The sequence below is a fragment of the Lactuca serriola genome, chromosome 7 (assembly GCF_051521515.1).
Source record: "Lactuca serriola cultivar US96UC23 chromosome 7, Lser_US96UC23_V15, whole genome shotgun sequence".
Classification (NCBI taxonomy): Eukaryota; Viridiplantae; Streptophyta; class Magnoliopsida; order Asterales; family Asteraceae; genus Lactuca; species Lactuca serriola.
The window spans coordinates 81970951-82043039 of NC_136414.1; the positions used below are offsets into that span (position 1 = coordinate 81970951).

The window sequence follows — 72089 nt, forward strand, 5'->3', positions numbered from 1 at the left end:
AAGAAGAGGAATCAAGAATTGAAGAAATGGTTAAAATCAAGAAGTCAATCATACTTCGTTCCAAAACAAGTCTTAGAGTTAAGATTGTGACATTGAGTGACAAGTATTAGGAAGGTTTATAACGTTCATCAAATGTGGAAAGTTGTGATGTATTGGATAAGACAAAGACCAACTAGGACCAATTTATGAAGTGTTTTGATAAAAACTACACTAACTCTTGAATATTTGTTTGTCAAGAAATGTTTATTGACAAGAGAATCTTATATGTCAAGGAGTCGGTGGGAGTCTTAATGGTCTTGAAAGGTTTCAAGAACAAATCAAAATAGACCTTATCGATCATCACTAGCACATGAGTTGAGGTTTACAACCTATCGTGTTGACATTATTTTGTTTTAGTGTCGTTGCAATTAAGTTAATTATGCATGTGAGTTCTATGAGTTCTCATTTGAATGCATAAAAGGCAAGGACCTTGATCAATGAAAAGAACATTGATAGGAAAAGTTGAGCTGCTTAACTACTTGGAAGACATGGTGGGCAGTTGTGTTACCATAAGGCAAAGAAATCAAGATTAAGCAAGTTCGGTCCATATGAGTTTGAATTTGTCGTAAACTTTGGTTTTAACAAATTCACATGGATAGGAAAACATACACCATTAAAATCTAAGTGTCATAAGATTCCCTCCTTCATGAAAATGACTGTGAGGAAATGCTTTCACTAATAGAGATTTTAAGAAGATAGTGATTGTGAAATTGTATTCTCGAATTCGATTATGGTCACGATATCCCTTTCCATGATTCGAATTGTGAGATTTGGCAATTAGTCTGAATTGTTTAGACACACATATGAGATATCTATGGCAAAGGTGTATAAGTTTAAGAAGCCTTGATAAAAGATTATCAAAGCATTGGGTATTAGAAATATGAACTTAAAGAAATTCAATAGGCATTGTTTTTCTGGAAGTTAAGAAGGTTTCTGAATACATGTCAAAGCTAGTGGGAGCATAAGTGTTATGTTCATAATAATCATCTTGATAGTGGGAGCATAAATGTTATGATTGTATGATTATTAAGGCAAGTATTGCAAGTTAGCAATATTAATTATAGAAAACAAGAGTCATACCTTGCAAAGTTGTAAGGGTTGAATAGTTGTTTTGCTATAATTAAGGGAGAGAATACTATGCTTCATTTCAAATCTAAAGGCTTAGGTTGTGGAATGTTAATAAATTTAGTCAAGGATACATAGTGTGTTTTTCAAATTTCGATTATGATTACGGCATTCCTCTTCATAGTTCGAATTTTGAGAACGTAGCACATAAAATATTATGGCAGAAGATTGATAAAGTATCAAATCTTTATGTAAGACATTATGCATCGTGTCTCATACGCTTTGGGTATAGGATCAATTGCAAATGCTATAATATTTGACCATTCTAAAATTTTCCAATTGTCTAGCGCATTTAGAGGGAAAAAGGACAAGAATCGGTTTTGACTAAGATAATTAAACAACTATCAAAGGACAATCCAAAGTTCGCCGAGGATTGGTCGCTTGTGAGTAGTTGGAAGTATAGTATTGGATGGACCATATCGACATTATTATGAATAGATAAGATTCTATTAAAAATGAGTTGTCATATGGAAAATATGGAAACATGTCCATATTGGGAATTGAATATTGAAAATCTATGTCTAGATTAGAAACTTTTATGCAAAAGGATGTTCAAAGGAATGTACTTTGAGTGAGAGACATCATATCTAAGGAATTGTATTGTAACAATCTCCGATAGAGGACTTTGTAATTTCATTGGCAATAGTCATTGTGACTTTAGTGCAGTGACATTACAAAAGGATCCTAGCATAAAATGTTACAATCTAACATATTCCATAAGTGGCAAGAATTTGATATTCTTTCACTTGTGAAAATGATTCGGAGTTTTGAAATGAGTATGATTGGAAATGTGTTCAATTTGATCTATTTCACAAAGTAAGAACCATAGGTAAACATTGTGTGCATGCTAGGAGCATGGGACAAGTGTAGTAATAATTCGAGTAAGAAGTTGATTACCCGAAACAACAAATAATGAGTAATCGATATGGTGATAAATAAAAGGTGTTTTATTTATGCACAAAGGTTTGAGGCCATTTGGGATTAGTATTATTCTTGTGTTTCACTTTGCATGTTTTGACTTCCCGAATAATTTAATTGGTTGAGAACAGTCAAATTATTCGAACGGGCCACAGTCGTTCATATGTTGGAAGTAGGTATGAATGAAGACTGTCATGAATTGGTGTGTGGAATGTCTAAAGAGTATTAGACATAAGCAAATGTTTGCTGCAACGTTCGTGAGTGCTTATGAATATGATTTGAGCATTGGATTAAACCCACGCTCACTTGGATCACTCCATGAATTGTATCACGAGTGATTGGTGAGACGATAACATCTTATATTCTTGAAACCGAGATGTGTGAGTTGTATCTTGTAAATCGGTTGCACATTGATAATATGTAAACGCACCAGTAACTTGGTGTCATAAAACATATTGTTGTGTGTGATTTGGTGAGTGAGTGCAAGCGAGCATTGAATCAAAGTTTATCCATTCCTTCTATCCAAAGTATGATAAAAGCGATATCTTTGGGCCTCTCGATGATTTAGTGATGACAAACGTAAATTCTCGGCCGGGCTAGGGCTAATTTGATTTGTTCAATTAGTCAGTCGTCATAAATCGGAAGTCAAGAAATAGTATAGAAAGAATGATTAGAAATCATGTCTTATACGATATCTAGAATGGAGGAATATATGATCCCTTATCTAAAGGACACGCGTATCTGATAGGATCAGAGTTTACAGCGGCTTTGGAAAGCTACGATTGCAGATCAGGATCTGAAGTGATACGCATAATAGTTATTAGACTTATCCAAGTGGGATACTGTTGGATTAGTGTCTAAGTCCATAACTATTTTGGTATGTACTTGACCCGATGGTGCATGGTCCTTTTGGGTTGCCTTCACCAAAGCAACTTGATAGGATGAATAATGGAGAGAAAGGATTAAATATGATTTATTAATATATTATGAGAATAATATATTAAAGGAGAAATCATATTGTTTAATTAATATTAGTCAAGAATTAATAAGAATTAAGTTTGTGACTAAAAGAGACTAATTAAACTTAAGGGATTTGAATTGTAATTATAAGATAATTGCAATTGGGCTATGGATTGCCTTATATTATAAGGTTGGACGAATTCTATGGGGAAACCCATTGTAAATCGTCCAAGGCCTTTAAGGAAAGGAGTCCATGGGTTGCTTAGGGCTTAAGCATCCAAATTAGGGTTTCCTTGTTAGATAACCCTAATAGCCTCACTATTTAAAGAGCATGTATGCCCCAAAAGCGTTGAGAACTAATTGTCTAGAGTTTCCACACGTTTTTGAGAGCCTCCTTCTCTTCTCTTCTTCATCCTCTTGCTCTTGGTGTTTGTGAACCATTAGAGGAGTGACATTTGTGACTCTAAGCCTTCTAAAGTCATTACAAGGAAGATTTGAGATTGTTATTACTACATAACAACCAAGGTATGATCTAAACCCTAATTTATATGTTATATTAATTATCATATGCTAGATCTAGGGTTTATAGTCTTGGATAACTTGCATGTACAATAGAGAAACCTGGATCCAAGCATTAGGGTTTGTATGAGCACATAGGATGTTCTTATGACCAAAACCCATCAGTGACGACCCAAATTTCACGTCCAAAAATTTTCTTTTTAAAACAATACTTTAGAAAACGATTGTAATTAAAACACTGTCTGGTCAAACCATTTCATAACATACATCATATCTAAAAACCGAAACAAGAAAACAATTAACTATCAGAGTACAAAATCCCAGAATGACTCATGGTGCGGAAAACAAAGTGTGTGTATGATGTACCGCTACCGCGCCAGCTCCTTCCCCTTGAAGAAGAGGTACCTAAAAACAAAACTGTAAACCGTAAGCATGAAGCTTGGTGAGTTCCTCCATAATACCTCATACCATACAAACATACAATGAATAGATAGGAGATACAGGCCTCGCCCACACTCATGAAGATACAGGCCTCGCCCACACTCTGCTAGCTGGGAGATACGGGCCTCACCCACACTCCGCTATCTGAGAGATACGGGCCACGCCCACACTCTGCTATCTGAGAGATACGGGCCTCGCCCACACTCCACTATCAGAGAGATACGGGCCTCGCCCACACTCAACTGCTCAACCATAACATACAAGTATCACACAGACAACGAGTATAAACAATTCTATCATACTGACATATATCATAATCAAACTCAACTATGAGATACGGGCTCTGCCCACACTCTGGCACTAACATATCGTCTATACGGGCCGGCCTTGGTGCCTTAGACCCGTTGCTACTGGAAGGAAACTCACCTCGAAAAGTAGCTACCAAAAGTCTGACTACTAGACGTCTGGCTGTTGCACCGACAATCCTCCGGCTGAATGGAGGCTTCCCACAGTGTAAATTCCGGATCTACCTCCCCTCCTTGTACACTTCAATCTCTTCCTTCTTCTTCTAAGCTCCAAACCTTCTTCACAAAGCCAAAATCACTCTCAAGAACAATATGGGGCTAGGGTTTCTTTCTACACCTCTCTAGAAGTGTTAGGGAAAAAGGAGGCCAAGTTAGCGCGTTTAAATAGGGTGCAAACACTCGGATTAGGGATTTTGCCCAAACAGGGTCTACTCGCCGAGTCCAAAGCTTAGACCCCGCGTCTAATCCTGCTTCTACTCGACGAGTTGGTCCTTCAACTCGCCGAGTCCAAGGCAAAATGCATAATTACGAAATATTAATTACAAGGATTACGTACCAAGAACCATGTGCTACAAATCTCCCCCACTTATTTTAGACTTCGTCCACGAAGTCTGCTGCTCGATCCTGAAACAGCTCGGAGTAGTGCTCCATCATCTCTTCCACCGGCTCCCAAGTCCACTCTGATCCCTTCCGGTGCTGCCATTGCACCTTCACGAGTTCCACCCTCTTGTTCCTTAGATCCTTCGACTTCCTGTCGAGGATTGCCACAGGCCGCTCGATGTAATTCAGGCTGTCATCGACCTGAATATCCTCCAAAGGTACCACTGCTGAGTCGTCTACCAAACACTTCCGCAACTGAGAGACGTGGAAAGTGTTGTGGATTTGGCTGAGTTCGGCTGGCAGATCCAACCTATACGCCACTTTGCCCACACGGGCTACAACCCTGAATGGCCCGATGTACCTTGGGCCCAACTTGCCTCGCTTCCTGAATCAGATGATGCCTTTCCATGGCGACACCTTCAGGAGAACAATATCCCCGACTTGGAATTCCAAGTCTGAACGGCGATTGTCGGCATAATTTTTCTGCCGACTCTGAGCAGTCTGAAGCCTGCTCCGGACCTGCTGGAACTTCTCTGTCGTCTGGAGCACCTCTTCGATGCTTCCCATGACCCTCTGGCCAACCTCTCCCCAACATATCGGGGTCCTACACCTCCTCCCATACAACATCTCGAAGGGAGGACGATCAATGCTCGCATGGTAGCTATTATTATATGAGAACTCCGCCAACGCGAGGTAGGTATCCCAACTACCTCCGAAATCCAGAACACATGCCCACAACATATCCTCTAACGTTTGGATGGTCCGCTCGCTCTGACCATCCGTCTGCGGGTGAAAGGCGGTGCTAAAATGCAGACGAGTACCCAACTCGTCATGAAACTTCTTCCAAAACCTGGAAGTATAACGCAAATCTCTGTCTGAAATCACTGATACTGGCACCCCGTGCCACGCCACTATCTCCCTGATATAGATGTCAGCCAACTTCTCGGCCGAGATGCTCTCCTGAATCGGGATAAAATGGGCGCTCTTGGTCAATCGATCCACGATGACCCATATAGAATCCACTCCTCGCGCGGTCCTGGGTAGCTTCGTGATAAAATCCATTGTAATATATTCCCATTTCCACAACGGGATATCCAACAGCTGCATCTTGCCGTGCGGTCTCTGATGCTCGGCCTTGACCTTCCTATAGGTCAAGCACCGCTCGACGTACCAAGCCACATCCCGCTTCATGCAGGGCCACCAGTAGTCCATATAAAGATCCCTATACATCTTCGTCACCCCGGGATGAATGGAGAATCGGGATTTGTGCGCATCCTCCATCAAGACCTGGCGCACGATTCCGAGGTATGGCACCCACACCCTGCGGTGTAATGTCAATAATCCCCTGTTGTCATAGTCGAAAGAGGAAACCTGACCCACTATACGCTCACTCTTCCGATGTTCCTCCTTCATGGCCTCCTGCTGGGCCTCCCGAATCCGATCCAAAAGCGGAGTCACCACTATCATCCGCATGCAAATATCCTTGATCGGTGCCACCTTGCGGCTAAGCGCATCGGCCACTACATTGGCCTTCCCCGGGTGGTAAATGATCTCACAATCACAATCCTTCACCACATCGAGCCACCGACGTTGCCTCATGTTCAGATTCGGCTGATCCATGAGGTACCTCAAACTCTTGTGTTCTGTGTAAATGATACACCGAACCCCATAGAGGTAATGTCGCCAAATCTTGAGGGCGAAGACCACCGCCCCAACTCTAAATCGTGCGTCGGGTAGTTCGCCTCGTGAGGCTTCAGCTGCCTCGAAGCGTAGGCATTGACATGCCTTCTATGCATCAGTACCACGACCAACCCTGAAACGGACGCGTCTCAATATACCACGAAATCCTCTATGCCCTCGGGCAGGGCTAAGATTGGCGCCTCGCACAATCTCCATCTCAGAACCTCGAATGCTGCCTGCTGCTCAGGCCCCCATCGAAAGACCACGGTTTTCTTAGTCAACTGTGTCAGGGGTACGGCTATCTTGGAGAAGTCCTGAATGAATCTCCGATAGTAGCCCGCTAATCCCAGGAAACTCTGAATCTCAGATGGAGACTTCGGAACCTCCCACCTCATTACGGCCTCTACCTTGGCCGGATCCACTGAAATTCCGTCCTGGTTGACAAGGTGCCCAAGAAAATGCACCTCGCGCAACAAGAACTCACACTTGGAGAACTTAGCATATAAGCTCTCCCTCCTCAAGGTCTCCAACACCTCCCGTAGATACCCCTCGTGTTCCTCCTGCGTCTTGGAATAAACCAAGATGTCATCAATGAAAACTATCACAGACCGGTCCAGCATAGGTCTGCACACGCGGTTCATGAGGTCCATGAACGCGGCAGGGGCATTGGTGAACCCAAATGGCATCACCACAAACTCATAATGGCCATAGCGCATCCGAAATGCGGTCTTCTGCACATCCTCCTCTCTGACCCTCATCTGATGATAACCCGAACGCAAATCGATCTTGGAGAACCAAGATGCTCCCTGTAACTGGTCAAAGAGGTCATCAATCCTCGAAAGTGGGTAACCGTTCTTCACCGTTACCTTATTCAGTTCCTGATAGTCTATACACATCCGATGTGACCCGTCCTTCTTCTTCACAAACAGAATCGGGGCTCCCCAGGGTGAACTGCTCGGTCTAATGAATCCTTTGTCTAACAGTTCCTACAGCTGTGTAGAAACTCCTGCATCTCGGGAGGAGCCAACCGGTATGGTGCCTTGGCTATCGGAGTCGCACCAGGGATTAGGTCGATCCTGAACTCTACCTGTCGCTCCGGAGGTATTCCCGAAAGCTCCTCAGGGAATACATCAGCGTAGTCTCGTACCACCGGAACCTCGCTCACCATTGCCTTACCCACCTCCCGGGTGTCCATAACATACGCGACATATCCCGCGCAACCCTGCTGAAGGTAGCGCCTAGCTCTCGCTGCTAAACATACTACGGGTCCACATTGTGGCCTCTCGCCGTGGATCACCAACTCTCCCCCACTTGGGGTCCTGATCCGCACCAGCTGTTGTGCGTAATCTATCACCGCCCCATTAGGGCTCAACCAATACATGCCTATAATCACCTTGTTCCCACGCAACGGAATGGGAACCAAATCCACCAAGTAGCGCTCCTCAAACAACCTCAGAACACAATCCCTGAACACTGCTGATGCTCGCACCAATCGATCATCGGCAATATCCACCTTTAAAGGGCAATCCAACATGCCCGAAGACTCGGGAAACTTCTTGCTAAGCGTAAGAGAAACAAACGATCGGGTAGCCCCCGAATCAAACAACACCTGAATTGGGATGTCGTTCACATGGAACGATCCTAAACAGAGCACATACATATAGTATATCAAAATTACAGCAGCATAACATAAAGCATAAATAAGAAATCATACCCGTCACCACATCAGGCGTGGCGCGTGCCTCCTTTGTATTCAGCTGAAAGGCCCGGCTCCTCACCACTGGAGCCTCTGACTTGCCCTGCCGGCCATCTGTGATCCTCATAGTCCCTGGAGTTGGCGCCTTCACCGGTGTTGATGTTGTTGTCAACTGGGGTCAATTGGCCCTCTTATGGCCCCTCTGGTTGCAGTGGAAACACAGCAACTCATATGTCTGAACACCCGAGACAAGGGCAGTACAATCCCTGCTAAAGTGCCCCGCCTTGCCGTACTTGTAGCAGCCTGACAATCCCAATCTACATGTTCCCTCATGCGACCTGCTGCATTTCCCGTAGTGGCCCGGCCCTCCTTGGCCTTTCGGCCTACCATCTGATCCCTTGGGCTTCTTCCCCGAAACCCCAACCACCTGCCTCGTCTCCGCCTTCCTCTTCCGAATATGCTCCAAATCAATCTCCCTCTCCCTCGCCCTGGCAATCATGGACTCCAGGGTAGGGCAAGCTGAAAAGCTAACATGCTCCTGGATGTCAGCCCGTAGCATGTCATGATAGCGGGTCCTCCTCATATCCTCATCTCCCGCATATGGGGGAACCAACAATGCCCTCTCCCGGAACTTGGTGGTGATCTCCGCCACAGTCTCCGTAGTCTGTCTCATGTCTAAAAACTCCCTGGCCAGCTGCTGAAGCTCGACAGCCGGTGCAAACTCCGCCCTGAACCTGGTCACAAAGTCCAACCAGGTCATAGCCTCAACAGTCGAGGCTCCCAATGAGTCACCGATGGATTCCCACCAATCTCTAGTGCGGTCTCGTAAACATCCTGCTACATATCTCACCTTCGACCCCTCGGGGCAGAAGCTGGTCAGCTGAGCAGACTCAATGTCTGCAATCCATCGTCTGGCAGCAATGGGGTCCTTTGCCCCGTGGAAACCCGGCGCACCACTGTCCCTGAAGTCCTTAAAGGACAGTGTGCGAGATCCTGACTGGCCAGATGTCATGTCACTCCTGAACGCCCTAAGGCGGTCCTCCATCAACTCAACTATCCCTTCCTTGATCGACCCGAAAATGATGGGGGTCGACTCAAGGATGCCTCTGGTGATCTCTGATGCGATGAAATCGCGTAGCCTCTCATCTACTGGCTCAGAACCTGATCCTGAACCTGATCCCTCTCCAGAACTGCCACCGGCTGGCCTCTGGCGTAGTACCACCATTCTGCAATACACACAGGCAACCATGAGTGATACTGATACCTATCAAGGGATAACATCTATTTCAAGTTCCCTCGTCTTGTCTCGGCCTTCCTTAGTTCGGGTACGGATCCTCCGCGTTCAGTAGTACGGGACCATACTACCTTCCATATCTATTTGTACCTTCTTCAAGGACTGCCTCGACTCCACCAGATCCCTTTCTCTACTTCTAATCACCGCTATACTCGTCCTAGGTTTGCCCTAGGGAATCTCTGACTCCACCCTGCCCTGTCCTCAGCTGCTGAAGGCCTCCGTGTAATGTTAATTATCTATTACTTGAATACCATCACGTGTGATGATGCTCAGATAGTCCTTCGAGTAACAGACCCGTCCCTACAACGGTTAGACTCAAACGAGAGTTGCGCAATAGGGCCAAATCCAGCACTCTAAGTTTATCCAACCTTGATCGCATCTAATGTGACGTATTCACCTAATGACTAACTCTCATCACTTAGAGTCCCACAGAGCACATAGCAAGCATCATTCAGACGCAGGGGAACTACTCAATCAAGTCTGTCCTCATAATGAGGGGCTAAACTAGCATACAATGCTAAGCTCATACTACTAGGCATAACCTAAACAGGCTATCCTACTACTGTCTACTCAATACTAGCATGCAACTCTCATATGCTGAAGCACATAAAGCTGGAACATAAGGCATCACTCCTAGATCCTTAGTCCTATTCTAGCCTGCTGTTCTACTGAAACTGATAACCAAAATATAAACTTGTATGGGTACTTTGGGGAGTACTTACATGAGCTCGGCCGGTCACGCACATCACACACTTCGTTCCTTCTCAAAACTCTTTTCTTAACTTTTAGAAAACATTTCTTTTTTTTTCAAAATCTTTGAATCCCTCAATTTGAGTTCAGACACCCCCGAGGGTGTGTTCGAATTCCTCAAACCAGGGCTCTGATACCAACTTGTAACGACCCAAATTTCACGTCCAAAAATTTTCTTTTGAAAACAATACTTTACAAAACGATTGTAATTAAAACACTGTCTGGTCAAACCATTTGATAACATACATCATATCTGAAAACCGAAACATGAAAACAATTAACTATCAGAGTACAAAATCCCAAAATGACTCATGGTACGGAAAACAAAGTGCGTGTATGATGTACCGCTACCGCGCCAACTCCTTCCCCCTTGAAGAAGAGGTACCTGAAAACAAAACTGTAAACCGTAAGCACGAAGCTTAGTGAGTTCCCCCATAATACCTCATACCATACAAACATACAATGAACAGCTAGGAGATACAGGCCTCACCCACACTCATGAAGATACGGGGCTCGCCCACACTCCGCTAGCTGGGAGATATGGGCCTCGCCCACACTCCGCTATCTGAGAGATACGGGCCACACCCACACTCTGCTATCTGAGAGATACGGGCCTCGCCCACACTCCACTATCAGAGAGATACGGGCCTCGCCCACACTCAACTGCTCAACCATAACATACAAGTATCACACAGACAACGAGTATAAACAATTCTAACATACTGGTATATATCATAATCAAACTCAACTATGAGATACGGGCTCTGCCCACACTCCGGCACTAACATATCGTCTATACGGGCCGGCCTTGGTGCCTTAGACCTGTTGCTACTAGAAAGAAACTCACCTCGAAAAGTAGCTACCGAAAGTATGACTGCTAGACGTCTGGCTGCTGCACCGACAATCCTCCGGCTGAATGAAGGCTTCCCACAGTGTAGATTCCGGATCTACCTCCCCACCTTGTACACTTCAACCTCTTCCTTCTTCTTCTAAGCTCCAAACCTTCTTCACAAAGCCAAAATCACTCTCAAGAACAATATGGGGGCTAGGGTTTCTTTCTACAGCTCTCTGGAAGTGTTAGGGACAAAGGAGGCCAAGTTAGAGCGTTTAAATAGGGTGCAAACACTTGGATTAGGGTTTTTTCCCAAACAGGGTCTACTCGCCGAGTCTGGGGGCCGACTCGTCGAGTCCAAAGCTTAGACCCCGCGTCTCATCCCACTTCTACTCGGCGAGTTGGTCCTTCAACTCGCCGAGTCCAAGGCAAAATGCATAATTACGAAATATTAATTACAAGGATTACGTACCAAGAACCAGGTGCTACAATGCAACTTTCGTGATTAGAGTGTACACTTAAAAAGAAGAGCTCCATACGAGCCCGTCCATTTGCTTTCTCCTTACTACAGATGTTCTTCATTGTATGCATGTTCCATTGGGGCTGTGACTAACCATCCCTCCTTACTCACCTAGAGGAGTTGTTATGGCTGTGGTTTATGGTTCCATTGTCATCGGATGAAAAATTCGTGAGATAATAGCAAGATCAATTCTGACATTGTTGACTAACGGTGATCAGGTTTCGCGGTTCTATCCATTCTTTTTATTTTCTTAGGATAGTTCATCCCAAGTTCATTTTAGTCTTGTCTTACTTGAGGACAAGTAAGGTTTAAGCTTGGGGTGATTTGATAGCTTCATTTTATTTACTTCTTTTTATAGTTTATTTTAGCACATTTCATTCGCATTTTAGTTAATTTCCATGTATATTTTCCTTTTTGTTATTTTATGACCATTTCGGGTACTTTCTACTTTCCTGAGCATTATTGCAGATTTTTTGGAGACTAGCGGAGCGGGATTTTTGGGAGGCGATTGGACTTGAAGTACAATGGGGATTTCGAGCTTGATGACTATGGAGGTGATTCATGGAGTGGGTTTGTCAATTGCTTGGAGGCTTGGAAGATTTGAACTGTAAAATACAAGGCGCGGGAGAATTTTCAAGTGTGTGGAGATCGATGATCGGGAGTTTGCGGAAGCTTTGAGTGATTTGGAGAGGCATATTGGACTCAAATTGAAGAAATCTTGAAGAAAAATGGGCTAGAGGCTTATAAATTCGAATTGGGCCAACGGCATAGTTGTGGGGGCCCAAGACTTGAAGAAGCCCAATTTTTGTCACCCTCACGCAGCCCACGTAAGGTTTCCACGCGGACCGCGTGGATTCATAGAAGGGAAAATTTGGGATTTTGTTGAGAGCTCTATATTGGGAAGGTTGGTGTGCCTCTTTAGCCTTATCTTGGACATCCGATTTTGACTCATTCTCTCTGGAGTTTTGGAGCACTTTGAAGGCCAAGAACCCTCAAGAACTTCATCATTTCTCTTCTTGATTCTTGTTAAATGTTTGGTACAATCTTCACTAACTTTGTTTCTTTGAGTTTAGCCATGATTGGCTAAACAAATATTGGTTGACTTTTTTTGAATCCTGTAACATCCCACAATTCAAGACTAAAAATTTCTTTTAATAAATCATTACTTAAAGCAAAGTCATCAATCCAAAACATAATCAGAGTATTAATTTCCAAAACACATGTTCGTTATCAGAGTAAATATTCTCAGGCTGTCTAATATATGGTGTGTGCCATGCGATCACCCCGTGCTCTTCCCTCCGCTACCGGAAGTACCTGAAACCAAAACTGAAAACCATAAGCACGAAGCTTGGTGAGTTCCCCACCCTACCACATACCATGCATAACCACATACTGCACATACTGGGCCACGCCCGCTATCATTGGGCCTTGCCCCCTGCCTCGGGCCTCGCCCGCTACAACAGCCTCGCCGCTCCAGGCCCCACCTGGCTTCGAGCCCTGCTCGGATACAGATCAGTTTCACTTAGGCCTCGCCTATCACAGGGCCTCGCCTGCTAACACATAATAGCTCATAAACATATCACAACACATAAGCTAAACACTTACTAACAGATCCTGTCCAAAGGCCTCGCCTATCCTGGGCCTCGCCTTTGTCCTGCTACTGATGAGTCATGGAACCCCGTCCATGCTCCTACTGATAGTGAGATATGGGCCCAGTCCACACTCACTCTTTCCCTAACTTGGGCCTCGCCCCTGAACTGTTGCTAATGAGATGTGGAACACCATCCACACTCTGTTATTGGTGAGACACGGGTCCTTTCCCATACTCACCTCCCTACCAGGCACATACAAGTATCACACAGACAACAAGTATAAACTATCACATAAACCATTCCTTGGGCACCCGCCCGGTATCATTAGACCTCGTCCTGAATATCATACTAGCATACTGTGCCTAGGGTTAACCCCCGGGTATTCTACTCATAACTACATGGGCCGGCATTGTGGCCGTAGACCCATTCACACAAAAGGGAAACTCACCTGCACTTGCCGATCTTGCTGATAACCCTCTATAGTTGCTGCCCGACAACTCTCTGAACTCCCGCTCCACTAGCTCCCCGAGCTACCATTATCAATGCAACACTTAGCCTAACTATCCCCCGAAAGTCGACTAAATCAACCCTGATCAAAGTCAAAGTCCTGGTCAAGGTCAACCTTCCAGGTCAACCCTACTCGCCGAGTCAACCTACTGACTCGTCGAGCTCATACGCTCAGAGTCCTTCCAATCGCAACTTGAATCGCCGAGTCAGTCCATGACTCACCGAGTCAACCTACTGACTCGTCGAGCACCCCACAATCGACTAACTGAATTCCACCATAGACTGCTTACCCGCACTGAACTGACTGAAAATTTTTGCTACTCCTTATCTGCCTTCCGGATGAACTGAGACCACCCTGGCCCCTACCAACCTATCAATATCTGGATTACCGGCCCCCAACGGTCTCTAATCCCAACACAATTCCTAGTCGCTCCCAGCGACTTTCGAAGAAACTTCGACCACATATAACTGCTCAATCTATTCTGCCATTCAGGCACTACAATCCTGGGATCCTCAATCCCCTATCTTGACACTAAGGTCCCTACTAGGTCCCACCTGTGCTGCTAAAACTCACAGGCCTCGCCCACGGGTCTCACCCGCCTCTATCCTTCTAGTCCCACTTGTCTAACCACTCTCACTCGGGCCTCGCACACGGGTCTTACCCAACCACACTACTAAGCAACCTTGCTCTCAGGTCTCACCTATACTGCTATTCTCATACGGGCCTCGCCCACGGGTCTCACCCAACTATATCCTGGAGCGGCCTCTCCCAAAGTCTCACCTCTCTAGGGCTATACAGGCAAACTCCCTACCATTCTCGTCCACTACCAATTCCTGATCTCTATCTGATCACTATGAGATAAGGGCATCGCCCCGACTCTGCCAACGAAGCTACTATGGAATGCTACGGCTTACCCGCAGTCTTACATCACCTTCTATCACTGACTGCTAGTGGATGCTACGGCTGCCCCGTAGTCTTACGACACTTTCTACCACTGACCGCTAATACAAAAGCACCCCGTGCTATCAGTTCTCAAGATCCTCCTTCCGACTCACTCGAGTCCTACAGGCGATCCTCCAACCTGAATTCCCAACCATGTACTAACCATCACCATTACACGCATTAACTGATAGGGAGTTTCTCAAACTCCCAACCTTGAACTCCTCAATCCATCAAACGTTGTACCACTTCCTTTCCTTCTCGGAGGCCGCACACTCATTCTGGATCTGCGTGCTCTTACCTTTGCACGCTCGGAGGATTCTCCCCCACTTCGATCCTACTTAACCCTTGCTGCTCAATGCTCGAAAAGAAATCCCAATCCTCGCTACCATTCCATAATCAACCCGCTAAGGAACCCCAAGCTTACCATAGCTAGGGATCTAACCAGTCCATTTCTACAACTATACGGCTCCAAACTAGCGAGACATACCAAGTCCCTCCCAGGCATGCTACGGTTACTTTATCCTAAACAACCTCCCCCAATAGAGCACATCCCCTAACTACCATTCAAATATCCAAGGCATGCAGATGGCATATAACTCGATCACAATCAAGCCACACAAAAATAAAATACTCATACCAGTAATGATGTAGAACCATAACAATATAATCATGCTCAGAAAAAGAACTAAAAACGGAAATCGCATACCTGCAACGTCCGATGTTGCTCACGCCTCCAAGGTAGTCAACTGAAAAGCCCTGCCTCCTACCGCAGGCGCCTCTGCACGGCCCTGACAGTTGTCTGTGATCCTCAAAGTTGCAGGGGCAGGTGCCATCACCCGCCCTGCTGGAAGCAAATTGGGTCACTGGGCCTTCAATGCGGTCGGACTGGGCCCCGCTGGTTGCAGTGAAAACATATCAAGTCGGATCCTTGAGTGGTGGTAACAGTACAATCCCTGCTAAAATGACCAGTCCGACCGCACTTGAAGCAACCAGACTCACTGCCGCTACCACCCCTGCACGCGCTCCCGTGCGCCCTGCCACACTTCCCGCATCGGCTGCGGTCTTGATAATCCCTCGATCTCGAATCCGACCCCTTAGGCCTTTTGCCTGAACCCGCGACTACCTAAACCTCATCCGTCTTCTTCTTCCGGATCTGCTCCAAATCAATTTCCCTCTCTCTGGCCCAAGAAATCATATCTTCCAGCGTCTTACAGCCGGACCTGGTCACGAACTCCCTGATGTCAGCCCTCAACATCTCATGGTATCGGGCCTTCTTCATCTCCTCATCTGTGACATACTGCGGTACGAGAAGAGCCCTCTCCCTAAACTTGGCGGTAATCTCCGCCACAGTCTCAGTGGTCTGTGTCAAATCCTGAAACTCCCATGCCAACTGCTGCACCTCAATAATTGGCGGAAACTCCGCCCTGAACCTGGCTGAGAAATCGCTCCAAGTCATCACGTCCAACACAGCATCATCCCCCAGAGCATGATCAATCTCCTCCCACCAATCCCTCGCTCTGTCCTTCAGAAGACAAGAAGCGAGTCTGACCTTGTCCCCCTCAGGACACCGGCTCGTACGGAATGTGTTGGCAACATCAGCCAACCATCTGCTGCTAGCGATAGGGTCCCTAGCCCCATGATAATCTGGTGCCCCGCAAGACCTAAACTCTCGAAATGTCAACATACGTGCTCCTATCAAAGCCATCATCTCCGTACGGAAGGCTCCCAACCTCTCATCCATAATCTCCAATATATCCTGCTTGACCGTGCCAAAGATCACAGGAGTCTGATCTAGAATAATGCGCGTAACCTCGGCTGATATCAACTCCCTCATTCGCTCCTCGAGCTACTCGGCTCCTGAACCCGAGCCTGATCCCTCTCCGACGCTTGGTCCGCTCACTGGTCTCTCTCGCAACGTCACCATGCTGAAAATATAATACATCCTCTATCAGAATACTTATCACTGCTGCGAGACCAAACACACACCCTACCAGGTTCCCGGTCTTGTCTCGGCCTTTCCCGAATCGAGTACGAATCCTCTACTTTCAGTAGTACGGGCCCATACTACCTTCCACATCTATCTGTACTGTCCTCAGGAATTGCTTCGACTCCACCAGGTCCCTTATCCACTACTACTGCTCCCAGCACTATCTCATCCTAGGCTTACCCTAGGGAAACCTCTGACTCAACTCAAACTAGTCCTCAGCTGCTGAAGGTCTCCTTGTGATGCCAATTAGCCATTACCTGGATACCACCACATGTAACGAGGCTCAGATAATCCTTCGAGTAAAAGACTCGTCCCTACAACGGTTGGACTCAAACAAGAGCTACGAAATAGGGCCAAATCCAGCACTCTGAGATTATTCAACCCTGATCACATGTGACGTGATGTATCCACCTAATAGCTAATTCCCATCACTCGGAATCCCATATTGCACAAAGCAAGCAGCATTCAGACAAGGGGAAAATCTAACCACAACATACTCAAGCAACCATATCCACATAGCAAGAATCTGAACTAGCATGTAACACAAACTCATAAACTCAGGCATAACCTAGGCTATCCTACTACTGTCTGATCAGCACTATCATGTAGCTCAAAACACATATAATAGGCACATAAGGCATCCTCCCTAGATCCTTAGTCCTAATCTAGCATGTTGTTCTACTAACTGATAATCATAACATAAACTTGTATGGGTATTTTGGGGTACTTACTTGAGCTCGGCTGATTGCATGCACCACACCCCTTTTCTCTTTTCAAAGTTCTTTTCTTTCTGAATTCTTTTTGCTTTTCTAAAACTATTTTTCTTTCTCAAAATTCTTTTTACAAAACTGTCTTTCACTTTGAAAATTTCTATACCAATTCCTTAGTTTGAGTTCAGACACACCCGAGAGTGTGCCCGAATCCCTCAAACCAAGGCTCTGATACCAACTTGTAACATCCCACAATTCAATACTAAAAATTTCTTTTAATAAATCATTACTTAAATCAAAGTCATCAATCCAAAACATAATCAGAGTATTAATTCCCAAAACACATGTTCATTATCAGAGTAAACATTCCCAGGCTGTCTAATCTATGGTGTGTGCCATGTAATCACCCCGAGCTCTTCCCTCCGCTACCGGAAGTACCTGAAACCAAAACTGAAAACCATAAGCATGAAGCTTAGTGAGTTCCCCACCCTACCACATACCATGCATAACCACATACTGCAAATACTGGGCCACGCCCGCTATCATTGGGCCTCACCCCCTGCCTCGGGCCTCGCCCGCTACAACGGCCCCGCCTGGCTTCGAGCCCGGCTCGGATACAGATCTGTTTCACTTAGGCCTCGCCTGTCACAAGGCCTCGCCTGCTAACACATAATAGCTCATAAACATATCACAACACATAAGCTAAACACTTACTAACGGATCCTGTCCAAAGGCCTCGCCTATCCTTGGCCTTGCCCTTCTCCTGCTACTGATGAGTCATGGAACCCCGTCCATGCTCCTACTGATAGTAAGATACGGGCCCATCCCAAACTCACTCTTTCCCTAACTTGGGCCTCACCCCTGATCTGCTGCTAATGAGATGTGGAACACCATCCACACTCTGCTATTGGTGAGACACAGGTCCTCGCCCACACTCACCTCCCTAGCAGGCACATACAAGTATCACACAGACAACAAGTATAAACTATCACATAAACCATTCCTTGGGCACCCACCCAGTATCATTGGACCTCGTCCTGAATATCATACTAGCATACTGTGCCTAGGGCTAACCCCCGGGTCTTCTACTCATAACTACATGGGTCGGCATTGTGGCCGTAGACCCATTCACACAAAAGGGAAACTCACCTGCACTTGTTGATCTTGCTGATAACCCTCTCTAGTTGCCGCCCGGCAACTCTTTGAACTCCCGCTCCACTAGCTCCCTGAGCTACCAATATCAATGCAACACTTAGCCTAACTGTCCCTTGAAATTCAACTAAATCAACTCTGATCAAAGTTAAAGTCCTGGTCAAGGTCAACCTTCCAAGTCAACCCTACTCGCCGAGTCAACCTACTGACTCGCCGAGCTCATACACTCAGAGTCCTTCCAATCGCGACTCGAATCGCCGAGTCAGTCCTTGACTCGCTGAGTCTACCGATCTCCGAGTCCTGGCCTGTCCAACTCACCGAGTCTCCACTCGACTCACTGATTCGAGTCTCAACTCGCAGGGTTTGGGGTTTCGCGTCCTGACTCGCCGAGTCCAAGAACAGACTCGTCGAGTCCAAGGCAATTGAAACATCCCAAAAATACGACCTGAAAATTTCATTTTTAATATAACAAAATCATAAAACTAAGTATCATATAATAAAACCATACGTTGCGTATCTCAAACCATACTAAAATACTGTGAGAAAAACTGTGTCACAACTGTATCAAAACATATCAAAAAAAACTGAATCAACTCCCAGGAAAAATACTGAAGCTGTGGTGTGTGCGATGCCATCATCCCGAGCTCTTCCCTTTACTTGCGGAAGTACCTAAAACCAAAACTGAAACCGTAAGCACGAAGCTTAGTGAGCTCCCCCAAACTACCACATACCACACAATAACAAATAAAGCACATACTGGGCCTTGCCCACTGCATCGGACCAAAGTCCAGAACTAGCTGCATCGGACCGAAGTCCGGAACTGACTGCATCGGACCGAAGTCCGGAACTAACTGCATCGGACCGAAGTCCGGAACTGACTGGGACCTTGTCCCCTGCATCGGACCGGAGTCCGGAACTAGCTGCATCGGACCGAAATCCGAAACTGTCTGAACATAGCATCACATAAACACGTATCTGCTAACATAACACATATACTGCATTGGACTGATGTCCGGAACACATAACACAAAACATGCTTGAATCACAAAGACATCAAGCACTCTAACTACTACATCGGACTGAATTCCGGAACTACTACTAACTAAACGGGCCGGCATTGTGGCCGTAGACCCGTTCCTACTAGAAGGAAACTCACCTCGTGAACTGGCTGCTGAGTGTATGGCTCTGGAAGCTATCTGTTGCTGCTCCGGTATCTCCCCGGCTATAATTCCATAAACACACTCAATCAAATACTAATAACTGAATTGGGGTAAAATGACTCTTTTACCCGTGGTCAAAGTCAACCTACAGTTGACCTGACTCGCCGAGTTGGGCCGCCAACTCGCCGAGTCCCTATTCTCACTTCTCAACCCTACTCGCTGCTACTCGTCGAGTATGGCATCAACTCGACGAGTTCCCTTTCGATTCTAAAACTCAGGCTATCTGCATCCGACTCGCCGAGTTGCATGAACAACTCGACGAGTTGTTCTTGAGCTAAGAAGATTGTCTTGGACTCGCTGAGTTGTATGAACAACTCGTCAAGTCCCTCCATTACTGAGTCTGACCTCCAACTCACTGAGTCCACTCTACTACTCACTGGTCCCCACTCGGCATCACTCAATAGGGGAAAAATCAGGGACTCGCGACTCGACTCGCCGAGTCGCATGCATGCAGCTACTCTAAACTCGATTCTGCTTGAATCCAGTGCATAAAACTTATAGATCTGGGCTCCCTTAGCTCGATTAACACGTAAAGATTCTATCTTTACGTGCCCATATGCACCCATGAATATTAAAAGGCTCAAAAAGCACAATAAAGGCTAGATCTAGGGTTCTCAAGCAAAGAAACTTCGAAAAGGCACTAGATCAGGGCTCTAACACTCCTAAATGAACAGATCTAGGGATATCTCGACCCAAAAAAGCATCCAAACAACTATAAAGCTTGGAAAAATACACTAAACTAGCCTTAGAGGTGCTCTAATGGAGGTTTTAAGCACAAAACAGGGTAATTCCGAGACATACCTCAATGAACTTTGACTTTGGCCTTGGATCTTTGCTCTACACTTCCTCTTTTTGGTCCTTTCTTCTTTTTCTTCTTAAATCCTTCAAGAATCCACACAAAAACACTTAGATCATACAAGGGATGGTTTAGGGTTTCTCACAAGCTCTCTGAGGGTGAAGGAGGAGAGTTTGGGGCACATAACATTGCTTAAATAGTGAGCAAACCCGGGGATTTAGGGTTTCTTCCTGGCAGGCGGACTCGCCGAGTCCCGAATATGGACTCGCCAAGTCGTCGACTTACACGTGCTCTAAATCCCGTCCCTACTCGACGATTCGGGCTATAGACTCGCCGAGTCCCTCTTGAAAACTTCAAAATAAATACCATGGAAGCAACATACCAGAGACGGGTCGTTACAACAATCTTCATCCGACTCGACGAGTTGTTCATCCCACCCGTCGAGTTCCTCCTAATCTTCATGCTACTCGTCGGGTCCACTCAAAGGACTCGCCGAGTCCATTTAGATCCTCAAATATGCAGAAGGCTTTTGAGTCATGCATGGACTCCAAACTGTAGATCTGCCCTTCCCAAACCTATTCCTCACGTAAAGTTGCAAACTTTACGTGTAGAGAAGGAGATCTAGGCTAAACACACCATAAACTAGGGTTTAAGGAAAGGAGGATCTATAATCAACTCAAGGACAGTTACTTTATGCTTCACAAGGCCAAAATATGCTTAGATCCGAAGTAGCAACTTCAGATCTGGCTTCTAACTCAAATGGATAACTAATCATGGCTAAAAAGCCCCAAAACTCCCAGCTAGAATAGATCTACATGAAGGAAACGACTTAGTACCTTCAATAACTCAGAAAGGTTCCACAAACTCCAGATCTAAGGCCAATCCTTGAAGCTTCAATGATTCCCCTCTTCCTACTTCCTTCAAATCACCCAAAAATGGCTTGGAAGCTTGAATGAGCAACAATGGGGCTTAGGGTTCGGCGTTCTGGGTTAGAGAGGCAGTAAAGGAACCCTAGGGGAAAGAATGAGACGTTTAAATAGGCTCCAAGTCCTGAATTTAGGGTTTTCCTCGTTCATACCAGACTCGCCGAGTCTCCTTGGCCGACTCGCCGAGTCGGTCACTGACTCCTTGACCCGGATCCCGCTCGGACTCGATGAGTTCCTCCTTGGACTCGACGAGTCGTCCCTTAAACTTAGGGTTCCTTTCCTTTCTTGGCCTTCCTGACTTTGGGTGTTACAAATCCTTTGAACTTTTGTTGAATATTGAAGAATCCATGAATTTGTGTTTGAACCTTTATAAAAATGTTTTGTGTTTTAACATCTTGTCATTTCTTGTATGTTTTTATTCATGAGTTTAAATGTGTTTGTGGTGATTAGTTGGCTAATTTCTTGATTAAGTAAAGGATCTTCAAATTAGCAAGCAACAAGTGATTTTTGTGTTAGTTTTACTTCACACAATCATAAAAACATTTTCTCCTACATGGTAGTGGAAGCTTTTGACTCCTCTTAGATTTGGTGAATTTTTGGTTCTTAATGCTAGTTGACTTTCACTAATTTCATGCTTATTGGAATTAGTGACTTTGACTAAGGAAACTGTTATGAGCTTCTCTAACCATTTCAACAACTAAGAAAAGTCTAGGTAATCTCAAGCTCCTTGGATTACCATAGCCAAATTAAGGATTTAAAACAAGTATTGCACCATTGGATTTTAATGATATGTTCATCAAAAAGTCAAAGTGGGGAAACCTCAAGTCAGCCATCTTTCTCTTATTGATGTTACATCAAACTCTTGTTTTTGTTGAAATTGTTTATTTAAATTTTAGTTTAATTCTAGTTTGTTTCAACTATTTCAAAACACCAACACCCCCCCCCCCCCCATTTTTATTTTTATTGTTATTTTCTTTACAAGTATTTTTACAAGAGATTTTTCATAGAGTTATAAAACTGAACCAATCTCCGTAGATTCGACCCCTTTACCACTATACACTATTTTAGTGTGAAAGATTTAGGGTTATTAACTTTGTTGGCCTCGAAAACCACCAATGGTACAGATTCCCTTGTTTGTCGGAGACAATCGGGGGTTGGTGGCTCAATGTGGTAGATTCTGCGTTCCGGCAGCAGGTGTGGTGAGGCATACAATTATGGAGGATGCACATAAGTCAAAGTTTTCTATCCATCCCGAGGACACGAAGATGTATAGGTATCTGAGGTTGAGTTATTGGTGGCCCTGTATGAAAAGGGAAATAGTTTGGTTTGTTGAGCAGTGCCTGACTTGCAGGAAAGTCACGGTCGAACATCAAAGACCCCATGACAACATGCAGTCCTTACCCATTCCTATGTGGTAGTGGGAAGAGATTACCATGGATTTCATCACAAAATTTCCAAGGACGACACGTGGTGTTGATTCTATTTGCGTCATTGTTGATAGATTGACCGAGAGTGTATATTTCATACCAATTGCCGAAAGCATATCTGCTAAGAAGTTATTTGACATCTACATTCGGGAGGTGGTAGTTCGGCACGGGGTACCAGTTTCGGTGGTTTCAGACTAGGATGTTCGTTTCAGCTCCAAGTTTAGGAGGAAGTTTCATGAGGAGTTGGGTACTCAGTTGCATTTTCGTACAACATATCATCCCCATACTAACGGCCAAAGCGAGCGGACGATTCAGATGCTCAAAGATATGCTCCGGTATTGTGTGCTAGATTTTGGAGGAAGTTGGGATACTTCCACTGGGTGAGTTCATCTAAAATAACAGTTATCACGCCAGGATTGACCGACCACTGTTTGAGATGTTATATGGAAGGAGGTGCATGACCCCAATTTTTTGGAGGAGGTTGGACATCAGGTCATGGGGAGTATTGAGGTTGTACTCAAGACTACTGAGTTGCTTCAGCAGGTATGCGACAGGTTGCGAGTCGCGCAAAGCTGACAAAAGAGCTATGCAGATTGGCGATGTTCGGACCTCGAGTTTCGGGTAGGAGACTTGGTGCTTTTGAAGGTGTCGCCTTGGAAAGGTGTCATCCGATTTCAGAAGTGGGGCCAATGAGAGTTGTGGGTGTGTCGCGTGAGAATGCTTGCGGGGTAGGTGACGGTAGCGGACTTCGAGGATGAAGTCCAGTTTAAGTGGGGGAGAGTTGTAACACCCGGAAGCCAAAAGGCTAATTAAGGAAAGATAATAACCAAATTGAAAGTCTACTCATCGAGTCCAAGGGGGACAACTCGACGAGTATAAATAAGTTATTGGACGCGGGTTGAGAAACCTACTCGACGAGTTGGGGAGGACCAACTCAACAAGTTGGTCTGGGTTTGGGAAACCCTAAATCCGGGGTTTGCACCCTATTTAAGCATCTTAATCCCCACCTAATGGCATCATTTCCAGTCTCCACTGTCTAAACCCTAGATCTCGAAACCCTAATGCTTGTGAGCCATTTTTGAGTGAACCTTGTGTGATTTGAAGTTTGTAGAAGAAGAAGAAGCTAGAGGATTCCAAGAGAAGATTGTAGATCCATAAACAACATTTCATCCTCATCCTTTGCTAGTAATCAAGCCTCTAACTTGCCTAGTAGTCTTTTAGATCTCCTTATTTTCACTTTATGAGGGTTTTGGTCCAAGAAGCTTAGTCTTTGGGTAATGGACGTCCCAAGTGACTTATCTTTCAGATCTGGGATCTAGATGGGGTTTCATGGCATAAAGGTGCAAACTTTATCGCCATGGAAGCCCCATACAAGCTTTAAAGTGTTGTTATGGCTTTTTAAGCCCCAAAAGGCCATGCATGGAAGGAAAGCCTAAGACTTTACGCGTCCAAATGAGGTTTAAGTTCTAGATCTATGTTAGTATGCTTTAGCTCGGAGTATTATGGCTTTTTGGACAAGATCTATGTCCTAAAGAACTAGGGTTTTAGCTAAACCCATTAAGAAGGACTAGTAGCGGGTAAAGTTTGAAACTTTACCCTTAAGAATGCATTTTCTGTATGTAGAAGAAGTATGGAGTCTTGATCTGGAGAATAGAGGCTTAATCTGTTAAGATGGCCCAAACGGACTGGGGGACTCGTCGAGTCCATAAAGGAACTCTACGAGTTGAATCATGTTGTCCCGATTTCAGTTTAGGGTAGAACTCGACGAGTCTGTGAAGGGACTCGACGAGTTGAGTCGACAAATTACGACTATGAGTAGCCAGGGAACGCGGCGAGTCAGGAGGGTGAATCGACGAGTTAGATCGCAAGTTCAGGGTTATGATTTATAGAACTCGGCGAGTTGATGGAGCAACTCGGCGAATTGAGTCAATTCAGAGTGTTGACTTTGACTTTGACCAAGCGTTGACTTTGACTTTGACCAGGGGTAAAATGGTCATTTTACCCTAATGGTCATTTTACCCTAAGAAGGATTATCAGTTCTTGGCTAAGTATTATGTTGGTAATGATAGCTCGGGGAGTCGAGTGATCAACAGTTCGGGGATATACCGACTAGCAACGAGAGGTTTATTCGCGGGATTCTGCAGTCAGCTTGTGAGGTGAGTTTTCTCCTGTAGGAACGGGTCTAAGGCACAAATGTCGGCCCGTTTATGTATGTTAGTGATACCGGATTTAGATCCAACGTCGGGTTAGACCGATGTAGTTTATATGCTTCCGGATTACGGTCCGATGTCGGGCGAGGCCCGAGGAAGGTTTATATATATGTTTTCGAACTACGATTCGATGTCGGGTGGTACCAAAGGAAGGAATGCATGTTTAGTTATATTTTTTTGTCTTTTTGATACTTGTATGTGCCTAGTAGGGAGGTGAGTGTGGGCGGGGGCCCGTATCTTATCACTAGTTGAGTGTAGATGGGGTTGCATATCTCATTATTAGCAAAGTAGGGGCGGGGCCTTGAGACTAACAGTTATAGTGGTGTGTTTATCTGTTATATACTAGGATGATTATGATTATATGTTTGTATGTGTATAGCGGGTGGGGCCTAGAGACAGACGAGGCCTGATAGAAACATATTTGTATACTGAGCGGGGCTCGATGTCAGGCGGGGCCTGATGTTGAATTCGTTCGATGCCGGTCGGGGCCCGAGGTAGCAGGCTAGGCCCAATATATGTTGTTATGTTCTTATGTGTATGGTATGTGATAGCTTGTGGAGACTCACTAAGCTTCATGCTTACAGTTTTAAGTTTTGGCTTCAGGTACTTCCACTAGCAAGGGGAAGAGCTCGGGATGACTGCATGGCACACACCATAGGTTTTAGCCTAGGATAATTTACTTTGATATTTCAACACATGATTTTTACACAGTATTTTTTCATGATGATTTGAGATACCTAAATTATGATCTTTATTGTGATGTTAGATGAATTATGGTTTTCTTAAATAGTTTTAAAATGAAATTTTTGGATCGTATTTTTGGTATGTTACAAAAAACATCGATTTATTGTCGTGATGAATAATTATCATATTATTCTTTAATCATCTAGCCCTATCTTGCGGGCGTTACATATAACTTGTACATGACACGTGTTTTATGATGGGTGCCCTTCGTGTTTTTTTTGTAACACTAATTTTAGGCCACGCAAAAATGTATGTCCTAAATTCTTCAGATTTTGGGAGAAACGCCATTATTTTTAGGATACACACTTTTGTGTATCATAAAACCAGTGTATATCATTATAGGCATATATTCTAGTAATTAATGTCATTAGTTTTCTCTTTTTATATGCCCCTCATTCTTACATGTAAGGGTATTTTAGTCCTTTTACATATACGTCGATTATAGACTCTATATGGCACCATTGGGGTATAACGAAGTGTTGTATACCACATCCATGTTCATTACAATTGATTTCTTTATCAATGGACAATAATGGTGAGGGAAGGTGTTAACATAGTTGTGATTTATATATAATTTCATTATAGTAATGCAATATGTTTCCATTCTACTTTCTTCTTCTTATAAATGTATTGAGTTGTTAGTTAACATTTTTTTTCTTGTACCGTCGGACATACAACAATTTTATAAATATGGTTGTTCTGTGGAGCGGAGTTCACCAAGTTTCAAAGGAGAATAATATACATCAAGGGTAAGGAGAATATGTTGACTTAGTTGACATTGATGAACTTTCATTCTACAACATTGATGATATGATGGACTTGCTAGGCTATGTTAGGATGGTATGATTTTGTATTATCACTTCAAAAAGCCCTTTAGTGATTTTGATGTTGGATCATTTTCATTGGCTAATAACTAATACATAAAACATTTTAGGTTATATGTATCCAAACATTAACTTATAGAATTTTATACATAACATACATATACCTACGCAATGTCCCCTACCCAAGGAAAATTTATAATAAAAGAATAATGGAACCCCAAATTACTCCCATGTGGCTGAACCTAGTGTTTAACCCTATATGTTTCAGAGCCTATTATAGAGCTCCCATCTTTTTTTTATCCTACTGTGGTACCATAATATATATGTCTGAACCTGTAGTGGAACCCTCATATATGGAGTTTGAATATGGTAATGCTCTGAACCTAGATCATGATGAAGGGAATCTAATATTGGGTAATCGTGACATAGGCTTTAATAATGAGCCTAGTGATAGTAAGGAGAGTAATTTTATTCAGATCATCATCTATAGGTAAGTTAAACTATTTGTTTAACTTAAACATTAACAATGATATAGAGTGGGTTTCTGGTGCTCTTGATGTTACAAAATATGTTGGAATGCATTATTGTTATTGTCCAAAAACTGTATTTTTAGCTTCTGTAACGGTTTGCACAAATTGCATACCTTTTCCGAAATGGTCAAACATAAATACATTAGTGTAATTGTATTCTTGTTATTGTCTAAAATTGCAAAATAAGTACACTGTGTTTGTGTTATTGTCCAACATTCCAACATAAATACCTATTCCGAGAATCTCAAACACAAATACCTATTCCAAAATAAAATTTTCATTAATTTGCCGAAATGATGATACAAAAGTTACCTTTAAACTTAGGTAAAAAGTTCCTAAATTACTAAATTTACAATTTGTAAATAAGGACGCCCACAAACAATAATAACCAACTAAAGGCAAGATAAATCTTTAGTTTTTGATTATGATCTTTATGCTTATTTAAATACTCCAACACTCCAAGTATTATTAAAGTAAGATGATGCATATCATAAAAAGAATTCCTGACAACACCAGGGATACGTCAATGGATGACAATGATCCATCATAAAAAGATGTTCTTCAAATAGTCAAAAGACACAAGACTCAGATTCGTAACATTTTATCTTTATAAAATTCATATGTAAAAAGATAATTATAAAACTCATTGTTCTTTCGTACATAAAGCTACATAATATAAAATTAACTTGGTTTAGCTCTTGTTACAATTAAGGTAAAATATATTTTCTATTTAAAAAAAAGAGACTCATCTGTTGCAGTGATTTAGGGTTTTTCCTTGAGGTGTGCAATGGGAACAAAGATGGTGGAGCTATGGTCAATAGATGATGACTGTGCTGCTGTTGTTTTAGCTCTTCTGTTTGGTGTTCTTACAAGTAATATATTTTGTAGATTTTCCAACTTTGTTTTCAAATAACAAAGCTTCTGCATATGAGCTTCTGCTGACGTGGATTCTTGATTATCACTTTGGGTCCCACCAATTACATCACAGTCAACCTTCAAAACACATTAAACAAAACCTACTCAACTATAGCATTCTACTTTCTGTTTTTTAAGTTGCAATTTTTCACATGTGTATAAAATTGTTTTTTTTTTGAAAATAGAAAAGTAAAATAATAAAAAATTGGTGTTTTGAAAGAAAAGAATACCATGTTGGTTGAAGTAGAAACAAGTAAATCTCCATTGTCATGCTGCTTTGTAGCATTTGTGGGAATATTCTCTGATAAAATTTCATTATTAGCAGATTCTTTTGAGATAGAAGGGCCATCATTTTGAGTTGGCTTATCTTCTGCCTGAATAAGTTAATTAAATATAATCGATAAGATTTTGTTATTCAAAACAAAATAAAAAAATAAATATGTAAAAAGTAAAAACTCACCTTCCTTTTTAGAGACAGGTAGCGTGCATTCTTGAACCATTTATTAACCTGAAATATGGCACGGAATTTATACAGCTATTTTCTTATAATGAGGATGAAAAGGGCATTTACGTCTTTTACCTTCTCGAGGTCGAGACCTAACTGATTGGAAATCTCTTCTTTAACAGCTCGAGAGGGAAGTTCATTCTTTGCAAAAACTAGGCGAAGCTTCTGATATAATACAAAAAACAAAAAACCTAAAATAATAAATTCCAACAAACAGTAAAAAGAAAAAAGAAAAAAGAAAAAAGAAAAAATACCTCTACAGCTTCAGATGGAATCCTAAAAAACGATCTTTTACTATCTGTGTCATTCTTTGATATTTCAGCAACATCTTTTCCCATTTTGTCCTCAGTTTCACAAAGAGTCATTAGGGTACTTGCTGCATCCGACTCTTTCTCTCTCCTCTTTCTGTTTGTGGGACCCCAATCTTCATCTTCACTTACTTGTTCATTTGCAAGAGCATCTTTTCCAAACATTTCCTGTATCATGACATAAAATGAGGGCATTCAAGTCTTTTCCACAAATAAAAGTGTCTCGGGTTGTGAATGAACAATATACTCACATCATAAAGCTTTCTATAATCAACAGCTCGACGTTGTCTTCGACCACTCACGGGTTCAAAATCAGAACCGGAACCGGAACCAGAACCCGGAATAAAATCACTGGAATTGACTTCAATTCCCGGAATTCTCAATTCCCGGGAATCATCAACAAGAATCTCATCATCCAGTGATATAAAACTGTAATTACTGCTTCCATCATCATCAGATGATTCACCTTCACCTTCAGAACAAAGTTTAATATTGCTACAACTACTTTCATGTTTTTCAACTCTTTCTGGATCATAATCATCATCCCCAGAATCATCAGAAGGCCAATCTTCTTGATTAAGTAGAGTTTCACCACCATCAGGTAATGTAGCCTCAACCTTGAACACCTCCTGTTTTTCATTTACTTTTTATGTCAAATAAATAACGATTCACAAGTTTTGTGTAAATTACTAAATTAAAACTACCAACCTGCCAATTGATGTCATTGGAATAGCTAGTTCCAAGCTGTGCATTCATTGCATCTATGATATCAGTCTTACAAATGCAATATTTACAAAACCACCCTTGGTCTCCTGGAGGAACTGATTCACCAAACAAAGTAAACTTCTTTCAATCTTTCATCCATAATAACTTTTTAAAAAAATGGGAAAGATTTTAAATAAAAGAACTTACTGTTTTCAGTTAAAAGTGGAGGGTCAATGCACATTTGATGAAATGCACAGTTGCAAGTCCCATCACAGAGTATAATGTCATTATCTGGAAATGCTTCTCTCAGCTTACACTTTGCACAGTGTATCTAAATAAAATTAACATTAAACAAATTGTTGTTAACAATTTTATTGTGATTAAGTTCATGTTTAGTAGATATTGGAGACATAATTACATACATGGTCATGGTGTATGGATCCATCTGGAGCTATAACAGATTCATCAATGCGTCCATCTGTGCTAAGTAAGTCCAGCTGGCGTAAGGCATCACGGAGTCCAAGTTTACATTTCAGAATCTGTTTTTTGGCCCTTTGAAGTTCTTTTTCTGGCTTTATCTTTTCTCGGCTGAATATAATAAAGAAAACAATTACTTACAGCATCAAACTCACAGATATGAGAGAAATTGAGAAATGATAAATACCTCTGACCTTTCCAGCCTTCAGTTGAGTATGCATCTAGAAGGTTCTGTTCCTTTCTCATTTTAAAGAGAAGGTACCTTGTACGCCCTTGCAGCCTAGAAGCTTCATCAACCTCAACTTTGTTTTTTGTCCTCTTTCGTTTTCTTCTCTTCTTAAGCTTCTCTGAAGTGAGATCTGTATTTTCACATTTTGCAGTTTCTTCTTGATTTTGGAAAGTTGTTATTGATGGATTAATCAAGGATTTGATTGTTTTATGAGAGGCATTTCTGCATTTGAAGTCGTTCCTTTTGCTGTTGGTTAAAAACTCAACAAGCTTTTCCTTTGACATTGGAGTTTTTGGTTTTCTTGATCGCTTTGTATGTAGCTTTTGTGTGCTGCATTTTGAATGCAACAATTTTCCAATATTCTTGCGAGTTTCTTTTGTCTCTACTCCAGTCATGTCGATTGTCTATGTATTAAACTAAGAAGGAAAGCAGAAGAGTTTGTTAAATGAAGTAATAACTCTGAAAAGAATGATGGTGTATGTATCTGAAGTCCTGTAAAATGATACCATATAACCTATGCGATGTTCCAAGTTGATGTTCGAAATCAACATGACATTACAAAGGTAAACAGAACAGAAGAAACCCTAGACAAAATTTATGACATTTGACATACTGCAAATGAAGGGAAGTTCAAAGATCTTGGCTATATGAGATATAACAGCAAGGAAATCAAGTTAAGAGAACCAAAAATTAGCTTGAACTTTAATCAATTGAGAAGAACAGTGATTACGATCAACCATAAGTTAACGATTCAGTCAACTTCACATATCAATTCTACTAACGAGAGTGCCTGTAGTGAGGTGTCTTCTTCGAGTTACAAGCAAAAAACTCCAGCATTGCTACATGGAGTGTATCTTCCATCAATTGATTGACTACAAGGAGAGAACGATTCAGAAATTTGGCATACGCACAGTAACTTAATAGGGAATTAGGGATCAATTATGAGAAGGCGTGCAATTTATAATAATTTAAAACGGAAATAAGGTTTTTAGGGCTAGATTCACAATTAACAACACAAATTTGTGATAGTCATCATCAAAAACGAAAATAAGTCAGAAACATGAAACTGTAGCATGAGAAAGTGAGTGAGAGAGAGAGAGAGAGAGAGAGAGAGAGAGAGCACCTGATGATGAAGATGATCTACAGCTGCAAGGGAAGAAAATGCACATACATATGTGTACATCAGGAAATAAAGTGAATTTATTGGACAAACGATTCGAATTCTTTGAAGAAAAAACTTGAAATTCGAAGTGAGATTTGTAAATGATCACTGAATTTGGTTATATGTTTAGTCATCATCAAGATGAGTCTACTTCAGTTCCATGGTTGAGCTTTTGTAGTTGTCGTCTATGGTCGCCGGTCGCCAACCGTCAGCTGTCTCCGAGGAGGTTCAATAAGACGGGTCAAGAACCGTGGGCCGGTCTCACGAGCTCAGTAGTGACGTCGAGCCAATAGTGTGGTATGTCTAGCGTAAAGGTGGAATTATAATAAAAATAGATTAATAGCAAAAACGTATGTATATGATTAGGGTCTATGTGTTTGGTTTTTTTTATTTTTTTAATGGGAAATTAAGTAATTTAATTATCTTTTAAATGTGTATTTGAAAAAAATAATCTATATTTTTTAAAAATAACCATTTTATTTGGAACGAGACATTTCGGACCAAGAAAAAACATTTTTTTACTAACTCAGGAATGACATTCCGAATTCCAGACGAACATTCTGAATTTTGAATTAAAATTTTGGATCTCGGGAAAAATAATAATAATAATAACTTCGGAATTTCAAGAACAAATCCAAAATCCGAAAAATAATTCCGGAATTTCTAGAAAAAAAAATCATTTTTTTTAATTTAACAAAAAGTTAAACAAACATAGTAATATGAACTATATACAACACTAGTTTATAACCCGTTTGTTACACGGTTCACATAATAAGTAAAATATTTTAAAGACTATAAAAATCATAATAATTAATCATAAATATCAAATATATTTGTATTATAATATGCCAGTAGGTTAGATATTCGTATATTACAAAATCTAATTAAAAAATATTATATATAATGAGATACATTAAAAATTATCAAAACTCCTTATTTATTATATATACAATATTATATAATATATGTAACCCAAATTAAGCATCATGCATAAATGGATACTAAAATGTATAGCAATATGGTCATTACATGTAATTAGACAATTAATTAAACTCAATTAATGTCTATAAAAAGATTATAAAATCATTCACCAAACTTTTACAAAAGTTATTTTTTGTATCTAATTCAATTTACACATTCTCTTTCGTGGGTTAAGAACTCCAAGATTTGCTTTCTCAAATCCAGCTTTCAAAATCAACGTAATCTAGAATCACCTATTCAATTTCTTTTTGTAAAGGCTACAAATGTATCTACAAACTCCAAAAAAAATGTTTAATTGAAAAATTAATTTACTCATTTACATTTAAACAATTAAATCTAGCAAAACAATATCAAATCTCTCACTTTTGAATATAAAACAACTATCCAAATCTTAGGGATATCAGATATATTCTATTGTTTACCTAGCTTAGCTTGTAGGGATTCACATGTATTTACTTTTCTTTATATAATAGGGTTAATATCATTTGTTGATCATTAAACCCTAAGGAGCTTTGTGCTCATTCTCTTTGTGAGAACCCTTTCTTAGTGAAAACCTTTGTGACATCTCTTTTGTGTTCTTTCAATTTTCATACTTGTTAATCAATTAAGATCAATAGATCCATCACTTATAATGTTAATAATTTTAACAAAGCAAGTGTCCTATCAAGCCCTTTCAGTAACTCTACTCGAAAATGTAGGAAGGCGGTGAGGGGGCAAGCACTAAATGCTACTTAAAAGTCAACCTCATTCGGAAACAGAGAGATCCCCTTAAACCTTCCTTTTTTAGCACTTGGAGTAGGTGAACCTAGTCGTGGTGAGATTGACAATTCTTTCAAACATGTGAGGTGTAACGTCCGTGTTTTTAGGCTAGGCATTAATGTTGATGTAATAATCTAGGTTAACCTTTGTAACTCGTTTTGAAATAATAAGAATGCATTATTTGAGTATTATGTGTTTTATGCATGACTGTGTGACTTAAATGAATTAAGAACAAGAATAAGTGTAATAATAAAATATTATATAAACCTGATATCTATGAAGGAAGTTGTAGTGGTCGTGACGAGGATTCTGAAATTATAAAGAATGTCAAAATCCGAGTTATAATGAAGAAGTTATGACATGTCGAAGTTTCGCGACATAACCGGCACGACGCTGTGCGACGTAAAAAGTGAGTTTACCATAGAGCGATTTTTAGCCTTACTGATCTAAACAAAAGTGGTAGTGTTCGTTAAACTGAGAGTGTGCATAAAAAGAATGCCCAAATCTGACTCCATATGAGGAAGTTATGATTTTTCTAAGTTTCAGTTTAGCAGTATACAGCCCGAAACTCGAATTTTAGATCGAGTGATTTTTAGCAGAAACAATCTAAACGAGAATCGAAGATCTCGTTAATAGTAATTCAACAGTAAAAAGACAGACGAAAATGGACATCATATGAAGAAGTTATGAATTTTTAACGGACTTTTCATGTCCCGACCTGTTAAAAATATAATAATAAAAATAAACTCAAAATTAGCCGACGGGGTCTAAATGAAAGTTGTAGATCATAGTCTCACCTATGCGTGGATATAAAGAACGTCAAAAACAGAGCTCGTATGCAGAAGTTATGAATTTATGAAGTTATAAATGAAATAAATAAACAAAAATATTAATTCAGAGCTTATCCGAAGTCCTGACGTGTCCGGTCTGATCCACCCAGTATGCCGAGCATACTAGGCGTACGCCCAACGTACATGTCGACAGTGAAGTACGCCCATCGTAAATTGGGGTTCAGCACCCTATAAATAGAACATGAGGGTTGCCGGTCTTGTTTGCTAATTTTCCACTTCTTCACCCTTTTTCTTTCTTCTACTTTGCGAGAAATACCCCTGAAGCCTCGGTATCAACCTCGACGCCCGAAGTAAGTCCCGAAGCCCCGCAGATACCGAGAAATAGAGTTGTCGAGCTGAAACTATGCCCGCAAAAAGCTCGGGTTTTGGAAGATATCCCGGTTTTATCGAAGATTGTTATTTTAAAAGTCGTAGTGCTGTCCGAGCATCGTCTTATCAAGTGAGTGTGTAATTTCTTTCTTCTAATATATAGATATGAATTATTTCTCTATAAAATACGTGTTATGTGTTTATATATTATCTGTTATTTGGAATGAGTATTGAATCAATATATTATACAGGTTTTAAGTTGTGTATGAATGTGTGTGTGTGTATATATATATATATATATATATATATATATATATATATATATATACACACACACATTCATACACAACTTAAAATAGTTGATAGTTGATGTGTGATGAAATAAAAATGATGAGAGGCCTCGATGTTGGTGTTAATCTAGTCATCTAGCGGAGTATGGATGACGACCATAGACTCTTTCTAGACTGTCTAGTGGAACGCTAGCAGGTTCATAACTTGTAGGTGTTGTGAACGATGTGTTCATCGGTGTACTCTATCCCCCTCATGGTTGTCTTTAGGACATCTATTGTTGAGGAAACCCCTTTGCAGTAATGTCCATCCCGATGAATCTCTTAGATTAGGTCCCTGGTAATAGTTGTTGTTTTAGGGACGTAAAGTGAGGATAACGGGAATGGGTAATCGGGTTATTGTTGGTTGGTGAAATTAAATATAATTATTTATTGTGGGTTGAAAACCCTATATGCTCACCAGGCTCTCAAGCATGGCCCACTCAGTTTCTTTGTATTACAGGTAGTGGCGCGAGAGCATAAGTTGGACAACTTGTGAAGATACTTTGTTTATAGGCCATTAGTTGTATATAACTGTTGTAAGGCTTATAATGTGCCGTTTATGCTTTTGGTCTGTATCGGAACATGACATCCCGAGTTTTGTTATATATGAAAATACATTTCTTTAAGGAATGCTTTTGATAAATTTTATTTATCATATTTTGTTTTGGGAACAAATTCCGCAACTCTTTTAAATCAAACTTTTAAAAAACATAAATTAAATCGGTCTTTTTTTACCGTTATTTTGGGGATGTCACGGTTGGTATCAGCATTAGTTTAAGCGAACTAGGAATTTGTAGGATTTCTAGACTTAAACTTAGAATGCTAAGTGGAGATTGTGAGATGTGTGTCTGTTATATTTTAGACACGAGCACTAGTTTACTTTAGAAAAGTTGCCTAAAATGCTTTTATGTGCTAAATGTTATATGTTTACCATATATGATGTTATTTGTTCGGATATACGGTTTGTTGCCAACCGGATCTGAAAGCTTATGTGTTTAGGATTCTAAGCGTATGATTACGGTATTAGAACTAGCATGTAAACGTTTCGGAGTGATGTGGATGATTTAAATATCTATCATGAATGAAGATCTAAATTCACTTTATCCGGTGTATAGATCAACAATGGTAAGAACAAGAAGCAGAGTTGGAAACGTCAACGAAAACAGGAATTAACCACCTGTAATTGAACAAGTAGTTGTTGCAGCAGTAGCACCTAAGCCGATGATGATGGCTGGTGTACAAATGATGATTCAAACAATGTTGGATCGTCAAATGGAAGAAACCAGACGTCTGCTTCGGCAGAATCATGAAGAACTGTCCATTCCAATTGAAGAGCGCGAAGTGAATGGAAGGCAGTCGGAGGGAGGAAACTTTAGTGGGATCATGGGTCAAGCCAACCCACTGTTAGTTCGACAAAACAACCAAGAATTTACTCTGCGTTTGTCCCCAAACACCTTCTGGAATCATTTCGCTAATGAAAGTCAGAAGGTGTCTGGGCAAGGGATGTACATCGTATCTAGCATTCGTGATCGATGCTAAGAAGGAGGAAAAGGAGATGCAGAGCATTCCTGTCGTGTGTGCTTATCTGGAAGTATTTCCCGAAGATCTTCCCGAATTACCGCCTGATAGACAAGTGGAGTTCAGAATAGACTTGTTACCATGAATGACGCCAATAGCAAAAGCACCTTATCGATTAACACCAACGGAGATGAAGGAGCTGATGATGCAACTTCAGGAGTTATTGGACAAAGGTTTCATAAGACCTAGTTCATCACCCTGGGAAGCTCCGGTGTTATTCGTAAAGAAAAAGGACGGGAGTATGAGGATGTGCATTGATTACAGAGAGCTGAATAAGGCAACGATAAAGAATAGATATCTATTGCCAAGGATTGATGACATGTTCGATCAACTAAAAGGTTCAAGTTATTTTTCAAAGATCGACCTAAGGTCAGGATATCATCAGCTGAAAGTGAAGGAGAAGGATATCGAGAAGACTGCATTCAAAACACAATATGGACACTACGAGTTTTTGGTTATGTCGTTTGGATTAACCAATGCTCCAGCATCATTCATGGATTTAATGAACAAGATATCGAGAAGACTGCATTCAGAACACGATATGGACACTACGAGTTTTTGGTTATGTCATTTGGATTAACCAATACTCCAGCAGCATTCATGGATTTAATGAAACATGGTTTGTAAATCGCTCCTTGATAAATTTGTGATAGTGTTCATAGATGACATTCTTATTTACTCGAAAAGCCAAGAGGAACATGGCAGACACTTACGAGAAGTGTTAGAAGTCTTGAAGAACGAGAAGTTATATGCCAAGTTCTCCAAATGTGATTTTTGGATTCAAGAAGTCCAATTCTTGGGTCAAGTTGTCACCCAATAAGGGATAATGGTTGATCCAGCAAATGTTGAAGTTGTGATGAAGTGGGAACAACCGAAAAGTCCCACGGAGATCCAAAGCTTTCTGGGATTAGCCGGAGATTACCGAAGGTTTATCCAATGCTTTTCTTTAATCGCTACTCCATTGACAGCTTTGACCCACAAAGGAGCTACTTATACTTGGAGTGATAAGCACAATGAAGCATTCGAGTTGCTAAAGAGGAAGCTATGTGAGGCACCGATTCTTTCTCTACTCGATGGAGTTGAGGACTTCACTATCTATAGCGATGCGTATGGTGTTGGGTTAAGTTGTTTTGACCCAAAGAGTAAAGGTGATAGCATATGTGTCTCAACACCTGAAAGAGCATGAAAAGAACTACCCCACTCATGATTTGGAGTTGGCAACGGTAGTATTTTCTCTAAAGATATGGAGGCATTACCTCTATGTCTCGAAGTGCAAACGTTTCACTGATCATAAGAGTCTCCAATATCTCTTTAATCAGAAAGAATTGAATATGAGGCAACGACGCTGGCTAGAGTTACTTAAGGACTACGACTGTGAGATACTTTACCACCTCGGTAAAGCAAATGTTGTCGTTGATGCTCTCAGTCGGAAAGTCAATCTTGAAAGAAAAAGGCCAAGAGCGTTGAGAATAGAAGTTGTCTCGACAATTATGGAGAGTATAAAGAAAGCTCAAGAAGAAGCTTCTGAGAAGAATGGCCGAAAGGGGGAACGTTTGGGTAAAACGTTAGTGTTCGGTATAAACAATCACCGACTGAAGGTATTCCAAGATCGAATTTGGGTGCCTAAGTCAGGAGGAGTAAGAGATCTTCTGATGGAAGAAGCTCATAAAACCTTGTAGTCAATTCATCCTGGCAGCACTAAAATGTATAGGGACCTAAAACCCTACTACTGGTGGCCTGCGATGAAGCTTGATATTGCAAAGTATGTGGTCGAGTGTGTGACCTGTGCTAGAGTTAAGGCACAACATCAGAAACCATATGGGAGTTTAGAACCTTTGCATGTACCTGCGGGTAAATGGGAAGACATTGCTATGGATTTTTTCACTAAAATGCCTAGAACAAAGAACGGTCACGACATGATTTGGGTGGTCGTTGATCGCTTCACTAAGAGTGTGCACTTCATAGCAGCCAATGAGAAATGGTTTATGGATAAGCTTGTGAATTCTTACGTGAAGGAAATTGTGAGACTTCACGGTGTTCCATTAACAATTGTGTCGAATCGTGATAACCGTGTCACCTCAAGGTTTTGGAGAAGTCTACAAGAGGAATTGGGTACCAAGTTGTGTTTGAGTACAACTTACCATCCACAGAATGAGGGTCAGAGCGAGAAGATGATAAAAACACTTGACGATATGCTGAGAGCATGTACCCTGGAATTCCAAGGTAACTGGGATGAACATTTACCTTTGGTAGAATTTTCCTACAATAATAGTTTCCACTCAGCATTAAGATGACACCTTATCAAGCTTTGTACGGACAGAAGTGTCGTACACCGTCTTGTTGGCTTGAGGCTGGGGAAAAGCAGTTTATGGGACCTGAGATAATCCATCAGACTCTTGAAAAAGCTGAAAATAATTAGGGAAAGAATGTTAGTGGCTCAGGATCGTCAAAAGAGTTATGCTGACATAAAGCTAAGACCGATGACATTTGAAGTTGGGGATTCGGTTTTGCTTAAAGTCTCACTGTGGAAGGGACTTATAAGGTTTGGTAAAAGGGGAAATTAAGTCCAAGGTTTATTGGACCGTTTAAAGTTCTTCAACGGGTTCGAAACTAAGCTTACAAGCTCGAATTACCTGAAGAACTGAATGGAATTCATAACACTTTCCATGTGTGTTATTTGAGGAAGTTCACGGGAGAAGTTCCCGATATAATTCAAATTTCTGAGTTAAAAATTGATGAGAACAATAGATTAATTGAAGAACTAGAGGCAACCGTTGACCGTAAGACTAAGAAGTTGCGACGCAAGATGGTCGAATTAGTGATTTTCCAATGGAAACATACGAATGAGCCAAATCTCACATGGGAGACGGAAAGTGACATGATGACTTTGCTATCCGCATTTGTTTGTTGATGTGTGATTCCTGGGACGAAATCATCCTAAGGTGGAGAGAATTGCAACGCCCGTGTTTCTAGGCTAGGCATTAATGTTGATGGAATAGTCTATGTTAACCTTTTGTAACTCGTTTTGAAATAATAAGAATGCATTATTTGAGTATTATGTGTTTTATGCATGACTGTGTGACTTAAATGAATTAAGAACAAGAATAAGCGTAATAATAAAATATTATATAAACCTGATATCTATGAAGGAAGTTGTAGTGGTCGTGACAAGGGTTCCGAAATTATAAAGAATGTCAAAATCCGAGTTATAACGAAGAAGTTATGACATGTCGAAGTTTCACGACATAACCGGCACGACGCTGTGCGACGTAAAAAGTGATTTTACCATAGACCGATTTTTAGCCTTAATGATCTAAACAAAAGTGGTAGTGTTCGTTAAACCGAGAGCGTGCATAAAAAGAATGCCCAAATCTGACTTCATATGAGGAAGTTATGATTTTTCTAAGTTTCACCTTAGCCGTATGCAGACCGAAACTTGAATTTTAGATCGAGTGATTTTTAACAGAAACAATCTAAACGAGAATCGAAGATCTCATTAATAGTAATTCAAAAGTAAAAAGACGGACAAAAACAGACGTCGTATGAAGAAGTTATGAATTTTTAACGGACTTTTCATGTCTCGACCTGTTAAAAATATAATAATAAAAATACACTCAAAATTAGCCGACGGAGTCTAAATGAAAGTTGTAGAGCATAGTCTCACCTACGTGTGGATATAAAGAACATAAAAAACGGAGCTCGTATACAGAAGTTATGAATTTATGAAGTTTTTAAATAAATGAAATAAATAAACAAAAATATTAATTCGAAGCTTATCCGAAGTCGTGACGCGTCCGGTCTGATCCACCCAGTACGCCGAGCATACTAGGCATACGCCCAACGTACATGTCGACAGCGAAGTATGCCCAACGTACTCTTTGAGTACGTCCATCGTAAATCGGGGTTCAGCACCCTATAAATAGAACATGAGGGTTGCCGATCTTGTTTGCTAATTTTCCACTTCTTCACCCTTTTTCTTTCTTCTACTTTGCGAGAAATACCCCTGAAGCCTCGGTAGCAACCTCGACGCCCGAAGTAAGTCCCGAAGCCCCGAAGATCCCGAGAAATAGAGTTTTCGAGCCGAAACTATGCCCGCAAGAAGCCCGGTTTTTGGAAGATATCCCAGTTTCATTAAAGATTATGATTTTAAGAGCCGTAGTGCTTTCTGAGCATCGTCTTATCAAGTGAGTGTGTAGTTGCTTTCTTCTAACATATGGATATGAATTATTTCTCTATAAAATATGTGCTATATGTTTATATATTATCTGTTATTTGGAATGAGTATTGAATAAATATATTATACAGGTTTTAAGTTGTGTATGAATGTGTGTGTGTGTGTGTATATATATATATATATATATATATAAAGCATGGGTATATAGTTGATGTGTGATGAAATAAAAATGATGAGAGACCTTGATGTTGGTGTTAATCTAGTCATCTAGCGGAGTATGGATGACGACCATAGACTCTTTCTAGACTGTCTAGTGGAACGCTAGCAGGTTCATAACTTGTAGGTGTTGTGAACGATGTGTTCACTGGTGTACTTTATCCCCCTCATGGTTGTCTTTAGGACATCTATTGTTGAGGAAACCCCTTTGCAGTAATGTCCATCCCGATGAATATCTTAGATTAGGTCCCTGGTAATAATTGTTGTTTTAGGGAGGTAAAGTGAGGATAACGGGAATGGGTAATCGGGTTATTGTTGGTTGGTGAAATTAAACATAATTATTTATTGTGGGTTGAAAACCCTATATGCTCACCAGACTTTCAAGCCTGACCCACTCAGTTTCTTTGTATTACAGGTAGTGGCGCGAGAGCATAAGTTGGACAACTTGTGAATATACTTTGTTTATAGGCCAGTAGTTGTATATAACTGTTGTAAGGCTTATAATGTGCCGTTTATGCTTTTGGTCTGTATCGGAACATGACATCCCGAGTTTTGTTATATATGAAAATACATTTCTTTAAGGAATGCTTTGATAAATTTTATTTATCATATTTTTTTTGGGATCAAATTTCGCAACTCTTTTAAATTAAAGGATTATTCTGAAAATTATTTTAAAAAGTATAAATTAAATCAGTCTTTTCTGGTCGTGATTTTGGGGATGTCACATAAGGACACAATGTTCATAATGAATACATACAATCAATAAGATTTAGTTCCTTGAGTTTTAGTTAATTAATGAAACAACTAATTGATTAATTAAACCAATAAGCATAATGTTTTCCAACTTTAGTAAAATTGACAAATTTGCATGCTGAACTAAATCGAGACAAATAATTTAAGGGACAATCATGCAAAACAAGGCAACTTTTATATATATATATATATATATATATATATATATATATATATATATATATATATATATATATATATATATATATATATCTTATAAAGCTAATATTTTTTCTTTCATCACATTAATTTGAAACTCCTATGTATTTTTCTTTTCACCACATTCATTTGAAACTCACATGACTTTTCAATTTCTTCCTAATAATGGTTATAAGTTGGTTAGTAAGATTAAATAAATATCAAACATAAACTGTAATCATATACAAACTAAATTTCAATATTAAAAAAATATCTTTATTTCTATTTATAAAGTTATGTTTTTTAACTTTTAACATATTATACTTAATTTATTAGTTTTAATATATTGTTGGGTGTAAAACATTATCATTTTAAAGTTACAGCTTTTCAACAATTTGTATAAAATACTTAAATTATAAATTTAAATATAACATTACAGGATCAACTTAAATATAAATTTCAGTTTAACTTAAATAACCCAAATAAAATTTTGTAAATAGTTAGAAGTGATAAATTGTAGTGTCTTTCTAATAATAACTATAAGTTGGTTAATAAGGTTAAATAAATATTAAACCTAAAGTGTAATCATAAATAAACTAAATTTCAGTATTAAAATAACATCTTTACTCTTACTTATAAAGTTATGTCTTTAATTTTTAACAGATTATACCTAACTTATTAGATTAAGATATTGTATGTAAGTCATTATCAATTTACAGCTACAACTTTTGAACAGTTTGTAAAAAAATACTTAAATTGTTAATTTAAATATAATCATTATCAATTTAATGCAAATAATTTTTGTAAACAGTTAAAAGCGATAAATTGTAGTGTCTTTCTAATAATAATTATAAGTTGGTTAATAATGTTAAATAAATATCAAACCTAAAGTATAATCATAAATAAACTAAATTTCAATATTAAAATAACATCTTTACTCTTACTTATAAAGTTATATCTTTAATTTTTAACAAATTATACCTAACTTATTAGATTAAGATATTGTATGTAAACCATTATCAATTTAAAGCTATAACTTTTGAACAGTTTGGAAAAAAATAGTTAAATTGTTAATTTAAATATAACATTACAGTGTCAACTTAAATATAAATTTCAGTTCCAGTTAAAAAACCCAATGAATATTTTGTGAATAGTTAAAAGTGATAAATTGTAGTGCTAAATGCAAAAAGTGAATTATAATCTCAATTAAACTAAAATATTTCCTAAAGATATTTATATAATCATTAAAAGTTTTCAAATACGTAGCTTACAATAACTTACAATAACAATAGTTAAATACACGTTTATATAAATGATTATATTGTTACCTTTAAATCAAAAAACAATGTTTGATGTTTTAAATAATTATATTGATAGAAATTAAACCATTAAACAAATAAATTTCAAAAAATCAATTAACAACAATAACAACTATAAATAACATTAAACATATATTATGTTTAATTTTATTCATGATTAACTCGCGGGTAGAAGTCATTCAAACGGTTGAGATTATGCAGTTATCATAGATGTATATGTTATCATATAATTCAAAATAATCAATATATTATATCAATTTAGTATACAAATTATTATAGCAAATTTAACAACAACGTTATTGTTATATTTAAAAAAAAACATATGTTTGTAAAGATTTCAACTATATAGGTGTTTATGCCCAATGTGTGGGCATTCGCCTAGTATATATACAAACGAAGTAATCTATGAACAACATCACCACATCATGGCAGACTAGCTACCGTGCTGTGATGAGGCATATAAACACGTTTTCTGATCATACCTACCACATCGTGGAGGAGGACCTACCAAGCAATGGTGATTAGAGAATATTCAAGAAAACACGATTTTTCATATAGTTTAGTTTCTAAAACATTTAAAACTATTTAAAATTCAGAAACTAGATCAGATCTAAGTATGTAAACTCAATTAAACACACAAGAACGGAAAACCTAAAGTGCAATAGATGTGTACACATCGTTCTGATATCAATGTTGGGTTATGGGGATACTTAGAAAATATTAAAGACATCAGAAGCAACATATTTTAATATTCAATAGGCCCCGAGAATAGATTTATGTACAACCAATCCATTGCAACTTAAGTATGCGAGGATACATACCTTTTAGTCGTTGAAACCTTCGTTGATCCTTGATTGATTGACGAGTATTAAGAGTCCAACATATAACTCCTCTTTTTTAGTTGCACCCAAGGCACTCAGAACAACAACATCCGTCAGCAACCGATCAAGAACCATAAAATCTAAAATTGCTGGTGCAACGCTGCCACGTCATGGCAATGTAGCCACCACGACATGGTGTCATGATTTTGGTGGTTACGAGAATAAAGAGAGGTAGTCTAAATTTTCTTAGGTTATTAAGAAAACTCATCATCTAATTTCGTCCATAGACATCTCTATTTATAAGACATCTCTATCTACAAGGAAGGATATAAAACCCTAAAAGATAATTATCTAGTTACCCTATAATTATCCATATAACTGACAATTATATGTCTGCTTAAATTATCTTGTTTAATGCATCAGAACATTCCAAAACTTCTAGATTTCATTTAATTAATTAATTAACAAATCAAGTCCATATAAAGTTCTCTCGCTATTTTTTGCTTATTTCTGTCATTGTGAGTAACCCAAAAGACCCTACTGTTAATAGTAAGATTACCGATTGTTTGATTGTGTTGTAACTCTGGGTACCATTCTACAACACACTCGACCTCTTATCATCTTAAGAGGTTGGTGGTTTTTATGAGCAAAGTCAAAACAAAAGTATGTAGTTTACTCCATCATGTAACTAGAAGTTGGAGCCTAAGTAAAAGACTTACTCTAAGGCTATGTTTGGCGGACTAGCTGAAAAGCTAGCTGTTAGCTGAAAAGCTAGCTGATGGATAAAAAGCTAGCTGTTAAATAAAAAGCTAGCTGATGGATGAAAAGCTAGCTGTTAAATAAAAAGCTAGCTGATAAAAAATAACGTTTGGTAAAACTAGCTGAAATATATAAAATGACATAAAAGGACATGTAAGAATATGTGTTTCTATAATTAATTAAGGGGTGTATTTGGAAAATTTAAAAAAAGCTCCTAAAAAGCTAGTCTAAATAGCTTTTCAAAAAGCTAGCTTATAAGCTACTTTTTGGCTTACCAAACACGACAACATAAAAAAGCTCGAAAAATAAGCTAGCTTATCAGCTAGCTATGGCGCGCCAAACACAGCCTAAGTGTCCAATATGTTGCAAACAACATATATATATATATATATATATATATATATATATATATATATATATATTAGGGTTGTGCAAAAAACCGCACAAACCGCCCGTACCGCATAATGCGGTTTAGAATTTCGTAGTGCGGTTTGCGGTTCATCATTTTATCAAACCGCACTATGCGGTGTGGTTTGTGGTTTGTATTTATAAATCTGCGGTTCAAACCGCACCGCACCACATGTTATATATATACTTTTCTTTTCTTTACTTTGTTATAACTTCAAATCACGATTTAGAAATGATGTATATAAATATATTTCTTACAATAACCAAATATCTATAACGTAACATTAAATCACTATTAGATCGAGATCTAATGGTTTACAAGAATATAGCAACTATAACGGCAATATAAAGCAATAACAATGATACTTACAAAACTATAATAACATGAGTCACAATTTATTAAAAACGATTTAACTCAAAAATTGTATTTGTTTTTATAAAATGAAAGCAATCAATTTTTTAACCCGGTCAGGTTTTTGGTTTTTTGATAGAATTAATGTTGAACAACTCATCAAACCGCAACTAAACTGCATAAACCGCCCGTATCAAACCGCATCGCATCACGCGGTTTTGAACATATGTGGTGCAGTTTGCGGTTTTGACTCGAAACTGCACCAAACCGCACCGCGCACACCCCTAATATATATATAACTAGTTTCATATTCTCTTTTATTATTATTTCCTATAAATAATAATTCTTAATATGTTAGTAAAATTTTATTTCATAAAATAATATTTTTTCCAATTAAGTAAAAGTGTTGATATTTATTAATAATCAAAAGACAAAATTTTACAATTGGTCCCTATGGTTTACAGAATATCACACTTTGAAGACTTCCTAGCAAAAAGTCACGCGACTGGTCCATGTGGTTTGTTAAATTACATGATATGTCCTCCTGCCGTTAAATCTAGCTTTTCAGTTGTTAGATTTTAATGAAAAAGACTAATTTGCGCTTGTACTAATATTGCAATACACTACAAACCTCAAGGACCATTTGCGTAATTTTCTAAATTAAATATATAATTGCAACAATCAGATAACTTTTTTCTTATCTTTTTGACATTTTGTTTTCTATTTTTATTTTCTAGTTTTAGTTATTTATGTTTTTTTTGTCTTTTTATTTATTTTGATTCAAGTAATTAAACATAAATTCGATAAACCATGTCGAAATTATTTTTTCTTTAATTTTTCTTATTTGTGAATTAAAGCGTTAATGTTTTTTTATCTTTTTTTATTTTTTTTGTTTTTTTAATTTCATGTCGTTATGGTTCTTTTTTTTTTTTTACTTGGATGCTCCATAATTAATATTGTTAGCAACTTTATATTTGCATTTATCATTATCTTATTTTACATTTTGTTTTCCCTTTAACTTATAATTTTAATTATTTATTATACTCTAATATATTAATACGTTTTACATTTTCATCTTTTTTTTGGTTTTTTTTTTGTATTTTTTAATTTTTTAGTATTATTTTTTTCATATATTTTTAATTATTTCCTATTTTTATTTTTTTCGTTGTTTTGTATTATTTTTCATCAATTTGATAACTATTTTTTTTCGTTGTTTCGTTTTATCTTTTTGACCTTTTGATTCGCGTAAATGAAATAGTTATATTTACAAATATAAATAAAGAAAATAAACATAACTTTTTTATTTACACAAATCAAAATAAATAAATAAACTTACAAAAAACATAAATAACCAAAATTATTAAAAAAAAAACAGAAAGTCAAAAAACTCAAACACCAAAATTGTAATATACTCTAATATATTCAAAAATTTTACACTTTTAAAAAAAGTTCAATTTTTTTTATCAAATTGATGAAAAAAACGAAACAAAACAAAACAAAAAAAAAAACTAAAAAATAGTACGAAAAAATTAATAAAATAATACAAAAAAAAACAAAAAATATGAAAAGTGTAAAATGTATTAATAAAGTAATACCAAATTTTATAATTATAATATATATATATATATATATATATATATATATATATATATATATATATATAATTTTAAATTTAGAAAATTATGCAAAATAGTCCTTAAGGTTTGTAGTGTATTGCAATATTGGTACAAGGGCAAAATAGTGTTTTTCATTAAAATCTAACAACTGAAAAGTTAGATTTAACGGCAGGAGGACCTTTTATGTAATTTTACAAACCACAGGGACCAGTCGCGTGACTTTTTGCTAGGAAGTCGTCAAAATGCGATATTTTGTAAACCACAAGGACCAATTGTGAAATTTTGTCTAATCAAAATTACTCTAATAAATAATCAATCAATAGTAACTTGCTATAAAGTGTGACCGTATATAATCATATGTCACTAACAATATCATTCAATAATTACTCTTGGGCATAAAGATCTTTCAGTAACTATAAGGGTTGACCCGGAAGGTTGTGTAGGCAAACAAATAGGTTGATAAAATTTTCTTCGTAATCATTGTTTGAAAAAACTCATCTTGAAGCAATTATAATAGATAATTACGGATAATTCAAAGTAAGTGGCTAACTACATGAGATACTATTTATATATAGTGGAAGAAAAATGTTGATTTTTGGGTCCGAAATATGTGTCCAAAATGTGTGTTCGTGATTCCATAATATCACATCTATGTACGATGTTAACTACCATACTCCGGAATTGACTTCAGCCCGAAATGTAAATGTACGTAGAAAAATTCTAGATTAAAAGCTCCAGAATGAATACTGCTCCTCCAAAATGTATTTTGGAGATTGTGGTCATTTTTCAAAAGAAAAATTATAAATTGGTTGTTATTATTAATATAACTCTTTATATGATTAAATTACCCAATTTCTCTATCTATATACTAAATAAATTTAATTTCTCTCTCTAATCGAAAATTAGGGTAGAGAGATATTATTGTTGAACTCAAACCACAAAATAGGAAAAAACGACAAAAGTCAAAAACCCCTTTTCCACTGTTCATCTTGTTCTTCAGATTTGAATTTCATGTCTAGAGATGAATATATTTAATTACATAAATTTATGAAAGAGATTGCAGGCAAATTTAATGGGTACATTCGGAAGCTTCAGAAAGGCTTATGGGGCTCTCAAAGACTCCACCACGGTTGGCATTGCAAAGGTCAATAGCGAATTCAAGGTGTGTTCTAATTCCAGTTATTAATATAGTTTTTCATATAATAGTTATAATAGTTTTATTTTTCTTGGGTAAATTTTGATCGAAGGATTTGGACGTTGCCATTGTCAAAGCCACGAGTCATGTCGAATGTCCGCCAAAAGAACGCCACATTAGAAGTGAGTTTAATATGTTATGATTACAATTTCAGTTCCAACATTAAAATAGACTGATCAGTATTTCAATTGAAAACTGAATGTCGTTAATTAGCTCAATTGTTAGAAATTTAATCTTGATCATAAGTAATTAAGAATTGCATTTGTATTGATTATGAATCGACTTTTTATGGCTTTATATTTTCCAGATCTGATTCAAGTGTCATGTTTTATTTTTGATGCTAGAGATCTTTTCTGCTACATCAGTAGTTGTACCACGGGCAGATGTTGCATACTGCATTCACGTACTGTATAGGAGATTATCGAGGACTAAAAATTGGATCGTAAAGTCTTCTTCTTCATTATCTTTGTGTTTGTATCTTTCGTAACGTAATACAAGTCAGATAAGATCTGATCAGTAATTTGTCAATAAAGGTTTAAATTTGATCGGTTTTGAGGCTACAAAAGCATCAATGTGGAATTCACTTAGCTAATATATAACTACGCTACTACAAAACGTGTCACTTATTCAGCTAAATGTTATGATGCAAAATAAAAAAGCAAAAACTTAACAAATTAGTGACACTTATCTTATGTCACTTGGCTAGTATCATGTTCTAAGTCGTTTGTGACATAGGACGACAACTTGCCTTTAATGAAAAAGACATGCTAGCAACGTTTTTTTAATATGGAATTTGGTATTATTCATATGTTTTCTCCTTGATAGTTTTGATTAATGCAGGTTGCCATAAAGACATTGATAGTGTTTCATAGGACATTAAGGGAAGGTGATCCTTCATTTAGAGAAGAGTTACTTAATTATTCACACCCGGGACAAGTTTTCCTAGTGTCCAATTTCAAAGATGACTCGAGCCCTCTTGGTAAGAAAAAAAAACGCAAATGCTTCTTTAAGAACACAATACTACATGTTGACAAATTTCATGTTTTTTAACTCATAATCTTGTTGGATAAAGCTTGGGATTGCTCAGCATGGGTTCGAACGTATGGAATGTTTATTGAGGAACGGCTAGAATGTTTTAGAGTGTTAAAATATGATATCGAGTCCGAGCGATTGACTAAATACGGAATAGAGGTGTGTCGTGATTCTTAATTTTATTTTATTACTTATATATATAAACCACATTACCAAGAAGTTCACCTCTAGCACCTAACATATATTGTCGCAAAGTATTGTTGCTAAGGATTAGCGACGATTTTGTGTCGCCAAAAGTTATAACTATGATGTTTGGTCATAAATTATCACTTTTTAAAAAAAGAAAAATGCTTTATCTAAGTTTAATCGACTAAAGTTTCGTGAAGACGTATAGTAGAAGACGAGCGATGAGTGGTGATGAGCTACTAGAGCAACTTTCTGCAATGCAACAATTATTGTATCGTCTTATTGGATGTCAGGTAAACTTACATCTGGTACGTTTTGCATATTTCGTTTTCTTGAATGGAAATATACAAAGCAAATGAATGATTTTTGTAGCCCGAAGGAGCGGCTTATCGCAACTATCTTGTGCAATTTGCATTGGCTTTAGTTGTGAAAGAAAGCTTCAAGATCTATTGTGCTATCAATGATGGGATCATACATCTCGTCGATATGGTATTGTCATTAGTTTTTTGGAAACTTCGTGACTATATTCGATCAAATTTAAGTCTTTTTTGATAATCCAAGAGCTAAACACCATCAAAATTTTCTAGTTCTTCGACATGCCTAAACACGATGCTATTAAAGCTCTGAATATATACAAAAAAGCGGGAAAACAGGTATTAATGCACTGTTTCTTTCTTTCCTATTTGTCGATATACACACAAAATTGATATCTATTATTACATCTTTTTCATTTAATTAGGCCGAATACCTTGCTGAGCTCTATGACTTTTGTCGACACTTAGATCTTGCAAGGAATTTTCAGTTTCCAACATTGAAACAGGTATATGACTTGGTGCAACTAATAATAGGTTATGTACTTTTTTTTTCCTTTAATGCATTGTGAAATGATTTTTTATTACTTTTAGCCACCACCTTCGTTTCTTACGACAATGGAGGAATATATCAAGGAAGCCCCTTCAATAGGTTTGCTTTCGATTGAGAGACTGGTAACTTTCCTTCTTAACTAAAACATGTAGCACTTGAAACCGATTTTATCGACTGGAACGTTTAATTTGAAATGGAATTAGGAATACGAGGATACCGAAGAAGAGGAGGAACGAACTGAAGAAACTGACTCTCAAGAAAACGAGAATAACGATGAACAAGTGGAAGAAAAAGAAGCATTGCTAGTTGATGATTTACTAGTAAGTTACGTTTTGTACTTTTGTTACTAGCACTCGTCTTCAACCCAACTAGGTTTCTAACACGTGTGTGCAACTTTTGATAACTCTATGTGTAGGGATTGCATGAAATTAACCCAACTGCTAAGGAATTAGAGGAAAGCAATGCAATGGCCCTTGCCATCGTTGAAAATGGTATGAGATCCTTTATGTATAATTGTTCATGTAATTTACATATATATATATATATATATATATATATATATATATATATATATATATATATATATATATATATATATATATATATATATATATATATATATATTTTTTTTTTTTTTTTTTTTTGAAAGAAATCATACGATATAACTGAACCCCTTCGCAGGACATGATCATCAATCCTCGTCCATGGACTGGAGTGAGATCCAAAAGGCACCAGGATGGGAGCTTGCACTAGTCGACTATAACATAAACATTTGTGTCAACACTTCACAGACTAGATTGGTCAGTTTTCATCTCATTCTTTAAAAAAAAAAAAAAGAGTTTTTTGGGACCTCAAAAGGTTCACTAAGGTTGCATGGACAAGATTGGATTAGACTGCATAAGTTTTCGTGGTTGTTTTTGTTGATTAATACGATGAGGACCAAAGATACTAAAAATTTACTTATACCATTGAGCCACTTTATGAGTTCTGAATACGTATTTTAGGGTGGCGGAATCGACAAGTTCTTATTAGACAGTTTATATGAGGATAATGCTGCCAGAAAACAAATACAACTCCAAAATGTTGGATATAACACAAGCTACGGATACAATATGCAATATAATCCTTTTGATCAACAACCATCACCACAAGATCCATTCATGATGATGAACCAACAACAACAAGCATATAGCAACCAATATCTGCAATTGTATCAACAACCACAACTCTATCCACAATCACAACCATATCAGCAACAGAATATGTTAGTACCATATAATAACGGGAATGCTAGGAGTACTTCAAATCCATTTGGAGACCTTTATGAGTATCCTCAAAGTATTACACCATCACATGGGAATCATGGGTTACTCTAGAGCAAACTTTTTGTTAGGTTTTTAGAAATACGGGAAATTTAAATCATATTCAGAGGGTAACATTTTAATTTGTCGCGATTTTGTTGATACCTTCCCCTGTAATTTGGTGGAGGTGATGATTACAGGGTTTGAAGTTTGAACCAATAACTCCTAGGTTATCAGGAAGTCATAATCATTTGGATAAGAGTATAATAAGACTAGCTTGATATTCGTTGTTCCTTTTTTAAATATCTTTTATATGTATCACTAGGTAATAATCTGATCTAGGTCCTTAAAGTGTTATGGATTGCATTTCATTGTCTCGTGTTACATCAGTTTTGGCTATAAAATAAGTGTCTTACAACTCATGCTTTGATTTGAAGTGTTACAAATGATATCATCAGATGACGTCTCAAAGTGTTATGAGTTGCTGTCATGGCATAATCAAAAAGTCTGAAAGACAAGTAGTGTGTGACATCTAGTCTGCAATGTTTTCGGGTGTATCGATCACCAGATTTTCGAATCGTCAACATCTTGATTGTTCAGCACTATATGAGCAGAAAAGTCATCATAATTCACTACAATAAAACAAAATTTCACACGGAACTATCAATCGATGATCCATGTGTGCAACAATTTAACAACAAATGGTATTGTACTGTTGCTAAAGCAACAGAATTAGCTCCGAAAACTTCCAAAGAAATAAATGTCAGTCGTATTTTTTTTTGGACCAACAAATCTAACGGAACTTGAACTATCGACGTCAAAGAGGGAGTGAAATACTTGATATCGTTGGGCTAAAAGTCTTTTTAAACCATAGTTTAACCAAAGAAATAAATGACATTCATCTGTTCATTCCATTTTCCACCAACTTTGAAACCATAGTTTAAACGACAGTCGACATAACAAGATATTTGTCATAGATCGGCAACAAATGCTTAGTACAGATTTGCTACGGTTAGCGATGGATGACCCTATTGACAGATAGCAGTTGGTTCAGTACTTTAGCGGGCAGATAGTCGTCACCATTCGTATAAATATTGTTTTAAATTATAAAAATTACAAAAAAAAAATCTATTATACAAAAAAGTCTAATGATTAATAAATGAACAAAATTGCAATATAAACCACTATAATAAACATAAATCTAAAAACTCCAATACAAAATTCTAAAAGCATAAAACTACTAGGACGGGTCAAATAGATTGTTGAATGAATACTGTCGGGATGCCTTGCATGAGTTTCCTCAATAGTTCATTCATATTTGCCTCTTGATGGAATTTAGACCATTCAGTTTCTTTTTATGGCACAATCCGGATTTTTCACATTCATTTCGAAGAGTGCCTTTGAAATCTTGACATTCTTTACAAAGATGCTTTTCAATATTTCGTTATCCCATCCCAATGCATACTCTCATGTTGAACTTAGGTCTCCAAATCTTGTACATACAAAAATGTTAAACACGTAATTGTTATAGAGACAAAAATAGCAATGTAGTTTACTTTTTTTTTGAAAGAGACAATGTAGTTTACTTGTTTTTAACAAATAAAAAAAATATGTCACACACTCACATACATACATACATACAAACATATATATATATATATATATATATATATATATATATATATATATATATATGTTTGTATGTATGTATGTATGTGAGTGTGTGACATATTTTTTTTATTTGTTAAAAACAAGTAAACTACATTGTCTCTTTCAAAAAAAAAGTATATATATATATATATATATATATATATATATATATATATATATATATATATATAGAGAGAGAGAGAGAGAGAGAGAGAGAGGAAGGTTCAATTGAGAAAAAAAAGTTGAGAATGGGGGAATCATTCTCAGTCAATCATTTATTTTTGCCGCAAAAGTCTCCAACACCGGTGGAAATGGGAAATGAATGTACATGTGTTTTCCAACAAAACATATTTTCTTAAACTATGATAATCATTACCTTAATATATACAAAAACATAGTTTTTTTTGTTTTTTTTTTTAATTTTTAGAAGCTATTTTTATCAAAAAATGATTTTAAATATATCAAAATTTATGATTTTTTATTCTCTACAAATAAACATCCATATTGATATAGTTTTAAGATAAAATAAATTTTTTTTTTATATTTTCAGCTATCGTTATTCATAAGTAAATAAAAATGTATCAGGTTTTATTACAGTACATTCGTTATTCACTTATGAATAAAAAGTATGATTTTTTTTACAATTTAAGTATCATTCATATATGAATATAGCATATAATAAACATAGTATATTCATATTTTAATATTGGACGATGCATTCACTTGTGAATATTAACATAGTATATTCACTTGTGAATATTAGATGGTATATTCACTTATGAATATTAAATGATATTTCATATGTGAATATTACATAGTATTAAATGGTATATCACATGTGAATATTACATAATATATTCACTTGTGAATATTAGATGATATATTCACTTATGAATATTATACAGTATATTCACATATGAATATTACAAGGTATATTCACTTGTGAATATATTCACTTATGAATATTTGAAGGTATTTTGACAAATATATATAATTTTTATATGTTATTCACATATGAATAACATACAGACTTGCATATTTGTTAATAATCATATACTGATTCATGTGAGAAAATATATTCATATGTGAATATAACGTGATAATTTAGTTTATGCATTTCATCAAACAGTTGAAGTGCATACAAGTTAACTATTTTAAAAATGTTAAAAACATCAAGTTATCAATTCCAAATCATCATATACTTCCGATTTCAACTTCAGATGCGACATCTTATGTCTGATCGATTTCTCATTTTGATTTTGATTTCCGAAAATCCGATTGGGAACCTGTGAGTACTAATTTTGAGTCCTTCAATGTCGATTGTGACTGCGAGTCCAGAACTCCGATTCCAATTTCATGAACAGCGAAGAAATTCCAGTTTAGTTGAAGAAATCTAGATGATTATTTTAGGTTGGAGGAAAATTTTTGATGATGAACGAACTATTATCGAATTCTCTATAGTTACGTATTTGAGATTGAAGGTTATTAACATATTTACAAGTTTCCCACCGTGTCTTTTTATGCTTAGATTAAATGAGTGACTGAGAATGATTCCCCTATTGTCAACTTTTTTTTATTTTCTCAATTGAACCCACCTCTCTCTCTCTCTCTCTCTCTCTCTCTATATATATATATATATATATATATATATATATATATATATATATATAAACTGAAGAGGTAAGGGTCTCGAAAATAAATGAGGCGTGAGTATTTGTAATGTCGTGAATTTGACCATATTTTCTTTTCATTTATTTTAACATCTTTTAAGGGAAAATAGCAACGGAAGACTTAATTTTATTATTTCAAAAATGTTTCAAACCACAACATTACTTCAAAACTCAATAAGGGAAGCAAAAGTACTTAAAGTAAGAAATTAGAACGTATCCAAAATTATATCAATAAATAAAACTCTACTACCCAAATAATAACCCTTTCACCAAGCCAAACTCCTAAGCTACCAATACTGATCATATAGCATAAAAGTAAAAACGAAACAAAGTCCAACCCTTTCTACGTGAGTTAATAGGAGTTGTCATACGTGAGTTAATAAGAGTTATACACAGTCCAATGCATATCACATAACAAACAACTGCATATTATAATCATTCAACAACATGTTCAATCACATTTTCTACCACATAACACACATACACACACACACACAATCAACCGCATATTATATATTTTCAACCACAAATACAACTGCATAATAGGCAATTGTCTCTTAGTATAACCTAACACATGCGAATTACCCTGTTCATTAGTCGTTTGTTCAACCAGACATAAGCTCTAAATGCAATGCTAGAAAATGAGGTATGAGCGACGGACAATTCCATCGCTAAAGGAAATCAGTGGATTAGCGACGAAATTGGTAGTCGAAAAAACCCTTTTCGCTAATACTCACCGATGGGTTAGCGACGGATTTTGCGAGGGATCAACGACGGATTTCCGACTAAATAAATTTGGTCAAGGAACCTTTGTATTCTGTCGCTAATGTCTGTCGGTAATCCGTCGCTGATTAGATCAGGCAACCCATTGATTCCTTCATTTATACGAATACATTTAGTTTCTCGTTTGTTCCCAAATTAACCAATAAGTTCCAAAACTTATATATTAACCAATAACTTCCAAAACTTATATATGAATGCTATAATTAAATGTGTATTTGTAATAAAAATTGTATTTGTATATCTTATAATTTTCAGGAAATGTTGTCAATTTTGCTTTTGTTTGTGTATACCATGACTGCTGTTATGGGTCGTAGACACGGGGGTGATGGAGCTGAGGACCCACCTCTCCCAGGTGGTAGAGGTGTTGGTCATCACGAGCAAGACGGTAAGTCTTATTATGAATTTTTATTTACTATTTTTGTTCAGTTATTATAAATTAAATACCGTTTCTAATAATTTTTAATTACATTTGTAATTGAGCAACCTGCACGAAGAAAAGTTCGAGGCAAAGCGAAAAATATAAAGCTTGAAAAATCGATCTTACGGAACCAGGGCAAACCGATGAGCATGGAATATGATAGGGATGTCACATTTGATCCCGTAGGAGAGCCGAAAGACATGTTTTCCCGAGAAGTTGGAAAAACAATGTGGCACATGGTCCCTTTTGATAAATGGACTTGGAAAAAAGTTTCCCCTGCAATACAGGACACCATATTACAACATTTAGCGGTATTTATTTATTTAAATATATTTTATATGGTTAACTATAATTGTTTTTTACTTGGTTAACTTTTTTTGTAAACAAAGTTTGATTTGGATCAGATGTACCGGGATGTACAAGCTAATATGTTGACAGAAGAAGATAAGAAGGAGAAGAAGGTATCCTAGTGGTGGATTTTCCAACCCCTCTATGTTTCTCTCCCTCTACACAACGCAACAATGCGGGGATCCTACTTGTGTGTGCGGCGTGTCTTTCATATTCAACCTTTTTCTTCATGGTCTCCACGAGTAAGGAGAGGTTCCATACATTGTTGGATACATTATTAAGTACGACTACAAAAGAGGAATCCTATTTTGGACTCTGAACAATCCTCTCTCCATCAAGCCGAAGAAGGTTTCAAAGGCTTCAAGGGAATGTTTGCTTTATTCCTTCTATGTGTTGTTTTGTTGCTTAAAATTGGTTGAACGTGGATTTACTTTGGTTTATGGGATTATGGTTTTGTATTACTTTTGCTACATCTTTGTGACATTTTATATGTTTGTTTGTATCCCCATAACTCAATAGTGGTATCAGAGCCACTTATTTATGTGTTTTGTACATGATTTCTAATTAGTTTGTGTTAATCATATTTTCATGATAGAGGACTAATTAGAGCAGGTATCTATAAATATTTTAAAAGTTTAAAAACCTTTGACAAACTAAAAAAACAAATTAGGGTTTGATAGAAATGGTTTGGCGCGTCACCTCTGTGTGTGGCGCGACTGCGATCGGGATATGGTTCGTCACTATGGGTTTACAAAGTTGGTTATCGCTTTTTTTTATTGTTTTAATTGCTTAGTTATCAATTATTAATTAAAATTCAATAATTAAGACCTTATTGTTTTAATGATTTTTTGCATGTGAGATCATTGAAACAATAGTACCTCTACTTGTGTGACAACCCCAAATCTAATTCCGTTAAAAATCCCATTTTCACTAACGGAAAGCGTCACTATACGTTATTTTACGTAATATTTGGAATCGTCAATATCCGAATATCTAAATTTAAGCATGGTCCGATATTATTATAAGAAATATAACTCGTATGTGTTGACCCCGTTTAACCTAATAGAGTTGTATTACCTTTTCAACCACTTCACCCGGGTAAAAAGTTTTAACCCAGGTAACTTTCAACATCGGGTAGCCGTGTATCGGGTGCGATTCCCGAGACATATGCAATGGGTGTGCACAACATTTGAACACTCATTTGCTACACACCCACTCTCTCTCTCTCTACTTTCTTTCTCTAGACTCAAAAACGACCCCGATTCCGCTAATTACCGACTTCCAAACGTAAGTATTCACCCTCTATCTTATTCTAGTCATACTTCATTGAATTTAGGGGCCAAAAACCATAAAAATCAAGGACCATAAAGGAGTTTACGGCCTAAGAAGCTCCTTAGGCCGTAAACCCCCAAATCCAAGCCAAAGACCAAGTTTTTCCTTCTTGTGAGTTAGTATACTAATTAAGGCATATATCTAGAAGGGTTTGGACACTAAAACACAAGGATTTGATGCTTAAAAAGGAGTTTACGGCCCAGGCATGTGCTTAGGCCGTAAACACCTCAAACACCCCATAAATCTATGTTTTAAGCCCCAAAAACACTTCTAGGGTGTTTGGTAAATTAGACTTGACTCCAAGGAAGGCTTGAGTGCATTAAACATCATCATTTGAACATAAAAAGTGGAGTTTACGGCCAAGGCTAAGCTTGGGCCGTAAACACCCAAAATTTTGTGTCAAACAAGCCCCTAAACTACCCTAATGCATGAAAGGAATTTATCTAAGGCCTATGGAAGTGTGTTGTACCATTAAACACTTCATTTTGACACCAAATGAAGAGTTTACGGCCAAGGATGTTCTTGGGCCGTAAACTCCCCATAAATATGTGCCAAATTGTTCCAAACTCACTATAGGACCTTCTAGGATTTTTCTAAGCCATTTGGGACCATGTTGTACAAGTATAACCATCATCTTAAAGGACTTATAGGAGTTTACGGCCCAAGAACAAGTCTTGGCCGTAAAATCCCCAAAAATATCACAAAATATGATGTTTAATCCTTCCCTCTTGGTCCAAAACACACACCACTAAATCAAGGAAGTGAGATAAGGCCTTAAACACACATTTTGGAGTGTCACAAGAGTTTACGGCCAAGCCTAGGGGGCTTACGGTCGTAAACTCCCAATGAGTGACTTCTAGGCCATAAACTCTAAGAAAGTGAACTCATGGACCCTCCCATAAATCATCCATGGCCTTGTACCACTCCCGGGAACCCATTCTAGGCCTTAAAACCCCGAAAACGACACTAGAATGTCCAAATTCTCTAATGAAAAGCATAAGATGATTAACTTCTTGTAAAATACATATTTCATATGACATTAGGGTCCTAAAAGGTGCTCAAGTGGTTATTTGGTACCAAACGCTCAATCGACACTATTACCCGATTTACCCGATTCACCCGATTTCCGCGATTTCAGGTGAGTTCATACCCCTTAATGAACCTTTCAAATGTTTTAAGTGTTTTAGGGGGGAGATACAAGTTGCTTATAAATGTTTATGCAAAGTTTTACAGAACGAATTCCGAGTTACAAGGATTAATCACATGTGATTCACTACCCTTAGTTCAAATCACATGTGATTTGTCCCTATGCCTTAAAAACGGGTTTTACCCTTTTCAAACTATTTTTAGATAGTGAATCAGAATTTATATGTTCTTTTGGAAAAATACTTTTATTTAATCAATTTGCTTAGAAAAAGTAACCACTCTGATATATTTATATAAATAAGACTTGGAGGACTTAGGACCGATATCTCGCCTTATTTCCTGTTCTTGTTTGATTGTGGGCTTAGGGTAGTAGTTATCCGTCCGACTTTCGTTGATTTCTTACTTATATAATCTGTATATCAGTATGGTATACGAATATTACTACTCTCACTTAATGCTAAAGTCACTAACATGCTAAGAAACATCCCCACTAAGATAACCATAATAGGTATGGTTAGGGTCGCTACCGCTACTACTCGCTAAAGTTATTATTACCTACACTATAATACTCACTATTACTAGACGGTACACTAGTAAGAGAATGCACTATGACCAATACTAAAAGATTTCCACACTATAACCATAGAGAAAACACTAAACAAACCATAATACACTAAAATGCTACGAGATACTCTATTCGCTATTCACTACGCCCAGAGTGTTCCAGCAGGAGACGACTCTATAGGTATAGATCTATACGGGGGCAGACGCTATTACATCCCGACTGTTATCTCAGTCCGCGCCGTACAGGCCCAGGGATGCCACTACTTCACTACACTGTGCATGACCGGGAAGGTCATGGGATTCTCTATTATTCTCACTATTGGTAAATTACAAGGAATACCCTACAACTACACTAAAATACTACACTAAATGTTAAACCACATCTCGAAGTAAGTAAGTATATATCACTAAAGGAAGCTCGCACCTCTATCATGGATCACGGGCTTAACTTATCCTGTCACATTTGTTATTTGGAGATTTGCTAAAGAATTTTTACAATAAAATTGTTTTCAAAGAGATAAAGAATGCATACTTTTCACAGATTGTCACTTATAATGTATTTCCTAGAAAATATGGGATTTTCTAAATTTCTACTACTTATGAACATAAAGGACACATTTTTTAACACTAATGCTTTGTATACAAAAACTCACACTAAACTCTTATGAACCCACCAGCTTTATGCTGATAATTGTTTTCAAAATAACTTGTATCTTCAGGTCAAAGATAGACAGGTACAGACGCAGCATTTTAGAGAAGGTGGAGTACACAAGACCCATCTCTTATTTTTGAATTACTTTTGAGTGATTGTTAAACATTACAAAACACGCATGTAATTAAATTCACTATGTAATACTATGGTTGTATGATTCTTGTTTCTACTATTATGCAATTGTGATGATACTGTTCACTACGTCATCCACCCCGAAACGTATTCCGCCGTTATCGGTTTTGGGGTGTGACAACTTGCTTTCAACTTTATGATAATTTGTTGAAAGCATTTATCATATCTCTTCATCTACACACTTTTCTCCTTCAAATTCATGATAGTGTGTAACACCCAAAGTTTTGAAAGCCAAGAAAGTAAAGGAAACCCTAAAATTAAGGGGGACTCGGCGAGTCCAAGGAGGAACTCGACGAGTCCGAGCGGGATCCAAGTCGAGGAGTAAGTGACCAACTCGGCGAGTAGGGTCTGTGCGAGGAAAACCCTAAATCCGGGGCTTGGAGCCTATTTAAACGTCTCATTCTTCCTCCTAGGGCTCCTTTACTGCCTCTCCAACCCAGAATACGAACCTTAAACCGCCATTGTTGCTTATTCAAGCTCTTTGCCATTTTGTGGGTGATTTGAAGGAAGAAGGAGGGAAGGAATCATTGAGGCTTCAAGGAACTGCAACAAATCCAAAGTTGAAGGACCTTTCAGAGCACTTGAAGGTAATAAGTCGCTTCCTTCATCCATATCTACTTTGGTTATGAGTTTTGGGGCTTTTAAGCCATGTTTAAGATCAATCTCGAGCTTGAGGTCCAAATCTGAGGTTGCTACCTCAGATCCATGCTTGTTTTGGTTTAGAATCCCGTAAAGTATCAGCCATTGAGTGGATTATGGAGCCTCTTGGTCTTAAACCTTAGTTTATGGTGCATTTTGCCTAAATCTCCTTCTCTACACGTAAAGTTTGCAACTTTACGTGAGGAGTAGGCTTGGGAAGGGTAGATCTACAGTTTGGAGTCCCTGCATGACTCGAAAGTCCTCTGCATGTATGTGGAACCGAATGGACTCGGCGAGTCCTTCGAGTGGACTCGGCGAGTAGCTTGAAGATGAGGAGGAACTCGACCAGTGGGATGAACAGCTCGTCGAGTCGGATGAAGATGGGCATGAACTCGGCGAGTTGGATGAACAACTCGGCGAGTTGGTTGAAGATTGCCTTGTGCTCGGCGAGTCTGTTCTTAGACTCAACGAGTCAGGTCGCGTGGTCCCAAACCCTTCAAGTTAAGACTCGAGTCAGCGAGTCGAGCCAGGACTCAGTGAGTGGGACAGGACAGGATTCGGGAATCAATAGACTCGGCAAGTCAGGGGCTGACTCGGCGAGTCAAGTCACGATTGGAAGGACTTTGAGCATAAGAACTCGGCGAGTCAGTAAGCGGACTCGGAAAGTAGGGTTGACCTGGAAGGTTGACTTTGACTAGGACTTTGACTTGGACCAAAGTTGACTTGGTTGACTGTCGGGGGTCAGTTAGACTAAGGGTGGTATTCATATTGGTAGCTCGGGGAGCTAGTGGAGCAGCAGTTCGGAGTCAGTGGTCAGGTAGCGGTCAAAGGGTTAGCAGCAGCAGTTCAGCAGTATCAGGTGAGTTTCCCTTTGTGTGAATGGGTCTACGGCCACAATGCCGGCCCATGTAGTTATGAGTAGAAGTCCCGGGGGTTAGCCCTAGGCACAGTATGCTACTATGATTTTCAAGACGAGGTCCAGTGATAGCGGGCGGGTGCCCAAGGAATGGCTTATGTGATAGTTTATACTTGTTGTCTGTGTGATACTTGTATGTGCCTGGTAGGGAGGTGGGTGTGGGCGAGGTCCCGTACCTCACCAATAGCAGAGTGTGGATGGTGTTCCACATCTCATTAGCAGCTGATCAGGGGCGAGGCCCAAGTTAGGAAAGGGTGAGTGTGGGCTAGGCTCGTATCTCACTATTGGTAGGAGTATGGACGGGGTTCCATGACTCATCAGTAGCAGGAGAAGGGCGAGGCCCAGGATAGGCGAGGCCTTTGAATAGGATCCGTTAGCAGGTGTTTAGCTTATGTGTCGTGATATGATTATGTGCTATTATGTGTTAGTGGGCGAGGCCCTGTGGCAGGCGGGGCCTAAGTAAAACAGATATGTGTCCGAGCGGGGCTCGAAGCCAGGCGGGGCTTGGAGCGGCGGGGCCGTTGTAGCGGGCGAGGCCCGAGGTAGGGGGCGAGGCCCAGAATAGCGGGCGTGGCCCAATATTTGCAGTATGTGTTAGTTGCAGCTAGATAGAGGGCATGGTCCAGTTTGTGCAGTGTGCAGTTATGCGCATGGTATGTGGTAGGGTGGGGAACTCACTAAGCTTCGTGCTTACGGTTTTCCGTTTTGGTTTCAGGTACTTCCGGTAGCTGATGATGGAGCTCGGGGTGATCGCATGGTACACACCATAGATTAGTCAGCCTGGGAGTGTTTTACTCTGATAACAAACATGTGTTTTGAAAACTATTACTTGGATTATGTTTTGAATCGATGGTTTTACTTTAAGTAATATTTATTTAAAAGAAATTTTCAGGCTTAGATTTTGGGACGTTACATGTTGGTATTAGAGCCTTGGTTTGAGGGATTCGGACATGCTCTCAAGCGTGTCTGAACTCAAAATGAGGGATTGGTATAGAAGTTTTCAAAATGAAAAGACAGTTTTGTAAAAAGAGAGTTTTGGGAAAGAAAACAGTTTTAGAAAGGCAAAAATAATTTAGAAAGAAAAGAAGTTTGAAAAGAGAAAAAAGGTGTGGTGCATGCAATCAACCGAGCTCAAGTAAGTACCCCAAAATACCCATACAAGTTTATGTTATGATTATCAGTTGATAGAACAGTATGCTAGATTAGGAATAAGGATCTAGGAATGATGCCTTATGTGCCTATTATATGTGTTTGAGCTGCATGATAGTGCTGATTAGACAGTAGTAGGATAGCCTGTTTAGGTTATGCCTGAGTTTATGAGTTTGTGTTGCATGTTAGTTCAGATTCTTGCTGTTTGGATATGATTGCTTGAGTATGTTGTGGTTAGATTTTCCCCTTGTCCGAATGTTGCTTGCTTTGTGCATTGTGGGATTTTGAGTGATGGGAGTTAGCCATTAGGTGGATACGTCACGTCACATGTGATCAGGGTTGAATAATCTCAGAGTGCTAGATTTGGCCCTATTGCGTAGCTCTTGTTTGAGTCCAACCGTTGTAGGGACGAGTCTTTTACTTGAAGGATTATCTGAGCCTCGTCACATGTGTTGGTATCCAGGTAATGGCTAATTGGCATCACAAGGAGACCTTCAGCAGCTGAGGACTGTTTGAGTTGAGTCAGAGGTTTCCCTAGGGTAAGCCTAGGATGAGATAGTGCTGGGAGCAGTAATAGTGGATAAGGGACCTGGTGGAGTCAAAGCAATTCCTGAGGAAAGTACGGATAGATGTGGAAGGTAGTATGGGCCCGTACTACTGAAAGCAGAGGATCCGTACTTGATTCGGGAAGGGCCAAGACAAGACCGGGAACCTAGTAGGGGGTGTGTTTGGTCTCGCAACAGTGATGAGTTTTCTGATAGTGGTTGTGTTATATGTTTCAGCATGGTGACGTTGCGAGAGAGACCAGCGGGCGGATCAGGCACCAGAGAGGGATCGGGCTCGGGTTCAGGGGCCGAGCAGCTCGAGGAGCGGATGAGAGAGTTGATATCAGCTGAGGTTACGCGCAGTATTCTAGCTCAGACTCCTGTGATCTTTGGCACGGTCAAGGAGGGTATACTAGAGATCTTGGATGAGAGGCTGGGAGCCTTCCGTACCGAGATGATGGCTTTGTTGGGAGCACGTACCTTGACATTTCGGGAGTTCAGGGCCTGCGGGGCACCGGATTATCATGGGGCTAGGGACCCCATTGCTAGTAGCAGATGGTTGGTTGATGTTGCCAACACTTTTCGTATGAGCAAGTGTCCCGAGGGGGACAAGGTTAGACTCGCCTCCTATCTTATGAAGGACAGAGTGAGGGATTGGTGGGAAGAGATTGGTCATGCCCTGGGAGATGATGCCGCATTGGACGCGATGACATGGAATGATTTCTCGGCCAGGTTTAGAGCAGAGTTCTCACCGACTATTGAGGTGCAGCAGCTGGCACAAGAGTTTCAGGATTTGACGCAGACTACTGAGACTGTGGCGGAGATCACCGCCAAGTTCAGGGAGAGGGCTCTTCTTGTACCGCAGTATGTCGCAGATGAGGAGATGAAGAAGGCCCGATACCATGAGATGTTGAGGGCTGACATCAGGGAGTTCGTGAGCAGGTTCGGCTGCAAAACGTTGGAAGATATGATTTCTCGGGCCAGAGAAAGGGAAATTGATTTGGAGCAGATCCGGAAGAGGAAGCCGAATGAGGTTCAGGTAGCTGTGGGTTCGGGAAAAAGGCCCAAGGGATCGGATTCGAGATCGAGGGATTATCAAGACCGCAGTCGGTGCGGGAAGTGTGGCAGGACGCACGGGGGCGCGTGCAGGAGTGGTAGTGGTGGTGAGTCTGGCTGCTTCAAGTGCGGACGGACTGGTCATTTTAGCAGGGATTGTACTGTTACCACCACTCATGGATCCGATTTGATATGTTTTCATTGCAACCAGCGGGGCCACAAGAAGGCCCAGTGTCCCAGTTTGCTTTCGGCAGGACGGGTGATGGCACCCGCCCCTGCAACCTTGAGGATCGCGGATGGCCGTCAGGGCCGGGTAGAGGTACCTGCAGCAGGGATCAGGGCTTTCCAGATGACGACCTCGGAGGCGCGAGCAGCGTCGGACATGGCAGGTATGTGTCTTCAGTTTTCAGTTCTTTCTTTTGTGCATGATATTATTGTTATGGTTCTGCATCATTATCGGTATAAGCATTTTATTTTGAGTGGTTGATCGTGATCGAGTTGTATGCCATCTGCATACCTTGGATATTTGTATGGTAGTTAAGGGATGTGCCCTATTGAAGAAGGTTTCGAAGGATGCAACAACTGTAGCATGCTTGGGAGGGATTTGGTACGTCTCGCTAGTTCGGGGTGGCATAGTGTTAGGGATGGATTGGTTAGATCCCTAGCTATGGCGGGCTTGGGTTCCTTAGCAGAATGATTATGGTATGGCAGCAAAGTCGGGATCTCTTGAGTATTGAGCAGCAAGGGGTAAGCAGGATCTAAGTGGGGGAGAATCCTCCGAGTGTGCCCGGGTAGGAGCACGCAGACCCAAAGCGAGTATGTGGCCTCCAAGAAGGAAAGAAGTAGCTCAGCGTTTGATGGATTGAGGGTTCAGGATTGGGAGTTTGAGAAACTCCCCGGCAGCTAGCACGTGCGATGGTGATGGTTAGTACGTGGATGGGAATTCAGGTTGTGAATCGCCCGAAGGACTCGTGGGAGTCGGAATAAGGATCTTGAGAACTAGTGGCACATGGGTGCCATCGTGTTAGCAATCAGTGGTGGAAATGTTGTAAGACTACGGGGTAGCTGTAGCATTCACTAGCAGTCAGCAATGGATGGTGATGTAAGTCTACGGGTAAGCCGTAGCATTCCTTAGTAGATTCGTTAGCGGAGTTGGGGCGAGGCCCTTATCTCCTAGTGATCAGGTAGGGATCAGGAATGGGTAGTGGATGAGAATGATAGGGAGTTTGCCTGTATAGCCCTAGAGAGGTGAGACCTTAGGAGAGGCCGCTCCAGGATTCAGTCGGGTGAGACCCGTGGGCGAGGCCCGTATGAGATTAGCAGTGTAGGTGAGACATGAGAGCAGGGTTGCTCAGTAGTATGGTTGGGTGAGACCCATGGGCGAGGCCCGAGCGGGAGAGTGGTTAGACTAGTGGGACTGGGAAGTTAGAGGCGGGTGGGACCTGTGGGCGAGGCCCGAGAGTTTTAGAAGCACAGGTGGGACCTGGTAAGGACCTTAGTGTCGAGATAGGGGATCGAGGATCCCAGGATTGTGGCGCCGGAATGGCACGATAGATTGAGCAGTGATAGGTGGTCGAAGTTCCTTTGGAAGTCGCTGAGAGCGACTAGGAGTTGTGATGGGTCAGCGATCGGTGGGATCCGGTAACCCAGACATTGATAGCTTGGTAAGGACCAGGGTGGTCTCAGTACATCCGGAAGTCAGATGAGAAACAGCAGAATTTCCAGTCAGTGTCAGTGCGAGTATGCAGCATATGGTGGAATTCAGTTGGTTGATCGAGAGGTGCTCGACACCAAGTTGTGGCAGAGAGGAGTGTCAGTGGTTACTGACAGTGATGACCCGTGCTGGTAGTAGCAGGAGTGATGGAGTTGGTGAAGGATAGGACCTTCACAGCGGCAGAGGAAATAGTTAGTTTTGGAGCGTTGCCTTTGGGAGGCAAGGAAATCGCGCAAGGAAAGGAGGGGTGAATCCCTATCGGTTCAGTGCGGTATTCAGAGGGTACCAGAAGGATTGTCGGTTGAGTAAGTTGTGTTCCAGGATGTTCAAGGTCAGGGTTGACCCGAGGTGATTATCTACAAGGATTGATGTTAGTCGGAATAATTTTTGGGATATTGAAAGCAGACCGCAGGCGGTGGGCCATAGCAAACTTCGAGGACAAAGTTTAGTTTAAGTGGGGGAGAGTTGTAACACGCAAAGTTTTGAAAGCCAAGAAAGTAAAGGAAACCCTAAAATTAAGGGGGACTCGGCGAGTCCAAGGAGGAACTCGACGAGTCCGAGCGGGATCCGAGTCGAGGAGTAAGTGACCAACTCGGCGAGTCGGCCAAGGCGACTCGGCGAGTAGGGTCTGTGCGAGGAAAACCCTAAATCAGGGGCTTGGAGCCTATTTAAACGTCTCATTCTTCTTCCTAGGGCTCCTTTACTGCCTCTCCAACCCAGAATACGAACCTTAAACCGCCATTGTTGCTTATTCAAGCTCTTTGCCATTTTGTGGGTGATTTGAAGGAAGAAGGAGGGAAGGAATCATTGAGGCTTCAAGGAACTGCAACAAATCCAAAGTTGAAGGACCTTTCAGAGCACTTGAAGGTAATAAGTCACTTCCTTCATCCATATCTACTTTGGTTATGAGTTTTGGGGCTTTTAAGCCATGTTTAAGATCAATCTCGAGCTTGAGGTCCAAATCTGAGGTTGCTACCTCAGATCCATGCTTGTTTTGGTTTAGAATCCCGTAAAGTATCAGCCATTGAGTGGATTATGGAGCCTCTTGGTCTTAAACCTTAGTTTATGGTGCATTTTGCCTAGATCTCCTTCTCTACACGTAAAGTTTGCAACTTTACGTGAGGAGTAGGCTTGGGAAGGGTAGATCTACAGTTTGGAGTCCCTGCATGACTCGAAAGTCCTCTGCATGTATGTGGAACCGAATGGACTCGGCGGGTCCTTCGAGTGGACTCGGCGAGTAGCTTGAAGATGAGGAGGAACTCGACCAGTGGGATGAACAGCTCGTCGAGTCGGATGAAGATGGGCATGAACTCGGCGAGTTGGATGAACAACTCGGCGAGTTGGTTGAAGATTGCCTTGTGCTCGGCGAGTCTGTTCTTAGACTCGACGAGTCAGGTCGCGTGGTCCCAAACCCTTCAAGTTAAGACTCGAGTCAGCGAGTCGAGCCAGGACTCAGTGAGTGGGATAGGACAGGATTCGGGAATCAATAGACTCGGCAAGTCAGGGGCTGACTCGGCGAGTCAAGTCACGATTGGAAGGACTTTGAGCATAAGAACTCGGCGAGTCAGTAAGCGGACTCGGAAAGTAGGGTTGACCTGGAAGGTTGACTTTGACTAGGACTTTGACTTGGACCAAAGTTGACTTGGTTGACTGTCGGGGGCAGTTAGACTAAGGGTGGTATTCATATTGGTAGCTCGGGGAGCTAGTGGAGCAGCAGTTCGGAGTCAGTGGTCAGGTAGCGGTCAAAGGGTTAGCAGCAGCAGTTCAGCAGTATCAGGTGAGTTTCCCTTTGTGTGAATGGGTCTACGGCCACAATGCCGGCCCATGTAGTTATGAGTAGAAGTCCCGGGGGTTAGCCCTAGGCACAGTATGCTAGTATGATTTTCAAGACGAGGTCCAGTGATAGCGGGCGGGTGCCCAAGGAATGGCTTATGTGATAGTTTATACTTGTTGTCTGTGTGATACTTGTATGTGCCTGGTAGGGAGGTGGGTGTGGGCGAGGTCCCGTACCTCACCAATAGCAGAGTGTGGATGGTGTTCCACATCTCATTAGCAGCTGATCAGGGGCGAGGCCCAAGTTAGGAAAGGGTGAGTGTGGGCTAGGCTCGTATCTCACTATTGGTAGGAGTATGGACGGGGTTCCATGACTCATCAGTAGCAGGAGAAGGGCGAGGCCCAGGATAGGCGAGGCCTTTGAATAGGATCCGTTAGCAGGTGTTTAGCTTATGTGTCGTGATATGATTATGTGCTATTATGTGTTAGTGGGCGAGGCCCTGTGGCAGGCGGGGCCTAAGTAAAACAGATATGTGTCCGAGCGGGGCTCGAAGCCAGGCGGGGCTTGGAGCGGCGGGGCCGTTGTAGCGGGCGAGGCCCGAGGTAGGGGGCGAGGCCCAGAATAGCGGGCGTGGCCCAGTATTTGCAGTATGTGTTAGTTGCAGCTAGATAGAGGGCATGGTCCAGTTTGTGCAGTGTGCAGTTATGCGCATGGTATGTGGTAGGGTGGGGAACTCACTAAGCTTCGTGCTTACGGTTTTCAATTTTGGTTTCAGGTACTTCCAGTAGCTGATGATGGAGCTCGGGGTGATCGCATCGCACACACCATAGATTAGTCAGCCTGGGAGTGTTTTACTCTGATAACAAACAAGTGTTTTAAAAACTATTACTATGAGTATGTTTTGAATCGATGGTTTTACTTTAAGTAATATTTATTTAAAAGAAATTTTCAGTCTTAGATTTTGGGACGTTACATAGTGTTTGCTAATTCAAAATTCCATCAAATTATTAAGTTTATATAAGTTTTATATAGTGATTTCATTCCTACATCCAACTCTAATCTACAACTAACAGATATTTTGAAGATTATGATTGTTTGATGGGTTTTCAAGCCTTAGAATTATCAATTTGAAATACATGGTCATCGTGATGTTATCAACTTAAATTAATTCTATATCATGTATTCTAATTCAAATTTATTATTCATTTTAGGGATGTCAAAAAGTCTCGTGGGACCCCAATCCCGTATGAGGGATGTTTATTAAAAAATATAGGGGCGAGGGCGGGGTCAACGTTTACCCCCGTTTTAATTTCGGAGGCGGGGACGGGGGTTAGGCAGTCCCGTCCCAAACTCCATGTGGGACAAACAGGGGGGAGGGGGCGGGATTAATATTATATATATATATATATATATATATATATATATATATATATATAGGCTTAGGTTATTTTGTTTTTACTAACTATTGTGTGCCAGAATGCACAAATCTCGACCACTAGATGGAATAGAATCAAAGGTTATCATCTGAGGGTCTATGATATCACAATAGAGTAACATGTACTGTATAATCACACAAATTCCATCATAAGGACATTTTAGTCAATTAACCTATAATAAAAAAGGAAATTTTCGGATTTTTAGGGATAATTAATTACTTTATTTTTAAAAATCTAAATATTTTAAATTATTTCAAATTTAAAAATCCAATTTTATTCTGTCAGAATGTCATACAATAAATAGTAAATATATTTTCGATTTTATTCTTACGGAATATATTTGCAATGCATATATTTTTGATAACTAACATGATTAAGAATTGAACATATATTCTTCATATACATCCGAACCTGAATACAAAATCATACATATTCTTACAAACTAATAGTCTTATACAATTTAATATAGTTATATATATATATGTATATATATATATATATATATATATATATATATATATATTCTAACAGAATATCATCAACAATGAATAAAAATATTAAGAAATAACATTCTTAAATATACAATTACTCAGCAAATACACGTGATCTTCATCAATGGTCCAAATAATCCACTTGATTCAAACTATGACGAGAATGTGATGTATTATCGTAAGAATGTAATTCTTCGCAAAATATACTTGTTGTTGAACTTCATTCCAAATCTTTCTCTTGTATTATCAATATTGAATTCATTCTTCAAGTCATTCTAAAAGAATAACATGCATTACTCGTTAGTATTACCAATGAAGCTAATATACTTGTTCTTAACAAACATTCTCAAAGACATTCCAACATAATGCATTTATATAAATAAATTCTGACAGAATACAAACATTACTTATTTAATAGAAACTATATAATAGAGAATGATATCATATTCTAACAGAATGTATTTCATTTTTCCTATCCTGCAATGTTTTTTACTTTTCCTATCTTGACAAATAAGTAGATTGAAATCGAATTCTGTCAGAATAATAGACATTCTAAGAGTTTTAACAGAATACATACGACATAAACAAATTCTCTTTTAGGCATTTCCACAAACACCTTTAGTGCAACATATATAGATAATAGACGGTATTAAAACTATTAACGATATTAGCAAAACTGTTGACGATATTAAAAGTTAAATAACTGTAAAAAAATAAGATACAAACTTTTTTAATTCTATTACCTATTCAAACTTGTTCCTTTGATTCATAAAACAATTAATGTAACCTTGTTCCTAAAAAATTGATGTAACTAATAATATACACAAAAACCAACTCCAGTCCGCAAGAACAAAATGAAAAAATTGACAAAATGTGATAACTTTCGTTTTACCTATCATAGGGAACCCTTGGCCCATAAAATCAAAAAAAAAATCATTTATTTATTTCATTGTCTACTCTTTGAGACTACATAAACACCTAATAAACATACACTTGAATTAAAAATTTTGGGAAAAAAAATTACTTACGACGATTACACAATTAATTGTAAGAAATGAGTATCTTACGAAGATTACATATCCACATAAAAGGTAATTATATTTGCAAATGCAATTATAAATGCATTATGAAAAAGCAATTACATGAAAGAAAAAAAATACTTACGTGAACATCTTCAAGAATGAGAGTCAAGAACGAACATCACACTCCACCCTTATTGTCGGCGGCTGTTAATATAAAAAGTACATAAGAAACTGCTTGCTGGCGGCTGTTAACATCTTCGAGAATGAGGAACCTCTTGCTGGGGACGATTGGAATGAAACGATGGTGTTGGTGGGGTGAAGACGATGATATTTCAACGAGTATATAAGAAATTGTTTGCAGATTTTGTTGGAGATGAAATCGGCGATGGTGGAATATGTTTTTCAAGATGTAGAACGACGATATTTGCAGAGAAGAAGTAGACGAAGTAGTATGTGTCGATGATGTTGAACAAGATGATTTTGTAGGGTTTCAAAATTGATTATCCTAATTTAAAGGGATATTAAATGTTTTGAATATTTTCTATAATTAAATATTGTATAGATTAGTATTATACCCTTAAACAATTTATTATTTATTTATTTTTTTCCTAATTTGTCATTGGTGCATTCATGCACACAATAGTTGCTAGAAACATTTGAACCTAGCTCTCTCTCTCTCTCTCTCTCTCTCTATATATATATATATATATATATATATATATATATATATATATATATATATATATAACAATGATTTTGAACTTCCAAAATTCAACAAAAATAATCATGTTTTTAAGTTGTTAGTATAATGTTTATAAGAAGTTATAACATTTTTTTAACATGTAAAATTATGTTATAAATAACTATTTTTAATCCAAAAAATAGCTTCTTTAAGCCCAAAAAAACAACTTCTTTTAGCCCAATAAGAAGATAGACCAAAATCAATCGGGGACAGGGGTAATCCAGGAATTTGGGGGCAGGGGCGGGGGTGGGGAGGCTAGAAATTTTGGGGGTAAGGGCGGGGCGGGGGAATGGGGAAATTTCGGAATTCGGGGTGGGGGATG

General features: G+C 39.0%; 2 protein-coding genes across 5 annotated transcripts; one reads left to right on the forward strand and one right to left on the reverse strand.

The window, feature by feature from the left end:
• Nucleotides 1–27835: 27835 nt before the first annotated feature.
• On the reverse strand, nucleotides 27836–31858 carry PRHA (pathogenesis related homeodomain protein A). Of its 4 annotated transcripts, none has more exons than XM_079009034.1 (12): nucleotides 31510–31858; nucleotides 31000–31258; nucleotides 30345–30802; nucleotides 30103–30268; nucleotides 29888–30011; nucleotides 29684–29796; nucleotides 29227–29604; nucleotides 28922–29143; nucleotides 28743–28832; nucleotides 28623–28670; nucleotides 28393–28536; nucleotides 27836–28240 (listed from the first exon to the last, which is right to left on the reverse strand). In XM_079009034.1, exons 3-12 carry the CDS (start codon nucleotides 30779–30781, stop codon nucleotides 28010–28012), a joined length of 1953 nt encoding a protein of 650 aa, XP_078865160.1. In that variant the 5' UTR covers nucleotides 30782–30802; nucleotides 31000–31258; nucleotides 31510–31858; the 3' UTR covers nucleotides 27836–28009. The 4 variants fall into 4 exon arrangements, with proteins under 4 accessions (XP_078865160.1, XP_078865158.1, XP_078865159.1 ...); XM_079009032.1 differs by having other exon boundaries at nucleotides 30893–31258; XM_079009033.1 differs by lacking the exon at nucleotides 31000–31258.
• Nucleotides 31859–48022: 16164 nt separating this feature from the next.
• On the forward strand, nucleotides 48023–51759 carry LOC145064165 (putative clathrin assembly protein At5g57200). Its single transcript, XM_079011670.1, has 14 exons — nucleotides 48023–48112; nucleotides 48198–48267; nucleotides 48490–48587; nucleotides 48986–49124; nucleotides 49218–49338; nucleotides 49554–49656; nucleotides 49736–49852; nucleotides 49951–50016; nucleotides 50103–50183; nucleotides 50269–50349; nucleotides 50431–50547; nucleotides 50643–50718; nucleotides 50909–51027; nucleotides 51232–51759. Exons 1-14 carry the CDS (start codon nucleotides 48023–48025, stop codon nucleotides 51601–51603), a joined length of 1650 nt encoding a protein of 549 aa, XP_078867796.1. The 3' UTR covers nucleotides 51604–51759.
• Nucleotides 51760–72089: the final 20330 nt, after the last annotated feature.

Excerpts from the sequence above, each read along its gene's own strand:
- PRHA (XM_079009033.1), bottom strand. The coding sequence starts at position 30,781 with ATGACTGGAGTAGAGACAAAAGAAACTCGCAAGAATATTGGAAAATTG. Across the intron at positions 30,269-30,344 it reads GAAGGCTGGAAAGGTCAGAG|CCGAGAAAAGATAAAGCCAG; the intron begins GTATTTATCATT and ends TATTATATTCAG. Across the intron at positions 28,671-28,742 it reads TAGGTCTCGACCTCGAGAAG|GTTAATAAATGGTTCAAGAA; the intron begins GTAAAAGACGTA and ends GCCATATTTCAG.
- LOC145064165 (XM_079011670.1), top strand. The coding sequence starts at position 48,023 with ATGGGTACATTCGGAAGCTTCAGAAAGGCTTATGGGGCTCTCAAAGAC. Across the intron at positions 50,184-50,268 it reads AGTTTCCAACATTGAAACAG|CCACCACCTTCGTTTCTTAC; the intron begins GTATATGACTTG and ends TATTACTTTTAG. Across the intron at positions 50,719-50,908 it reads CCTTGCCATCGTTGAAAATG|GACATGATCATCAATCCTCG; the intron begins GTATGAGATCCT and ends ACCCCTTCGCAG.